The sequence below is a fragment of the Gossypium hirsutum genome, chromosome D09 (genome assembly GCF_007990345.1).
Source record: "Gossypium hirsutum isolate 1008001.06 chromosome D09, Gossypium_hirsutum_v2.1, whole genome shotgun sequence".
Lineage (NCBI taxonomy): Eukaryota > Viridiplantae > Streptophyta > Magnoliopsida > Malvales > Malvaceae > Gossypium > Gossypium hirsutum.
Window position 1 is genome coordinate 2317040 of NC_053445.1, and position 72089 is coordinate 2389128.

The 72089-nt window shown below is 32.8% G+C and overlaps 6 protein-coding genes and 1 long non-coding RNA gene across 7 annotated transcripts; 4 read left to right on the plus strand and 3 right to left on the minus strand.

The window, feature by feature from the left end:
- The first annotated feature begins 2021 nt into the window (after positions 1 to 2021).
- On the plus strand, positions 2022 to 4408 carry LOC107941343 (ninja-family protein AFP3). Its single transcript, XM_016874898.2, has 2 exons — positions 2022 to 2869; positions 3897 to 4408. The coding sequence occupies exons 1-2, from the start codon at positions 2257 to 2259 to the stop codon at positions 4310 to 4312; spliced, it is 1029 nt and encodes a 342-aa protein (XP_016730387.1). The 5' UTR covers positions 2022 to 2256; the 3' UTR covers positions 4313 to 4408.
- A 1706-nt stretch (positions 4409 to 6114) lies between these two features.
- On the minus strand, positions 6115 to 10010 carry LOC107941342 (LRR receptor-like serine/threonine-protein kinase RPK2). Its single transcript, XM_016874897.2, has one exon. The coding sequence runs from the start codon at positions 9794 to 9796 to the stop codon at positions 6401 to 6403; it is 3396 nt and encodes a 1131-aa protein (XP_016730386.2). The 5' UTR covers positions 9797 to 10010; the 3' UTR covers positions 6115 to 6400.
- A 35462-nt stretch (positions 10011 to 45472) lies between these two features.
- On the plus strand, positions 45473 to 48920 carry LOC107944278 (protein CHLORORESPIRATORY REDUCTION 7, chloroplastic). Its single transcript, XM_016878099.2, has 3 exons — positions 45473 to 45666; positions 48197 to 48324; positions 48515 to 48920. Exons 1-3 carry the CDS (start codon positions 45591 to 45593, stop codon positions 48788 to 48790), a joined length of 480 nt encoding a protein of 159 aa, XP_016733588.1. The 5' UTR covers positions 45473 to 45590; the 3' UTR covers positions 48791 to 48920.
- On the plus strand, positions 45673 to 47875 carry LOC107944276 (pentatricopeptide repeat-containing protein At2g22070). Its single transcript, XM_016878098.2, has one exon. It carries the CDS (start codon positions 45786 to 45788, stop codon positions 47514 to 47516), a length of 1731 nt encoding a protein of 576 aa, XP_016733587.1. The 5' UTR covers positions 45673 to 45785; the 3' UTR covers positions 47517 to 47875.
- Positions 48921 to 49358: 438 nt separating the features above from the next.
- Positions 49359 to 50631, minus strand: LOC107944275 (uncharacterized; the record flags this gene model as incomplete). The annotated part of the gene is made up of 3 exons (XM_016878097.2): positions 49359 to 49662; positions 50205 to 50313; positions 50435 to 50631. Coding segments are annotated over 3 exons (360 nt in total), but the record flags the coding sequence as incomplete, so codon positions are not given.
- Positions 50632 to 55977: 5346 nt separating this feature from the next.
- On the plus strand, positions 55978 to 58901 carry LOC107888538 (exocyst complex component EXO70E2). Its single transcript, XM_016812681.2, has 2 exons — positions 55978 to 56134; positions 56543 to 58901. The coding sequence occupies exon 2, from the start codon at positions 56567 to 56569 to the stop codon at positions 58517 to 58519; it is 1953 nt and encodes a 650-aa protein (XP_016668170.2). The 5' UTR covers positions 55978 to 56134; positions 56543 to 56566; the 3' UTR covers positions 58520 to 58901.
- An 11419-nt stretch (positions 58902 to 70320) lies between these two features.
- On the minus strand, positions 70321 to 71612 carry LOC121221087 (uncharacterized). The gene is made up of 3 exons (XR_005918368.1): positions 71460 to 71612; positions 71126 to 71197; positions 70321 to 70511 (listed from the first exon to the last, which is right to left on the minus strand). It is a non-coding gene; the product is annotated as an uncharacterized lncRNA (long non-coding RNA).
- Between the last annotated feature and the right edge of the window lie 477 nt (positions 71613 to 72089).

Sequence of the window (72089 nt, forward strand, 5' to 3'; positions counted from 1 at the left end):
TTACTATAGGAATAAGTACCAAAAATTTTGGATGAGAGACATTATATGGATTTTAAGTTTTAAATAAGGTTAATAATGATATGTATAAATTATTTATCAAATGAGATAATGAATTTGAATTCTAATCCTTAATTGGTAGATTTTTATAATTTTCTCCATCATTATATGATATGATTTATATCATAGATTAAGGTATGTATTGTCGATACAATGATTAATCCTCTCGTCATGGGCACTTTCCGAAGAGCTAAACGATTGGCTATGAAATGTACTTTATTAATGGGATCAAACCCAATCATATGATTAAAAGATCAGCTTAGCAACCACCACACCTTATAATTAAAGAAAAGTTTAATTTCATACTTTGAAAAGAATAAGATTTATAAGACGACAAAGATATTATTCAATCTATATCTATGTTCTCATTAACCTGAAGTTGAATTTAGAATCACGAGTTAATCGAGAAATAAAATATTCAAAGTAAAAAAGAAAAATGAAATATTTATTATAAAATAAAATAATATTTTTTAAAGGGTAAATTACAAAAATAGTCACTTTTGTTTGCCTCAGATTACATTTTAGTCACTTATATTTGAAATTTTATGTTTTAGTCACTTACGTTATCGTTTTGTTACAAAGTTGTCACTCTACTGTTAAACTACATTATCTCTCTAACGGCGGTCCTACATAGCAGTCTAAATGGGTTTTAAATGCCAACTTGGATGTCCTACGTGGCAGTCCAAATTAAATTTATTTAATTAAAAACCTATTTTCATCCAAGTTGACATTTAAAACCCATTTGGCTTGCCACTTAGGACTGCCGTTAGGGAGTTAACAAAGGTTAACGGTAGAGTGACCACTTCGTAACAAAACGATAACATAAGTGATTAAAACATAACATTTCAAACATGAATGACTAAAATGTAATCTGAGACAAACAAAAGTGACTATTTTTACAATTTACCCTTTTTTTTAAAATATTTATTTTTAAACTATTTTTAACAACATTCTCTTTTTTAGTTGTTCACTAAAACGTAATGTAGATGTATTCCTTTTTCTCACAAAAACCCATGGATGTTACGTTAAATCACACTAGCTTACGTGTCAAATTAAGGTAGCAAGTATATATCCATAAAGCATACACGTTCAGACAAAAACTTCAGAAAGAAGAGACGTACAATCGGAAATCTGCAACACGAATCCCAATTTTGTCTATCCACGTGTCTCTTTCTCCTTTCTCATTATCACCTAATGTCTAGCCCCTAGGGAAGAAAAGGGTGTTATACATTCATACCCCTTATACTTTTAATAGTTTGCAAACTTGTCCCTTTTATTTTAAACTAAACTAAAATCTAGGCAGGAAAGAAATTATTATTTGATAGAATTCAACACAATTTAATATTTTTAGAATTACTGGAGAGAGATTTGGGTTTTGCAAACTTTGATTCTTCAAAATTATTTTAATTTTAATTAAAGGATGACCCAACCTTTAAGATTTTCTCTTGATTTACCAATAATTCGATCAAATCTTCAGTTTGATTAGCTTATAAATAATTTGACAAATCTTCAATTGATTTAATTACCCACGCATAAAAAATTAATTAATCATTAAATATAATTTATTTTTTAGAGAGAGAATATAATCACGGCTTTATCTTGATTTGCAATCCAAACCTTCAATTAATTTATTTAGCGATACATGCAAGGATCAAAAAGGAAAGAGAAAGTTATAGGGACTAAATTAAAAAAAGTGAAAACCGCTTTAATTGCAATTAACCCAGAAAAAGAAACGAACAGATATTTATCTGTTTATTTGCTTTATCTAAAGACACGTGTCAGTCAATGCGAAAGCCCCCACAATTAAGACTACGACACGTGTAATAAGCCAAAACACAACACAGTCTCATGTTTAAAAGCAAAAACCAACGACGTGGCGACAGCTCGTTTTAAGTCATCTCGGAATCTGAGGGTTTTTTTTTCCTTTTAAATTTTTGTTGGGTGTCCTTCATGTCCGCCACGTGTCTCTTTTTAATCACTCGCATTTTTTCAAGGGTACTATTGTAAATGCGCCCATTCCTTTTCTTCTCTTTTCTTTTTCTTCCATCCTTTTCCCTTCACTTTCCTCTAATATTTTTTCCTTTCCTTTTCTTTTCCCTCTGTTTGTTTGAATGAGAAAAAAAAATGGGAACTTTTAATTTGGGGTCAAGATTTTAATTTTTATTCTTTGACAATTTTGGTTTTTTTTTTTTATTTTCAATGGGAAAAGCTGAAGAAAGTGGAAGGAAAGAAACCCAACAAAGCATATCCATGCAAGTTATGAATCTACCCAGGGATTTACTTCAAAGGTTCATGTCATCAAGCAATCATTTTTCCCAAAATGGTGAAACAGAGGAAGAAGAACAAGAAGAAGAGATTGAGTTAAGTTTAGGACTTTCATTGAATGGTCGTTTTGGGGTTGACCCAAAAGCCAAAAAACTCACTAGATCATCATCAATACCTGATTTCATCAACAACACTAATGAATCATCTTCTTCTCCGTCATATTTATTCCCCATGGCTTGTGGTTCACTTGTTAGAACATGTTCTTTACCTGTTGAAACTGAAGAAGAATGGAGGAAAAGGAAGGAGATACAGAGTTTAAGGAGGTTGGCAGCTAAGAGGAAAAGGTCTGAGAAACAAAAGAATTTGAAAGCTTTAAAAGATAAGAATAGAGAAGGTTTAGGTGAAGAGAATTGTGACGAAGATAAGAAAGAAGAGGGTTGGGTTAATGGTGGTCGTGGACCTTTAATGGCTGCTTCACAAGGTTCAATTGGTTCTCAAGGAAGTGGTTCTTCAGGCATATCTGAACTTGACAGCCAACCACCTCAAGGTTGCAATTCCTTTTTTCTTTTTCTTACATATCATATTATTTGGCATTTGATCATGAAACTGTTCAGATTAGCTTTTGTTTTTGTCTTTTTATTACCTTCTAAAACACTAGTATTATGAAAAAGGAGTAGGAAACTGAGATTCTCAGTATTTCACCTTAACTTTTAGCCTTTAGGCTTGATTTAGATGACATCTTTTAATTGTATGTATGTATATATGTGTGTATGGCATACAAAAACTTGCTTTCAAAGGTGTGGGGTTGCTAGGAACTAAATTTAGGTATCATTTTTGTTTTATGTTATGAAACTATCCAAGATTTTGATTTTTTTCCAAGTGAAAATGCTATGAAAGTAATTCAGTTCATAGAGAATCTGCAAAAGGTCCTTTTAGATGCTTTCTTTACTTGAGATGAGTTATTATCTTGCCTTGGGTAAAAGTAACATGGAAACCCTCTATTAGTAAGTAGATTATATTTTGACTCTAATACCCAAAAATGGATAAATTAGTCCAAATAAAAATGGGTCCTTGTATGTAATTGTCTGGTTATTCTCTCAGTTACATCAGTTAGTTTTTAACTGTAAGAATGAATTAAATTTTCAACAGGAAAACCAGTTTGCTCTTTAATCTTATATATAGGGATTAATTTGTTATTTTTTAGTAAATGAGTAAAATGCAATCTGGCTTCTAGCACAAGGGCCTCCATGGTACTTTTACCTACAGTTACTTGGTAGTTTAACCAAGGATATCCTAGTTAATCATGTAATAAGTGACAGTGATCTATTTAGTATATCCTTTTCACTAATGCATTAGTTTTAGCAAACAAGGGTAAATAGCTTTAAGCTTGTGTCTGAAATTGTCATCGCTTCTGGCTTGCCGGCATCGATGTGCCTATCCTTTTATCCTTCTAGGTGAAAAAATGGACTTCGGGTTTGAAGTTCGTACTAAAATGAAGTTGTAGTTTCTGTTGTATGTGCAGACATTGTTGTTTTTCTTGTCAACTTAATCTTTTTGCACGCATCAAACTACAGGAACTTACAAATGCCAAGGGTCAAGAAGCCCTACGAGTGTGCAATCTACAACACAAACCGAGCAAAAACCAAACATCATCAACCCCGGAAAGATATCAACTCAGAAATCCGAAAAGTTAGCCGGAATCACAGCAAAGAATCAACATAATCAACCAGGAGTAGATGAAAAAAGACTTCGGGCAAGTTTGAAGAACATAATGGAAGACATGCCATGTGTGTCAACAACAGGAGATGGTCCTAATGGGAAAAGAATAGAAGGATTTCTTTACAGATATAGAAAAGGTGAAGAAGTGAGAATAGTATGTGTTTGTCATGGCAGTTTCCTTTCTCCGGCCGAGTTCGTCAAACATGCTGGCGGTGGCGACGTAGAACATCCGTTAAAGCATATAGTTGTTAGCCCTTCTTTCATTTTCTAGAATACTAATGAATGCCATGAAAATGGCTCTCAATGAATGAATTTGGACTTGGGGTTTATTGACGATCTTATTGAATCAAGTTTCTTTTTTGAGGAATTACATGTTGGATGATGTTAGCATTTTCATTTTAGCAATTCAATTATCAATGGGAATTGAAGAACTAAAAGAAAAAGAAATGCAGGCCTTGAATGTAAACCAGGAGTGACCATGTTCTAAGTGTCTTAAAGGAACAATTATAGTTATTACAAACAATCACTGAAAATGGCAGTGGTGGGAGCTGAGTTTGATTGGTCCATTTCATGCACTATGATATGAGGCCGTATATGCATGATACTTACAACATCAATCCTCAACCTCATATTCTCAAAATATCCCGACTGTATTAAATGATTATTGGACCTTCTTTAAAATTGTTATTAGCAATTTTAACCATCAATAGGTCACGAGAAAAATATCAGTATATCAGTATTGTGTGAAATACGCAGATTGTGCTTGTGAGGGTTTCAGCTTGAAGATCTTACTATTGTATTAATGGTACTACTTAGCTATTGTGCTTAAGAGGATTCAAACCATCATCTAAGGTTTAATTGTCTTACCTTTTCATTCAGGGTATCACTTGACTAGCTTTTACCGAGATCCCTTAAGAGTATGGATTCGAACCCCACCAAGGTCAAATAATTAAGCATTTCCTTGGTGGATTTAGTCTCTTCCGTCGAAACTCAATGAACCCTTTTGATTTCCCCTCAGAGTAGGGAAACAAAATTTCAGAGCTAAAATTGAGCGTAAACACCTCGGAAACAATACCACTATTGAGGAAATCTAATTATTGGGTGGCCAAAGAAGAAATCTACTAATAGTTGTATAACGGCTGGTGTAATTTATTTTGTTATCTTAACAATCAGATCATTTATTATATTTTATGCTCCTTCATGTATATATATTATATATGTCAAGTTTTGAAGAAATTAAACATAGACTATTTGTTTTACTTGAAGATATATATTTTAGGTTGATACGAGTATAGATCAAACCAATTTGAGAATGTACTTGCATGATAAGTAAATCTATATTAATAAATTTAATGTTTGGATTGTTAAAATATTAATTGTATAAAAAATTATATAAATATGTAAAATTATTTAGTTAAAATATATTATAAGTCTGTATTTTTCAAAAATTTTGAATTTAGCCCCGGTACGCACTATGCTACAAATTAATCTCACATATCAGAGATGAGGTGAGCACCGTAACCAATGGGTCCAAATTGGAGTTCAAACTATTTTAGTTTGAAATAGTATACATGTGTATATATATGTACGAATCCAACCGTTATATTTAATACTCCATTCACATAGATAATGTAAAACGGGTTTTATACTGGTGTAAATAGATCCTCGCCATATATATATATACATATATCAAAATAGGATATTAGGATCTTTTAAGTGTAGGAGTGACTGCTTTAGTATTATGGAAAAATATAATCCACCATAATCAGTCTTTTAGAACTCTACCATGTCAGACAACAGCTAATGGAATGTGTTGCTGAACTAATTAAACCAAGTTGTGAGTTCAACTATCATAGTATTTATTTCATAATCTTGTCCCAAACAGGCAAGTTGAAGATTGTCCTATAAACAAGGCAAGTTGAAGTACAGAACACTACTTTATTGTCACTTTGGGAACAGAATCATACCACTAGACAATGATACAAAACAAGAAAATCTAGTGGTAGCATTTGCAGAATCCTTTTGATGAATGGAACAAATCAAAGCCATTGTTAATCATTGTACTTTATAGAGTGAAAAAACTATTCTATTCTTTTATTTAGACATCAAATGGAACTTACAACTCTAGAACTTGGATTAAAAAAAAAAATTATCTGTATTCATCTGCAGTCATCAGTGAACCCCTTATATCCGAGAAATAGCATCGAAAAATGGGGGCAAAACTGTAATTACAATTTACAAGTGGCAATAACTACAGTTCAGAACTCTACCTAAAGGCAGCCAGCGACAACGATCATACAGTGAGTGGGGGCTTACCTCCTATGACCACTATGTTAATCAACAGAAGCTTTATCAGGTCCTAAAAAGACGGTGGCTCAAGTTGCTTTAGCCGTCGCACTACTTGTTTCATTGTAGGTCTAGTCGAGAGTGAATCGACGGTACACACAACTGCCAAGTGTAGAACTTCGACCAAGTCGTTTTGGGGACCTGCATCCCATAAACCTGCAGTGAAGAACTCTTTGGCTTGGCCTTGTCGTAAGAGCATGCAAGACCATTGAACGATGTTGAAACCATTTCCGTAAGGAGAAAATGAAGGATCTAAAGCTTTCTTATCAGAGAGCAGCTCGAGGAGTACCACCCCGTAACTGTAAACATCAGCTTTATCAGAAACACGGCAAGTCATTGCATATTCTGGAGCAACATACCCGAAAGTTCCAGCAACACCTGTGGTAGCGTGAGTTTCTGAAGTTCCCAAAAGTCTGGCCAAACCAAAATCCGATAAATAAGCATTGTGATCATCGTCTAACAAGATATTGCTTGGTTTGACATCACGATGGAGAATACGTGGTACACATTGATCATGTAGGTAGGCGAGAGCTCGGGCTATGTCTAAAGCAATCTTGTGAAGTACCCTCCATTCCACAGCTCTCGTCGACCTCTCTTGAATAAACTTTTCCAAGTTACCACCCGGCAAATAATTGTATATAAGGAATGTCTCAGTTTCACTGGCATGGTACCCGATTAAAGTGACAAGATTCGGGTGGCGTAACCTCCCGAGAATTTTAATTTCAGCATCAAACTGTTGAAAGCCTTGTAACCGTCCAATAGCAAGCCGCTTTATTGCAACTAAAACTCCAGGAGAGATCTCGGCTTTATAAGTTGACCCGAAACCTCCATTCCCAATACAGTTGCTGGCATTGAAATTCCCTGTGGCTTGCACAACAATGTCAAATGTCAACGGCACCGGGATTTCTGTGAAAATAGTCACTTCTTTTTTGGTGGTGCTGATTTTGGATCTTGAATTCCACTTCCTCGTAAATAGGAATAAAATAACAAGAGCCAGAAGAACAGAAACAATGGCTGAAGCGGATGTTATCGATGCTATCTCAATTGAACGGAAACCACTATTTCTATTCTTTTGAGTTGCAGGTCCCGGTGGTGATGCAGCATAATTTTGTGAATCACCTGCTCTAGCTTGATCTGAAGATGGCATTAAGGTGTATGAACGGCACGGTTGTAGAAGAGGGTTTCCGAGAAGGCTGCTGCATTTCATCAAATTATTACTCGACGGCAGTGGCCCTGACAAATTATTGAAGGACACGTTGAAAGAAGAGAGCATAGTCACATTCGCCAAACCAGACGGAATTTGGCCGGACAATTTGTTATTATTGAGCAGAAGAACAGTCAGATTTTTCAAGTTAACCAGGCTTTCAGGAATTTCACCAGAAAGTGCATTTGACAACAGCTCCAACTTTTCTAAAGATCGCAACAGCCCGAACGTGGAAGGAATAGAACCAGTCAGATTGTTACCAGCCAAAGAAAGAAACCGGAGATCCTTCATCTGCCCAAAACTGCTCGGAATCTGACCTTGTAACAGGTTCCAACTCAAATTAAGAGAAACAAGTGAATCTAAGTCTGCCATGCTCGGGGGAATCAGCCCAGTTATTTGATTCATAGAGACATCCAGAAATTTGAGAGATTTGCAAACTTTACTGATGTCCTCCGGAATCGGACCAGACATTCTGTTGTAGCTGACATTAACAAACAGTGCATCCAATCCGTTGCAGTTCTCGAACAAATTCCCAGGAAATGGTCCACTGAGAAAGTTCTCTCCGGCATAAAATGCATAAGAAATATGTTTCTCCAATCTTTGTGGTGAGACCGGCATTGATAAGACACTGCCACTGAAGTTGTTACCAGCAAATTTGTGAAACACAGCAGGACCCCCATCTCTGTCCAAAAAATTGATAGATGTTCCAACCTGAACTTTACTTGCCAAAAATGATAAATATGCAGATGTTGGGTTGAAGGGTTCAAAAGAATAGGAATCCGATGTAAGAACATCGGGACATCCACTGTTGTCGAATCTCGGGATATTACCTGACAAGGAATTTTCACTGACATCGAAGACACTCATACAAGGAACTGCAAGTTCCTTTTTAAGCTCTCCAGTAAGGCGCTTATTCGAACTCAAGTCAAGATACCGCAGCTTCTTGCAGAGCGTAAGACCGACCGGAATTTCACCGGCAAAGAAATTCTGCGCCAAATTCACCATCTCCAAGTTATCACAAGAACCCCAATCTTTCGGCAAGTTGCCTTCTAACATTGCTCTTGGAGCCCATAATACCCTCAGCTTTGAAAGCTTTGTAATTTCACTCGGGATCGCACCTTGATAAAAATTAAAATCATCACCTACATAGTTTGCATCCCCTTTAACCATAGCAAGGTTATCATATGGATTAAACATACTTGAAAGAACAAGCACTGTCAAAGCAGAACAGTTCCCGAGCTCAACAGGTACCGGACCACTCAAACTATTCCTTGAAACATCCAACACTTCAAGATTCTGAAGCTGACCGAGTTCACGTGGAATGCCTTCTTCAAACATATTTGTATATAACAACAACGACCTCAAATGACTACACTTCCCCAAACTAGCAGGAATCTCCCCAACAAAGTAGTTCCCCGATAAATCCAAATGCTCAAGCCTACAATCTTCACCAATATCAGCCGGTAATGACCCCCCTAACCACGTAAACGACAAATAAACATCTCTAAACCTTCCGACAAATGCTGGAACGGTTCCATTCACAAGATTACCAGCCAAGTTTAACATCTCCATTCGTTCCAAACTCGAAAGCCAACTTGGTATCTCTCCTCTGATATTATTAAACCCCAAATTAAGAACTCTCAAATTCTTTAACCCGGAAACTGTAACAGGCAATTTCCCAGACAACAAACAGTTCTCTAAATCAAGTACTTCCAACTTTTCCAACCCCCAAATTTCAGAAGGGATTTCACCATGAAATCTATGAAAAGGAAGTGATAAAATCTTAAGTTCACTCAATTTCCCAATGGAAGGCAACAATTTACCAGACAAACTCCCATTACTTACCCCACAATTCCTTCTAATACCAAATCCATAAAATGGGTATAAACTGTAGTTAGAACAAGAAAACGAAGCAGAAACAGCTGTTTTGTTGAGACTATTATTACCTTTTGGACCTTTCCCAAAACCAGTTATGTTAAGAGACAGAACCTTGAAGCCTTTGTCACATGTAACACCAGACCATGAACAGTGATGGGAATTCTCGGACCAAGTGGATAAAAGCCCCGAAAGATCTGAGACAGACTCCTTAAATTCAAGAAGAACAGCTTTGTCTGAAGAATCATCACTCCAAACGACACAGTTCAACGCACAGAAGAGTAAGAAAAATGTCTGCCACTTGATAACTGGAGCTGAAAACGAAGCCATCTTTCAAGTTGAACTTTTTTTTTTCTAAATGAAAAACTTAAAAAAAGGCTCCCTTTTTACAAGAATTTGAAGAGGTGAATCTGGGTTTTCTTCTTCGTCTTCTGGTTTGGGTTTTTTTTAAAACCCTAACCCTAATTTTTCGGGCTATTTGGGGAGAGAGAAAATTTCAACAATGAATGGACTCGTTTACTTTCCTTTTCTTCCTTCTTTCGTCTTTCAAAGTTTCTTTAGAACTTTCTTTTTTATTTTTCAGTTAATGGGGAAATTATTAAAAGGTATGGAAAACTTTTGTTATTTATGTAAACATCCGAAACTTATTTTACGTTTTTAATTGAGTCCTCCTAACTTATTGGAATTTTAAAGAAAATTTTCGGTGCACTTTTAGTGGAAACTGTCAAATCATTTTTATTTATTTTTAACACAAAGAATACAGGATTTTATTTTTATTAATTTAATATATATAAATATAAAAATGTTTTATTTTTAACTAATTAATTGAATCCTGTACTAAAACATAAACATATATTTTTTAGAGTATTTTTTAGAAAATATAATTTTATTTTTCTCAAATTTCATAATATTATCTATTTTTGCTTAGATGAAAGTACTAATAATCTTTTGTGAGGATCATGCAATTAGTTGTTAACATAATTTAAAAGAATAGTTAGAAATATAACTAAGATAAAAAGAAAGTTTAATATTGAATAAAAATTTAAATTTAATGAATTAAAATTTTCATTTTAAATAAAAAAAGGTAATTTTTAATGGAATTTAAATTCATGTTTAATGAGAATAATAATATATTATAATTTAAATAACAATTTAAAATATAATTATAAACATATAAAACTTTAAATGCAAAAGAGAAATGACCATTTTAACCCTATTTATTTCAAAAAAAAATTCTTAAGAATTCATCCTTGTAGGATTGATATTAAAATATTTAAAATAGATAATATATATAATTATGGTGCACCATTTAAAATATAAAATTTAACTTAATCACGATGAGTCTCAATTTTAAAAGAATTAAAGTACACGCGCGCAAGTGACGCGCACACACATATAAATATGAGTTACAATTATATATTAGCTTAAATGTTACATCAACACAAAAGAAATGCTAACCTATCAGAATTGCCTCGAAGCTTGACCTTTAAGTCTAGATATTCAAGTGGTTGACTTTGCCGGAAGTGGGGTTTGCACCAATAGCATACAATGTCTTCGAAGATAATAACCCTTCATCATAACTTAAGCGGAAGTATTGCGATGGATCACATTACCTAATCCGAGTTGACCATACTTGTTTTGTCTCCCGTAAAATAATTTCTCATCTTCTCTTGAATTACGATGAAGGAAAAAATAATATTAAATTAACAAAATCTTTAAAAAATGTAAATGGATCTCACATTTCTAAAATAATTATAGAATAATATAATAATTACTACTATAAAAATTTAAAAATATATATATAACTTCATCTAATATATTAAAAAAAGTGTAATACCTAAAAATTTAAATATTCAGAACATGAGAAGGTTGGAATTTTTAAAGTTTGAAGGTCTTATTATATACAAAAGTAACTAGGTAAGTATGAAATAAAGAAAAAGAATTTATATAAATTAAATAAAAATTAAAAAGTAATTGGTTATTAGAAACTTTAAAAACATATTGTAACCTTTAAAATAAATTAAAATATAACTCTTAAAATTAAAAAAAAGTTTGGTATAAATACTGATTAACAATAAAAGTAATATTTAAAATAATATTAATTAAAAAACCACATTTTTTTATTAAGAATTGAGTATTAATTTGATAGTATGGACATTGTTCCTACTGTAAAAGGATATGAGTTCGAGTGCGGACATTGTTCCTAATGTAAGAGGACATGGATTTGAGTGCGTTAAAGCACATTAACTTCTAAATTATGAGTTGGGAGAGGGGCTAGACATTATATCAAAGAGAGTATCACGCATCAATTCAATTGAGTAAATAATGAAAAATATTTTTTCAAGTAAAATTGTATTATTTTGAGGGTATTTTATTATTTTAAGAATATTTTTATCATTTTTTTTATGATTTTATATATATAAAGTATTCCCACGTAACATAGTAGGATTTAAATTCAAGCCTTAATAATTTCCAACATTTATATTTTATCATTCAACTTAAATGTTATTTATTAAGGTAAACTACACAAATGATCACCCAACTATGCTCGTATTCCTGTTTCGGTCATTTAACTTTAAAAATTTTCAGTTTAGGCACTAACGTTTGAATTTATTCCTATTTTGGTCACTGGCTAATAAATTGATAACAAAAAAATATTTTTCTAATAGTAGGATAACGCATTTAGTCTCCAATACTTACATATTCTATCATTTTGATCCTAATTCTAAACAATTCAATAAATTTAACCCTTCATATTTACAAACTCTATTAATTTAATCCTCAAACTTCCTAACTAAAACTTTCAATTTTAAAACAGAGTCATTCCGTTGTATTTTTTATTTCCGTATAAAGATTTGAGTAAATGCACCTAAAATTCATGCAAGTTTTTGTTCAATTAGTTCAAATTTTGTTTTTTCTTTTTGTTGTTGCATTTGATTTGATTTTGTATTAATTATTTGTTGATGATAAAGTGGAATGGTTAAGTTTGGGGAAAAATTAGCAATGATTTGCTAGGTTGAGTGGAAATTGAGTTGGAAGTGATATCTTACTTCTTTGTATCCATGCATGATGTAAATTGGGGACATTCTATGTGGTTAGAGCATGAATTAATTAGGGGGTTGGGGTGTTAATCTTTGAACACAATTATGTTGTCTTTCTTTCTTTCATGGGTATGAACTTGAAAGGTTGGGAGAATAGTTTAATCAAAATTAATATCTTATTGGATAAGCTTTTCTTAGGAGGGTTGCAAATTTATAGATGTGGAACGATTTTGTTTTAAAAGTTGAAAGTTTTGGTTAGGAAGTTTGAGGATCAAATTGATAGAATTTGTAAATGTGAAGGGTTAAATTGATTGAATTATTTAAAATTAAGATCAAATTGATAGAATATGTGTGTTATTATACCAGTTAGAAAAAGGCTTTCCGTTATCAATTTAACGGCAGGTGACCAAAATAGGAACAAATTCAAACATTAGTGCCTAAATTGAAAAATTTTAAAGTTGGGTGACCAAAACAAGAACACAAGTATAATTGGATGACCATTTGTATAATTTACCCATAAATATAGAGAACTTTGTATTTTTAAATCTTCATAGGTGAAATAGAAAAAAAAAAACGAAAAAGTTAAAGAGAGAGTCTATGATCCATGTTTGCTTTATAGGTGATTCTTGTCTTCTTGGCTTGCTAGTGTCACTATCAGTGGATTGAAAAAGTTTAAACTTTTTCTTTTTCATATTTCCTTTAATGAGTTCTTCAAAAATTTTCATAGAAAACGAGTATCGTTGATGGGTTAGGCGACACCAACAGATATTGTAACAGACGTGTCATTTTTGTATATAATTTTTCTTCCAGCCTAGGTTCATAATTAATTAATTTTTTAAAATTATTTAAAAAAACCTTCTAAATATAAATATTTCAAGATTTATATAATATAAATTGTAATGTAAATGAAATTATTAATTTATTAAATTTATAGGGCTTTTCAAAATTATACTAAAATATTTTAATTTACATGCTATTATGATAATCGAATTTCCTTAAAATAACTGCAAAATATATTCTCTAATCATTTGCATATTATCAAAAGTTAAATATTTATTCATCATTCCATTAAAAAATGGTATATTCAATGAAAATGTTAAATATAGCAAAAAAAAATATTTATTTAATTTTTAAAAGATTAATATATACGAAAGTATCTAAATTTGATTACTTATATTTAGTATCTCGAATTATTTTTAAACTTAAATGATACCTAATTTAAAAAATCGAAAATTAACTTAATATTTTTTCTTTAAGATATCTAATTAACCTAGTTAAAATTTATTGACGTGACATTAATAACACATTTTAACCTCGTATTTTGACAAGTAGTAAAAAAAAAAAAAAGCCTGAATTCGTTTCCTATGTTTATAAATATTTTTTAATTTTAAGAAGAAAAAATTCAAGTGGGTCCTACAAGTGGTCAATTAAGGGTTTAATGGTTTTTATTCCTTTGATTTGATAGGTTTAAAAGACAAATTAATTTCAAGTTTAAGTTCCCACGTGGCACGCTTAGCTGATCCCACGTGCATCAGCCTTCCAGAAGGTAAAAGTGCGGCCCTATGTTTTTTTTAAAAGTGGGCCCATTGTTCTTTTTAGGGATTACCTTAATTCAGGGTTGATGAGGTCCACGTTAGATGAAAAGATTAAAAAATTTGTTTAAAGTTTTATTAAATTAATAGGCAAAACATGTATTGCGTGTATGAATGGAATAAATCTATTTGTAAAGTATTCTATAATTTTTTTTTAAAATTAAGTAGGTAAAATAACTAATAAAATTATAAATATTGATACACTAAATTATATATAAAAATAAAGTTTGAAGATTAAATTTTAAATTCGAACGTATTATAAGGATCAAAATTGAAATTTAATAATTTATGTTTATAATGAAAAAAGAAACTTTAGACAGGTGTCAAAAAAGAAGACGTTAAGGCCTCCCTTTTATATATAGTAGTATAGATATTATTATTTTCCATAACATATGATGTTTCAAGATTATCTATTCGCCTTTTTTTTAATACTAATCAAGTTCACCACTTATAAGTATCGAAATCTACATGGATATGTTTTGGTTGAACATCTACTTGTATATGTGTCGAGTTTAAAACTTTTTTTTAAAGATTATTAAAAAAATTTAATTGTCATAATTGGTCACGATAATATGACATTATATTGACCTTGACATCTATGAGTGTTGAGATTAAACATTTTCTACAGAGGTTCTTAACGGAATCTCTTATAAATTAACCAGCACCTCACCACCTATAAATGCACCCAACTCCTCCTCCATTTCTAAACTCCACTAACCTTAAAAGCCTTTCAATTAATACATTTAATAAACGTTCATCAAATTATTTTTCTCCAACCTATTCAAGCTTCAATCCCTTGTCAGATGAAAGATTTTGACTTAATTTCAACGAAGCTATACATGATTTTCCTATTCTAAATGTTTCTTTTTTTTTAACATAGTCTCTAACAAATGTTTAAGAATTTTGTTCGATAAAGAAAATCTTCTAATTTAAATTCTTTTAATGTTTTTATATCGGTACAATTTTTAAACACATGCAAAAGGTCTTGCTTAAAAAGGAATTTAACTATCTATGGTACTAGCAAAAAAAGCATCTAAATCAAGAGATATAGTTGAATTGAAATCCTCAACCTTACAAGGGACTAAAGTTTGACGATTGACCACGACATGACATACGAACGCCGAGTAGAGAATCGACATAAAATATCAAGAATAAAGGCAGCTTAACTGCAAGTGTGACAAGTCAGTTGTATTATTCGTAAGTGTTATAATGGAACACTTTGAGTACTCTAAGGATCGAGCCCTATAGAGATTGAGTGATAAGGTAATTAACAACGATAACGCAGACAACTAAGAAGTCTAGCTAGCTAATTACTAAGTATCATATTATGAAAAATCATCATCAAATGCTAACTACACTAAATTGCATGATAGTCAAAAGTGCACAAATATCAATTCAATGGGATAAAGTGGTCAGTTGATATCCATGTTGCTAGTCAATTCTTGGATTAGGGGTCTCAATTGCTTAAACTCCTAATTGGTTCAATTTTACCTTTCGATCACCATTTTACCCAATTAGATGACTTAGTTCGGTTTATCTCTCAACCTCACTAAAATAAATCCTGACAATCAAATTGGTTTGCAATAGGTTCTCTTCTCGGTCTCACCTATCTAAATGTTCACCTAAAGGTGTCAATTATAGGTTTTGAAGTTTATTCGATTTAGTTCAAATTTTATGATTTAGTCTCTGACCCAATAACTAACCATGCATCATTTCAATCAACCAACCACCCTAAGATTTAGTGACTATCCATCATTAACATGAAAATATCAACCAAGTTCATGCTTAAATGAATCATCAAAGAAAACATAAAAAAGCAAAGTTGAGAAGTGCTTAGTGACTCATGAGGGAGTCTTTGTTGAAGATGCTAGCAACATTAAAGGTGATGGAAACACAACCAAAATTGAGATTTTTATACTTTTGAAAGTTCAAAGAGATGAAATCTTATTTGATGCTTTAAAGTGAAATAAAAATAACAGGATAAATTTTTATATGTGACACCCCAAGCCTAACTTGTCTGTCGGATTCAGGTATGGAACGTCACAATGGACCGATTTCACCTATACTTAATTTTTTATTCGCCTAAATTGTTATAAAACAGACTAAAGATCAAACAAATAATAAATCTTACAACAAAGGCCTTAAGCCACTGAATATTTAGTCCATGAAATTTCTATCTTTAATCAAATTGTTTGTTTACAATACAACTATTAAATTTTAGCTAAGGACCATCTATCCTAAAAATCCATATTCTAGGAATGATATCTGACTTCGTTATTATTGATCCTAAGGCGGAGCCTCCAATGGTACCCCATTCCTATGTGCATGACTCTAATTGCTTGCGAACCTTTATCTCATCACTGTTTGGCTGGGTCCCTACTTTAAGTCCTCAATCAACCTTGAAAATCTTGCAAACATCAGCCACACTGCTATAAGTTCAAATGAACTTAATGAGTTCTTTCACTAGGTCACACATAAATAAACCCTATTGCACGAAGGTAACAAATGTAAAATAAATTAAACTTAAATTAACTCTCTGTTTGCTCAAGGTGGGTGTTCTTTATCAGGGTGGCAGACTCCACCCGATCCTCCGAGCTACTTGACTCTCTATGAGACCTTCATTTGGTTGAACTCTCTACTAAACAGTGATCCAGACACCTCACCATATCAGCGAGTCTTATCCTTTTTCGTCTTCCTTCCCTTTTACTTTCCTTCCACACGCGGTGTTCGTTAACCTTAAATTGACTCAGTTGTATGCCAACTTCCCATGCTATAGTCCTGAAAGACTCGCTGATGTTTTCGTATTATGTTGTCTTGTAGCAGACTTCGCTATTCTAATGAACCCGTGCTCTTTCCACCTTATTGTTCATAGTGGTGGGATTAATTCCAACAACCCACCCATGACTTAAACCTTTTTTTGGGGACTCACTTGTCCTATAAGTGAAGGCCAATTTGACTTGCCAAACCAACATGTTATCTTCCATACGATTATGCGAGCTTGTTGTCTCTCTTGCTCGTTTCCTCCCTACGAGACTGTCACTGTAACAACCTGTTATTCAGTAGTGTCGAAAATAGTGGTTTCGAAACCACAAATATAATAGGTAAGCTCGTATAATTAATATTTAAATTATACGAGTCAATAGTAATTTTATAATGAATTTTCATTTGAGGAATTTTAACCAATTGAATTAAAAGTTAGTATAAGTGGTTCGGTTCAAAAGTCAGGTGGTTATTGAAAACGAGGTATTAGGACGTCGTTTCCATAATTTAAAGCCTTAAAAAATTTTATTAAATATTTACAGAGTCGTATTATATGTGAATTGAAGTTTGGTCCAGTAATTTTGATGATTTCTTGCTTAATTACGGTAAAAGGATTGAATTGTAAAAGAGGTAAAAGTTAATTACTTTTGATTTAAAATAGTAATGAGAAAAAAATGGTAAGTAAACCATGGTTAAAAAGCCCAAGCGGTTATGGATATGATTAAATCCACTAACTTTTGGGCTATTTGCTCATTGAGTCCTAATTAGTTTAGGGTTAAATTGAAAATAAACTTGTTTAGTTAAAATTTAAAATAATTGAAGGACCAATTGTGTAATTAAACCTTCTTTGGTTGGTAATTGTACCATATATTTAAATTATGGACTTTTTTGGCATGTCTTAATGATTTTATACATTAAAATAAATGTTAATTTGGTAACTAAGTAAATAGTAAATTAAATTAATAAGTTAAAGTTAATATTATCACATTTTGTTTTCTTCTTCTTGTTAAGCAAGCCGAAAATCCATAGCTAAGGTGTTGAAAGCTTCGACCAAGATTGAATTCTTCAACTGGGTGAGTAAATCTTGCCCATTTTAAGTAATTTTTATGTTTTTGAGCTCGTATTAGCCTAATCTAGCTAACTCAGGGACTAATTTGTAATATTGTTAAATGTTTTGGACTGTGTCATTGATGATTTTAGTATATTCTTGAAGTTTTATGATATAACATTAAGCTTGATTGCTAAATAGGACTATTTTGTAAAGTAGTTTTTATTGATTTCAATGTTCAAGGATTAAAAATGTGAAAATAGTAAAAGTACAAGGACTTGATGCAAAATAACAGCAAGTATAGGCTGTAATGAAGGGGTTAATAGATTGACTAAGCTTGGATTTAATAGAAAATGGTTAAATTGGATGAGTTTGACCTAGGGACTAAATTGCATAAAAGTGAATGTTGGGGGTAATTTTGTAAAAAATTAAAAATACTTAATTGCATAAAATGAGTTAATTTTGTAATAGCCCGAATTTGGGGTTAGTCAGAATAGTGGTTTCGGGACTACAAATTTGGCGAGAAAAAAATTTATTTTCATTATATTTTTATGGTCTACGATTTCAAAAAATGACTTCGTGAAAATTTCGTTCGAAAATTTTGACATTTGGGCACTCAATTTAGTCAAAAAGACTAAATTGTTAAAAGTGCAAAAGTTGAGTTCTATATGTTAGAGGTGTCCAATTGTTATGAAATTTTAAATTGGAGGTCTTTATATGGTAATTAGACCATTGGTTAAGTTGGTGGACAAAAATGGGCATGGTTAGGTATGTTTCCAAAGTTTTTCATGAAGGGCATTTTGGTCATTTAGTTATTAAAATGAATTAAAAACAAAATTAAAAGCCAATTTTTGTCCATATTCTCTATAAGGCTGAATTTAGCAAGGGGAAGCCATGGTTAGGGTTTTTAAGCTTCCAAGCTCAATAGTAAGTCTATCCTTGCCCCGTTTTTAATGATTTTTACGTTTTTGATATTACCGTAATATGATTTACGTATTTCTACCATTTATTTAAGCTAGAGTTGATGTTTAAAAACTTACCCATGGAGAATATGCATGTATTTTGATGTTATATGGAAGAATATGAATGTTTAGAGTGTGATAAACGATTTGTACTAAGTAATTTTCGATAAAAATGTCTAAAAGTATTAATTTGTAAAAGTTATAAAATGTGTCATAATTGTGTGAATAAGTGAAAATTGTGAATGGAAATTGCCATAAAATGGTTTGGCTAAGCCTAAAATGCAAGGAAATTGAATACAAATTATTTTACGAGCATAGGGGCAAAATCGTAATTTTGTGAAACTTTAGGGGCAAAAACATAATTTTTCCAAAGTATTATTTTTGGACTGGAATGAATAGTGTGAATGTTATATAAGTTAAATGTATTGTTATAAATCAAGAAATACGAGAAATTGAAATTGATCGATAAAAAGAAAAGTGAGAAAAAGTGAAAAATTCCCGAATGAACCTTTGGAATAAAAAGGGATACGAATGAAATAATAGAAATGATCACATGGGTGACACGGACTATGTGTAGGCCACTATGTAAAAGTGAAAGTGATGGTCACGTGTGTAGCACTATGTGCAGGTTACTACGTGTACCGGAATGATAGGTCGCATGTGTAGTACTATGTGCAGGCTACTACGTGTATCGGATGGTAATGGTCACATGTGTAGTACTATGTGCAGACTACTATGTGAACCGAACATCATTGATTAGTAAGGTGGTTGCTATGTGCTGATTGCACCGGACATCATTAATTAATAAGGTGGTTGCTATGTGCTGAATCCACCGAGTATCTGTTATTATTCAGAAGTGTTCATCGGGAAATTGACTAAGTGTAATTGAATAATGAATATAGGTGTGGAATTGAATTGAATATCGACTTAGAAATGGAAAAGTGAATTTTGAATTGAATTGTGATTGAAAGTGAAAAAGTGAAATTATGAAAGAGTACATTTAGCAACAAAACAGTTTAGACAGCAACAGTTGTATGACTTTTAAAAATCACCAAAAATAGTGAAAATTGAAATAGAGGCTTAATAATATATGAAATTGAAGCTGAATGAGTCTATTTTCATATAAAAGAAACAAAGAAAGAAAAAGAGTTATATATTTTGATATATTTGAAGTTTAGTTAGATAGAGTCAGAATGAGTTTGGAATCCCCTGTTCTGACTTTGGAAAATTGTCAAAAACTATACAAAAATAATTATGGATAAAGTTTATATGTTTAGAATCCTAAGTGAATCTATTTTCAAGAGAAACAAATTGAAACGATATCTGAATTCTGTACAATGAGATAATTAATTTTGAGTTAAGAGAGGTCAGAACTATCGAGCAGTGAAACATGGGAAAATTTAAAGAATAAACTGTACTATTTGGCTAAACCAAAAATTCTAAAAATTTTATGGTAAGAATATATGTGAATCTAGTTTTGGGGAAAATTAACGGTTCTTAATTTGGAGCTCTGTATCTCTGGGTAAAAATAATTTAGTGACTCTGACTCGGAGAGACAGTTTTAAGTATACATGTAAGTGAATAGTAAAACTATAGAAAATGTTATTTCTAAGAGTGTTATGTACATTAAGGATGTGGAATGGAGAGGAGGAGGAGGAAAATTGGAAGAACATATGAATGATTTGTGTATAATTGGCCATATGCTCGATTATAATCGATAAACGATTGAAAAGAAATGATGTTTATAATTCTGCATTATTAGTTATGGTTAAAGTTCATGTAAGAAAATAAAGTTTCATAGTATGTGTATGTGGTATACTTGGTATATGATTTGGTATGTAGCAATGTCAGAAATGGTTTATGAATTAACTCATGTTGGTAAGTTTGATACATAAATAAATGTGGTGCTTATCCATGCTTATAATGCTTATACTATATGTTTATTTGGCTAGCATATTTGGTGTGTATGCTTAGGCTTTGGCCAAGTTGTGGCTGGATTACGCCACATTAAATTTATAAAATTATGCATTGAGATGGTAAATGCCTAGATGGAAATATGCTTGTGATCATGAAAGGGTGGTAAGGTTTAAAGTTTGTAATCTTTATTAAAATGGTTTATCATGTGGTTAGTCTTCAAAAAAAAAAAAGACTAGCTTGCAACTATGGTTGAGTGTAATGTTTATATCTTGTGTGATATGCATAGGAAACGAGAGTGGAAAGGAAATGAAATACTAAGTTCATGCTTGAAGTGTAAAATGACGCAAAAAGGGGACGTTAAGTTAAACGATAAATATGTATTAGTATTGAACTTAATGAAATTGAACTGTACGTGAATTAAATGGAAATTGCAAATGATATGATTTGAATTAAATGAATTATTGTGGTATTGAAATGTATATTGGATTGAGAAATTGAATTGAATAGTGAACATGAGAATCGTGAATTAAATGAAATGTAAATGAAGTATTGAATTGCATAAGTATGTATTGGGTCTCAGAAGCCCTATTTATTATAAATATAGTATTTTGAAGTTATAATGTGAAGATTTATAAAAGCATGTTAAAAATTTGAAGAGTTTAAATTTGACTAAAATTTTATAACTCGGTTCAACATGTTTATAAGTGTATGTGTTCTGGTAATGCCTCGTACCCTATTCTGGTGTCGAATACGGGTAAGGGGTGTTACAAATTTTGCTGTTGGAATTAGTGAATTCAATAAATTTATTATTTTAGATCAAGAACAAATAGAAAACCAAGGAAAAGAGAAAATTACCGAATAATTGATGTACCTTTGTCATTTTTGTAATTTAATCAAGTAAGTTCGTTCGATTTAGCTGATTGTGTAACATCTCGAAATAGGGCCTAAACAGAACAATGGTTGTGAAACCACAAATCTGAGATAGAAAAGTTTATTGTGATTAATTTTTATGATTTATCGATTGATTGGATGCATGTGTTAGAATACCGATAAGAAATTTTAGCGAATGCATGTCAGAATTACATATTAGGATTTAATTGCAAAAGTTGGTAAATATGAGCTTTAGATGATAAATGATTTAATTGAAGTGCATAATTGAAGTAGAGGTCCCTAAATGGTAATTAGACTATTGGTTAAATTGTGGACAAAAATGGACATGAGAAAAGTGAAATAGGTTATTTTTAAGTTAGGGGCATTTTCGTAAATTGGTAATTAAATGGACTAAAAGACAAAATAAAAGCCAAATTTCTTATCCATCTTCTCCATATGGCCGAATATGTCATGGAAGCCATGGCTAGGGTTTTGTTCAAGCTTCCTAGCTTCATAGTAAGTCCATCTTTGCCCCGTTTTTAATGTACTTTACATTTTTGAGATCCTCGTAGCTCGGTTTAGCTTATTCTACCATTAATTCATATTAGGGTTTATATTTGGAAAAACACCCATAGGTGAAATGTGTTTATTTTGATGTTTTATGGAAGAATATGAAGTTTGAAATTATGTTAAACAAATTTTTCTAGGCGATTTTAAGTGAAAATGAGTAAAACGACATAATTGGTAAAAATACCTAATGTTCATAAGTAAATGTTAGACTGAGAACTTGATGTTTCCATAGAAGGGAAAGATGTTCAGCATGTCATAAAACATAAGAATAAGGGATGACGTTTAATTTTCGAGCTTTGAGGAAAAATTGTAAATATGAAAAAAGTTAGGGGCAAAATCATAATTTTGCCAAAGTTCAAGTCAAGGACTGTTTTGATGAATGTGAGTATTAAATAAACTAAATTTACTATTATAGATCAAGAGGAACGAAATCCAGAGTTAGACCGGGAAAAGAAAAAGGTTGAGGACTAAGTTGCTAGATTTGATCGTATTTTGTACCGAGGTAAGTTTACGGTAAATAAATGCAATATTTCAATAATTATTATTAATGTTGTTATTTTCCAGCAATTATGTATTTATTTTATGAAATTATTCAATGTTGACTCAAGTATGAGATGAGAGAGAATCAGTGTTAAAAAGTCCCGTTGAAACATTAGAAATGTGTCGGATACAAATGTCATGACATTAAGGGAATGAGATCCAATGTAAGATCATGTCTCAGACATGGAATTGGCATTATTAAGGTTATGAGAGGTCCCATGTAAGACCATGTCTAGGACATGGCATTGGCACCGAGATGAGAGGTCCCCCGTAAGACCATGTCTGGGACATGGCATGGGCACCGATATAAGGACTCCCATGTAAGACCATATCTGGGATATGGCATTGGCAGTACAGGAAACATCCCATGCAAGATCATGTCTGGGACATGGCTTTGGCATGTTATTATCAGACAGGAGACCTGAGTATCCTTAGTATTCCAAGTGGTTCAACGGACTAGTAAATAGACTATGTTACATGAAAGTTCAGGTAAAAGCATAATAAATAGATTCAGGTGAGTTATAAGGATTAAGAATATCTCAGTTACCAGTTGAGAAGAAATTTCAGCAAGGGAGGAGCAAGTTATATTCATGAGTATTAAGTAAGCAAGTAAGTAAACAAGTAAGAGAGTAAGTAAAGAAGAAAGTAAAGATCATGATACTTGATGATAATTTATGAGTATAATTATTTATGATAAATGTTGTTATTTATTTGCTTGTAAACTTACTAAGCTTTATGCTTACTCTCTTTATTTTCTTTCATTTTTATAGTATTGCCAAGCCAATCTGGGGATCGTTAAGAAGTCGGAGCTCGTTTCACACTATCAACAGACCATCTCGGTATTTTGTGGTTTGAAACGTTTTAAGTTATGGCATGTATAGGGACTTAGTCATTTTGTGTATGTCCTTATGATATGACTAATGATTAGCTATTGAAATGACTATTTAAGAACATGTTTTGGTGTTATGTATGCCTAAATGATAGTTATTAGAAAGAAGTTAAGAGTAAAAATTTGCAATGGATCAGTTTTTGGACAGCAGCATTGACATGATTTTGAAAAATCACCAAGGATGGTAGAAAAGAAATTAGAGAGTGAATGAGATATAGAATTAAATCTTATTGAGTCTATTTTCACATGAAAGAAATGGTGTAGGCAAAGGAATTTTATATTTTGTAATATTTGAATTTTAGTGAGACAGGGTCAGAATGATTTTTGATGTCCCCTATTCTGACTTTAGAAAATCATTAAAAATTGTATAAAAATAATTATGAGTCACAATTTATATTTCTAGATTATTAGTAAGTCTATTTTCAAAATAAATAAAAGAGAACATTATTCAAATTTTGTACAATTAGAGAATTAATTTTTAGTGAAGAGAGGTCAGAATCGTCGGATAGTGAAATAGGGGAGAATTTAACGAATAAACTGTACTAATTGGCTAAACCAAAAATTCTGAAAATTTTATGATAACAATATATATGAGTCTAGTTTCAGGGAAAATTTACAGATCTAAATTTTAAGTTTTTTAACTCGAGTTATAATTAAATTAGTGACTGTTACACGAGTGGACAGTTTTATTGTGAATGGTGAAATAAATTATTTTGATTTGTTTATGTATACGAAAATTTTTTAATATTCCCGGTTTGGACCCGAATCGTTTCTATTGTATGTTTTAGGGTCTCGAGGGATCTTTTTAAGGACATATTGATTGAACGTGAGTGAATTAATTTTAAAAGCAAATTTTTATACTCTGAACTAGTAAGTTAAGTTAGATAAAGCCTCGTGCTCAACTCCGGCAACGGTCTCGGCTAAGGGGTGTTACATTTATTGGTATCAGAGCGAGATTTTAGTCGGTTCTCAAAATATTCAGTATGAATAAGAGTCTAGCTATACATGCCATACTTGTATTTTGATAGTGTGACGACTCTTGACGATTTTAAAATATTTTTCTTTTATAGTTATGGATCCCGAACGAGCTTATGCAGATGATGTAGAAAGCAATGCGCCCGCCCCCACGGAAGGGACGGTGCCACCAGATAGTAGTGAAAGGCCCGTTACACTTAGTCAAGGAGGAGGGGTTGAAAAACCTTCTTCCAAGCTATGAATGAATGGTTTGTCGAGTTCGTTCGTTCGAATCCGACTGTTAGACCTCCAGCCCCTCATGATTCCCCGATCCCCTTTGTAGCTCCCCCAGTCACAGGTACAGTTATAAGAGAAAGACCACCAGTTGATAAGATCAGAAAATAAGAGGCTGGAGAATTTCGGGATACTAAAGATGATGATGCAGAGAGAACAGAATTTTGGCTCGAGAATACTATCAGAGTCTTTGATGATTATCCTGTACACCTGAGGAATACATGTATAGGATAACTCATCAAAGAATCTGATAATATTCTCGAGCCAAAATTTTGCTCTCTCTGCATCATCATCTTTAATAGCCCGAAATTCTCCAACCCCTTATTTTCTGATCTTATCAACTGGTGGCCTTTCTCTTATAACTGTACCTGTGACTGGGGGAGCTACATAGAGGATCGGGGAATCATGAGGGGGTGGAAGTCTAACAGCCGGATTCATACGAACGAACTCGACAAACCATTCATTCATAGCTTGAAAGAAGGCTTTTCGAGCCCCTCCTCCTTGACTAACTATAACGGGCCTTTCACTACTATCTGGTGGCACCATCCCTTTCGTAGGAGCGGGCGCATTGCTTTCTACATCATCTGCATCAGCTCGTTCGGGATCCATAACTATAAAAGGAAAACATTTTAAAATCGTCAGGAGTCGTCACACCATCAAAATACAAGTATGACATGTATAGCTAGACTCTTATTCATACCGAATATTTCGAGAATCGACTAAACTCTCACTCTAATACCAATAAATGTAATACTCCTTACCCGAGACCGTTGCTGGAATCGAGCACGAGGCGTTATTTGACTTAACTTACTAGGTCGGAGCATAAAAATTTGCTTTTAAAATTAATTCACTCACGTTCAATCAATATGTCCCTAAAAAGATCCCTCGAGACCCTAAAACATACAATAAAAATGGTGCGGGTCCAAACTGGGAATATTAAAAATTTTTCGTATACATAAACAAATCAAAATAATTTATTTCACCATTCACAATAAAACTGTCCACTCGCGTAATAGTCACTAATTTAATTATAAATCAAGTTAAAAAACTCAATTTAGATCTGTAAATTTTCCTTGAAACTAGACTCATATATATTGTTATCATAAAATTTTTAGAATTTTTGGTTTAGCCAATTAGTACAGTTTATTCATTAAAATCTCCACTGTTTCACTGTCTGACGGTTCTGACCCCTCTTAACTAAAAGTTAATTATTTCATTGTACAAAATTTGAATAATGTTCTTGTTTATTTATTTTTAAAATAGACTCACTAAATAATCTATACATATAAATTGTGACTCATAATTATTTCTATACAATTTTTAATGATTTTCTAAAGTCAGAATAGGGGACTTCAAAAAGCATTCTAACCCTGTCTCACTAAAATTCAAATATTACAAAATATAAAATTCCTTTGCCTACACCGTTTCTTTCATGTGAAAATAGACTCGATAAGATTTAATTCTATATCTCATTCACTCTCTAATTTCATTTCTACTATCCTTGGTGATTTTTCAAAATCACATCAATGCTGCTGTCCAAAAACTGATCCATTGCAAATTTTTACTCTTTTATAACTTCTTTCTAATAACTATCATTTAGGCATACATAACACCAAAACATGTTCTTAAATAGCCATTTCAATATCTAATCATTAGCCATATCATAAGAACACACACAAAATGACTAAGTCCCTATACATGCCATAACTTAAAACGTTTCAAACCACAAAATACCGAGATGGTTTGTTGATAGTGTGAAACGAGCTCCGACTTCTTTACAATCCCCGAATTGGCTTGGCAATACTATAAAAATGAAAGAAAATAAAGAGAGTAAGCTTGAAGCTTAGTAAGTTTACAAGAAAATAAATAACAACATTTATCATAAATAATTATACTCATAAATTATCATCAAGTATCATGATCTTTACTTTCTTCTTTACTTACTCTCTTACTTGTTTACTTACTTGCTTACTTAATACTCATGAATATAACTTGCTCCTCCCTTGCTGAAATTTCTTCTCAACTGGTAACTAAGATATTCTTAATCCTTATAACTCACCTGAATCTATTTATTATGCTTTTACCTGAACTTTCATGTAACATAGTCTATTTACTAGTCCGTTGAACCACTTGGAATACTAAGGATACTCAGGTCTCCTGTTTGATAATAACATGCCAAAGCCATGTCCCAGAAATGGTCTTACATGGGATGTTTCCTATACTACCAATGCCTTATCCTAGATATGGTCTTACATGGGAGTCCTCATATCGGTGCCCATGCCATGTCCTAGACATGGTCTTACGGGGGACCTCTCATCTCGGTGCCAATGCCATGTCCCAGACATGGTCTTACATGGGACCTCTCATAACCTTAATAATGCCAATGCCATGTCTGAGACATGGTCTTACATGGGATCTCATTCCCTTAATGTCATGACATTTGTATCTGACACATTTCTAATGTTTTAACGAGACTTTTTAACATTGATTCTCTCTCATCTCATACTTGAGTCAACATTGAATAATTTCATGAAATAAATACATAATTGCTGGAAAATAACAAAATTAATAATAATTATTGAAATATTGCATTTATTTACCGTAAACTTACCTCGGTACAAAATACGATCAAATCTAGCAACTTAGTCCTCAACCTTTTTCTTTCCCCGGTCTAACTCCGGATTTCGTTTCTCTTGATCTATAATAGCAAATTTAGTTTATTTAATACTCACATTCATCAAAACAGTCCTTGACTCGAACTTTGGAAAAATTATGATTTTGCCCCTAAATTTTTGCTTATTTACAATTTTGCCCCAAAGCTCAGAAATTAAACGTCATCCCTTATTCTTATGTTTTATGACATGCTGAACATCTTTTCCTTCCATGGCAACATCAAATTTTCACTCTAACATTTACTTATGAACATTAGATATTTTTACCGATTATGTTGTTTTACTCGTTTTCACTTAAAATTGCCTAGCAAAAGTTGTTTAACATAATTTAAAACTTCATATTCTACCATAAAACATCAAAATAAACACACTTCACATATGAGTGTTTTTCCAAATATGATTCCTAACATGAATTAATGGTAGAATAAGCTAAACCGAGCTACGAGGATCTCAAAAATGTAAAGTACATTAAAAACGAGGCAAAGATGGACTTACTATGAAGGTTGGAAGCTTAAACAAAACCCTAGCCATGGCTTCCATCACATATTCGGCCATATGGAGAAGATGGACAAGAAATTTGGCTTTTATTTTGTCTTTTAGTCCTTTTAATTACCAATTTACCGAAATGCCCCTAAATTAAAAATATCTTATTTCACTTTTCTCATGTCCATTTTTTTCCACAATTTAACCAATGGTCTAATTACCATTTAAGGACCTATACTTCAATTATGCACTTCAATTAAATCCTTTATCATCTAAAGCTCATATTTACCCATTTTTGCAATTAAATCCTAATAAGCAATTCTGACATCCAATCGCTAAAATTTCTTATCGGTATTCTAACACATGCATCCAATCAATCAGTAAATCATAAAAATTAATCACAATAAACTTTTCTATCTCAAATTCGTGGTTTCGCAATCACTGTTCCATTTAGGCCCTATTTCGGGATGTTGCATATTGAGATACTCTGAACCGTTACTGTAAATCAATCCTGTAAGTTCGTACTATAATTTTATGTTGATAAGGATTATTAAGTATTACATGTTTATTACAATTAGATTTAATGTTGTACTTAACTACTGAATAATTTGAGAAAAATAATACGTGAATATCTTGAGTACGTGATGTACCTGAATAGCAGGCTTTGTGCCGGTGAATTTATCGGGCTTTGTGCCTAGCAGGCTTTGTGCTGGTGTGTTTATCGGGTTTTGTGCCTAGCAGGCCTTGTTCCGGTGTTGTTTATCAGGCCTTGAGCTGGTGATACAGACCGTAGCGATGGTTGAGATCCTGCATCTGTTGCAGATTCTCTACAGCTTGTATGAGTAACATCATGAGTCGGTGATTATTTATTAGGTACTATGTACCGGTGGTAATGACCGTAAAGATGGCTTGAGATTCTGCATCTTTTGCGAATTCTCTGCAACTTGTGTGAGCAACATCGTTGACCGATCAAAGTTTTGAAGCTAACTCGAATGGGTGATACCCTAAAATAAGATCTTACTAAATGACGACTTTGAAATATGATTTGAATTAATGTATTGTACAATACTCACCTGCTGTGAGTTGTGATGATAAGAACTTTGTTATTTAATTTTATAATTCGATTTGTATGTTAAACTTGGTAAAATTTATCGTTTGATTTAATGAACTTACTAAGCTTCAAGTAAGCTTACTCGTGTTTTGTCCTTGTTTTGTAGACCACATTTTCTGGTCGGGAGGTCGGATTAACTCGTAAAATCACACTATCCCGAGGACTCTTTTGGTAGATTTTGTAAACATTTGGCTTATATGGCATGTAATAGGGAAAATAATTATTATGTTATATTTCATGAGCATTATAATGTGTTTTAGTATATGATACTTGGTATGGTGTTAGGTGTTTGAAAATGACATATTTTGGCTGTTTAATGGTGTGTTTATAGACTTGTGAACATGTATTATGAATTGGTTTAGGTAAATTGGGTGAAGAAATAGCATGATTTTGGTTATTTTTGGACACACACGGCCTGGGACACGAGTTATCACATGGCCATGTGTCACACACGGGCATGTGCCCTGAGCGTGTTAGGTACATAATTCATACGGGCTAGCACACGGGTTGATACACAGGCTTGTGAGCCAAGTTAGTGAGTTACACGAGTGAGTACACAGTTGGCCGCATGGGCGTGTGGTATAGCCACACAGCCATGTTTAGAGCCACATGGTCTAAGCTCTACCACACAACCCGGACACACGGCTGTGTGACCCTTGTAGGTGAAAATTTTCAATTTTTTCGAAAATGTTTTGATTTGTTCCGTTTTGGTCCTTGGTTGCTCGAAAGTTATTTTTAAAGCCATGTAGGCTCGATTTAAGGCCCGTAAATGCGTGATTTATTTCATTTTGAATTTCTTATGTATTTATTAAATTAATTTGAAAACTAATTTCTATTGGCTATAAAATGTTCTATTTTGCACGTTAATACTCTATAACCCTATTCTAACGATGAAAACAGGTTATGGTGTTACAATCACTATAACAATATACCACAATAGACTTTCCTCATAGAGGAATAGTCTTGACAGACATTCTATCCCCATGATAGAATCCTTATCCTGGAAGTGAAACTTCCATCCCTTACATGAGATTTGACTCTCGCGTACAACTTCTTTGAGCTACCCCTGGTGGCTCTTTATGATGGGTCCTTTCTTGCGATCCTCGGGTAACTTCCATTCCTACACTTATAATTAGGCCAGTTCCCGCATTGCCTAACTTTTTCTAATTTTTGTTAGGTCATCGCCCATGCATTGTCGGCTTTCACCTTTATCCTTACCGTTTTCATCATTTTTGGTGGATTCCTCATGATCAACTTGTCATACTTATTCTTTCTTTTAACTCTTTTTCCACCTATGTGGTTTCTCATTCTTGGCGCACTAGCAGTATACCTCGCATTTTTGGTTCAAGCGAACTTTATGGTTTGCCATAGCTGAGATATGGTCTTACACCCTTTTTATCTCGTTTTCTTTTTTCCTGTCAGACTTACCCCATGTTTTCTGTCCCGGCGAACTATCTTTGTGTTTACTGTCCTAGTAGACTTTCTTTGTTCTGTGTTTATTGTCCTAACAAACTTTCTCTATGGATTTCATGGAGTATTTCATCCATGTTCTTACACCGATTCTCCATCCTAGCGTACTATCTTATGATGCCATGAAGTCTTTCATCCATGGTCTTACTCATTATACTTGGCCGCCATAACATCTTTTATCTATGATCTTACATTGTATACCTTATACCTTGTACCATGCTGCCATGACGTCTTTCATCCATGGTCTTACACTACGTACCTCATGCTAGATAGCCATAGTGTCTTTTATTTATGGTCTTACGCCATATACCGTCGTCATGCTATCGCCCCGAAGGACTAGTTGGTATCACCATCGCAGTAAATACCTTTTTATGATTCTTATATCTCGAATCCTCCTCTTATTACCTTCTTTACACCACCTAACATTGATGCTTGAACACCGTAATTTTCCTTCTGCAAGGCCCGGAGCTTCGCTTGAGGTAATAACTAACATGATCACTTCCCATTTCCCTTTTTAACTTCGTCTATGTAATGGCCCAAATTTGAGGTTATCGGAACAGTGGTTTCGGAACCACAAATCCGATGAGAAAAATTTTATTTTTCTTATATTTTTATGATCTACAATTTCACAAAATGATTTTTTGAAAATTTCGTTCGAAAATTTCGACGTTTGGGCACTCAATTTAGTCAAAAGGACTAAATTGTAAAAAGTGCAAAAGTTGAGTTCTACATGTTAGAGGTGTCCAATTGTTATGAAACTTTAAATTGGAGGTCCTTATATGGTAATTATACCATTGGTAACTTGGTAGACAAAAATGGACATGAGATAAGTGAAATAGAAAATTTTTAAGTTAGGGGCAATTTGGTAATCTAGTAATTAAAATGAATTAAAAGGGAAAAAGATGGCAAAAATCATCATCTTCTTCATATGAACGAAATCAGCAAGGGGGGAAGCCATAGTTAGGGTTTTCAAGCTTCCAAGCTCCATAATCAAGAAGTACGAAACTCGAGGTTAGACAAAGGGAAGAATAAAGTTGAAGACTAAGTTGGTGAATTTGGCTATAATTGGTACCGAGGTAAGTTTACGGTAAATAAATGCAATATTTCAATATTTATTATTAATGCTGTTAATTTCCAGCAATTATGAATTTATTTTATGAATTTATTTGATGATGATCCAAGCATGAAATGATAGAGAATTAAAATTTAAAAGTCCCGTTGATACATAAGGATGGTACTGGATACGAATGTCATGACATTTGGGTAAAGAGATCCCATGTAAGACCATGTCTGGGACATGGCATTGGCATCCTTAAGATCATGAGAGGTCCCCTGTAAGACCATGTCTGGGACATGGCATGGGCACCGAGACGAGAGGTCCCATGTAAGACCATGTCTGGGACATGGCGTTGGCACCGAGATGAGAGGTCCCCTATAAGACCATGTCTGGGACATGGCATGGGCACCATCACGAGAACATCCCATGTAAGACCATGTCTGGGACATGGCTTTGGCATGTTATTATCAGAAGAGACCCGAGTATCCTTATTATTCCAATATAGCTCAACGGGCTTGTAAACGAATCATGTTCATGAAAGTTCAGTTTAAAGCATAAATGGCAAGCTCAGGTAAGTTGTAAGACTTAAGAACTTATTATACTATCAATTGATGTTCAACGATGCAGCAAGGATTGAGTAAGTTATGCACACAAGTATTCTAAGTAAACAAGTAAGAGAACTAGTATGAGATTAACTAAAGAGTAAACTAGAGATATAGACATTGAGTTTAATTATTTAAGTTAAATATTGTTATTTATTTGCTAGTAAACTTACTAAGCTTTATGCTTACTTCTTTTATTTCTCTTTCTCTTATAGTATTGCAAAGCTACTTCAAGGATCCTAAAGAAGTCGGAGATCGTCCACACTATCAACTACAACTGCTCGGTATTTTATATCGAAACACGTTTGAGTTATGGCATGTATAGGGATTTAGTTATTTTGTATGTTTGTAATGATGATTTTGCTAATGAGTGATGTGTAAGTATTTGATGATGTATGGTTATTAAAATGATTAAGGATGAAGGTGTTTGTTGTTATGAAAGATTAGGTGATAAATTATGCATGGAAATCATGAAAGGATAAAATTTTGCAAAGAAACAGAATTCAGGCAGCACAGTGACATGAATTTGAAAAGTCACCTAAGATAGTATAAAATTAATTAGAGGGTGAATGATACATGGAATTAAAGCTTGTTGAGTCTATTTTCATGGAAAAATAACGGTGTAGAAAAATGAAATTTATATTTTAAGATATGTGAATTTTAGTAAGATAGGGTCAGAACTGTTTTTGGAGTCCCCTGTTCTGAGTTTAGAAAATAATTACAAATTGTACAAAAATGGTTATGAGTTGAAATTTACATGCTTAGATTTATTAATGAGTCTATTTTCTGTAGAAACAAGTAAGAACTTCATATGAAAATCCTACAGTGAGAAAACTTATTTTTAGTGACTAGAGGTCAGGGCAGTCAGGTGGTGAAACAGGGGAGACTTTAACTAATAAACTGTACTAATTTGCTGAACCAAAAATTCTAAAAATTTTATGGTGAGTAGATATATGAGTCTAGTTTCAGGGAAAATTTACGGAATTAAATTTCGAGTTCTGTAGCTCAAGTTATAATTAATTTAGTAACTGCTGCGCGATTGGACAGATTTGCTGCGAATAATGAAATAAATTTTCAAACCTAGTTTTTATGCTCCGAATTGGTAAGATAAGCTAAGTAATGCCTCGTGCTCGACTCCGGAAACGGTCTCGGGTAAGGGGTGTTACATTTTATTGGTATCAGAGCAGGTTTAGTCGGTTCTCGGAAATACTCAGTAAGAATAAGAGTCTACCTATACATGCCATACTTATATATTTTGATAGTGTGACGACTCCTGACGATTTTAAAATGTTTTCTTTTATAGTTATGGATCCTGAACGAGCTAGTACAGATGAAGTAGAGAGTAATGCGCCTATTCCCGCAGAAGGGACGGTGCCATCAGATGTTAATGTTAGTGAAAGACCTGCATCAGATAGACAGGGAGGAGGAGCTAGAGAAGCCTTCTTCCAAGCCATGACTGATTGGTTTTCCGAGTTCGTTCGTACGAATCCGGCTGTAAGACCTCCACCCCCTCAAGATTCACAGGTTCCCCATGTAGCTTCCCCAGCTGCAGGTATATTTATCAGGGAGAGACCACCTGTTGATAAGATTAGGAAGCAAGGGGCTGAAGAATTTCGGGCTACCAAAGATGACGATGCAGAAAAAGCAGAATTCTGGCTTGAGAATACCATCAGGGTTTTTGAAGAATTATCTTGTACACCGGAAGAATGTATGAAGTGTGTGGTCTCACTTCTCAGAGATTCCGCTTATCATTGGTGGAAGACTCTCGTGTCTATCGTACCGAGTGAGAGGGTTACTTGGGATTTCTTTCAGGAGGAGTTTCGAAAGAAGTACATCAGCCAGAGATTTACAGAGCAGAAAAGGAAGGAGTTTCTTGAGCTAAAACAAGGTAAGATGTCCGTGACTGAATATGAACGCGAATTTGTCAGACTTAGTAAGTATGCTCGGGAATTTGTATCCACCGAAGCCAACATGTGCAAGAGATTTGAAGATGGGCTTAATGATGACATCCGACTATCAGTGGGTGTATTGGAAATCAGAGAGTTTGTTGTTCTGGTAGAAAGAGCTTGTAAAGTAGAAGACTTGTTAAAAGAAAAAGAGAAGAGCAAAGCTGAAGCTGGAGCGCAGGATACAAAGAAGAGGCAAATGAGTAAATCATTTCAGTCTACATCTAAGAGGCCTAGGGAGCTCTCTAGCGGATCACATTTTCCACATATATATTCTGGCCGAAGCAGAAGTAGAAGATTCGAGGGTTTTAGAGCTCAAACCACTACAGTTGCAAGTACTGGCAGTACTCGACCTCCTAGACCGGAATGTCCTCAATGTGGGAGACGCCACCCCGAAGAGTGTAGAGCAGGTGAAAATGTTTGTTTCAGATGTGGAGCGTCCGATCACTTTATTCGGGATTGTCCTGAAACAACTAAAAGAGAAGAAATAACGAGTGCGAGATCAGGTAATGCTCCTACCAGAGGTAGACCGCAGAGAAACCCAGGAGTGGGGGCAAGTAATAGGGGTGCATTCAAAGATTCAGCGGTTAGATCAGATGTTAGAGCACCTGCAAGATCATATGCTATTCGAGCTCGTGAAGAGGCGTCCTCTCCTGATGTAATTGTGGGTACATTTTCTCTCTATGATACTACTGTTATTGCATTAATTGATCCTGGCTCTACACATTCATATATATGCACAAAATTAGCATTTGTTAAAAATTTGTCTGTTGAACCTACTGAATTTATGGTTAAAGTCTCGAACCCCCTGGGCCAGTTTGTGATAGTGGATAAAGTTTGTAAAAATTGTCCACTGATGGTAAAAGGTATTTGTTTCCCGGTTGACTTGATGTTATTGCCTTTTGATGAGTTTGATGTGATATTGGGCATGGATTGGTTAACTCAGCATGATGCAGTAGTAAACTGTAGACAAAAATATGTTGTGTTGAAATGCCAGAATGGAGAATTACTTTGGGTTAAATCTAATCAGACAAAGGGATTATCCGATATGATTTCAGTTATGACAGCTCAGAGGTGTGTTAGAAAAGGGTATGATGTTTATTTGGCGTATGTGTTGGATACTAAGGTATCTGAGTCAAAGATACAGGCAGTGCCAGTTGTATGTGAATTTTCTGATGTATTTCCAGAGGAGTTACCAGGGTTGCCACCAGAAAGAGAAGTGGAATTTTCTATAGATCTGATTCCGGAAACTGCCCCAATTTCCATAGCTCCGTATCGTATGGCTCCTACAGAATTAAAAGAGTTAAAGGCACAGTTACAGGAACTTGTTGACAGAGGTTTTGCTCGTCCGAGTCATTCACCTTGGGGTGCTCCAGTTCTGTTTGTGAAAAAGAAAGACGGGTCTTTGAGATTGTGTATTGACTATCGGCAGCTTAATAAGGTAACTATAAAGAATAAGTACCCATTGCCTCGAATTGATGACTTATTTGATCAACTGAAAGGTGCCACTGTATTTTCAAAGATTGATCTCCGATCGGGTTATTATCAGTTACGGGTAAAAGAGCCAGATGTGCCAAAGACAGCTTTCAGAACCAGGTATGGGCATTATGAGTTTCTGGTTATGCCGTTTGGGTTGACTAATGCACCTGCAGTATTCATGGATTTGATGAACCGGATATTCAGACCGTATCTAGATAGGTTTGTAGTAGTTTTTATTGATGACATTTTAGTTTATTCTCGGGATGAAACTGAGCATGCAGAACATTTGAAAATAGTGTTGCAAATTCTGCGTGAAAAGAAACTTTATGCTAAATTCAGTAAATGTGAATTTTGGCTTCGAGAGGTAGGTTTTCTCGGACATATTGTATCCGCAGAAGGCATCAGGGTAGATCTGAGTAAAATTTCAGCTATTGTCAATTGGAGTCCACCGAAGAATGTATCTGAAGTTAGAAGTTTCTTGGGTTTAGCTGGTTATTATCGGAGATTTGTACAAGGGTTTTCTATGATAGCTTCTCCAATGACCCGTTTATTACAGAAAGATGTTAAATTTGAATGGACAGAAAAATGCCAGCAAAGTTTCGACCGATTGAAGGAGTTGTTAACGAAAGCACCTGTGTTGGTACAGCCTGAATCGGGTAAGGAATTTATTATTTATAGTGATGCATCATTAAATGGTTTGGGTTGTGTCTTGATGCAAGAAGATAAAGTAATAGCCTATGCTTCAAGACAACTTAAGCCACATGAAAGAAACTACCCGGTACATGATCTCGAGTTAGCTGCTATTGTATTTGCATTGAAAATATGGCGGCATTATTTGTATGGTGAAAAGTGTCATATTTATACTGATCACAAAAGCTTGAAATATTTGATGACACAGAAAGATTTGAATTTGAGACAACGCAGGTGGCTTGAATTGATAAAGGATTATGATTTGGTTATTGATTACCATCCGGGTAAGGCTAACGTGGTAGCTGATGCTTTGAGCCGAAAATCTCTATTTACTTTACGAGCTATGAATACCCGGTTGTCACTGTCTAATGATGGTTCAATCATAGCTGAATTAAGAGCTAAATCGACATTTCGTCAACAAATATGTGAAGCTTAGAGGAATGATGAGAAATTACAGGCTAAACGGGTGCATTGTGAGTCAAGTAATGATTCAGAATTTCAGATTGGAACTGATGGTTGTTTATTATTCAGAGGCAGAGTATGTGTACCGAAGAATTCAGAACTTGTACAGAAGATTTTACACGAAGCACACAGTGGTATTATGTCCGTACATCCGGGAGGTAATAAAATGTATAATGACTTGAAAAAGATGTATTGGTGGCCGAGTATGAAACGTGATATCTCTGAGTTTGTATCAAGATGTTTAGTATGTCAGCAGGTTAAGGCTGAACATCAGGTACCTTCGGGGTTGCTTCAGCCAATCACTATACCGGAATGGAAATGGGAAAGAATCACTATGGATTTTGTATCTGGGTTACCGTTATCTCCGAGGAAGAAAGATGTCATTTGGGTAATTGTCGACCGATTGACAAAGTCCGCGCACTTTATCCCAGTATGTATGGATTATTCTTTAGATAAATTGGCTGGATTGTATATATCTGAGATTGTTAGACTACATGGAGTGCCTGTCTCCATTATATCAGACAGAGATCCCCGATTTACGTCTCGTTTCTGGAACAAATTGCAAGAAGCTTTGGGTACTCAGTTGTATTTCAGTACTGCATTTCATCCTCAGACAGATGGCCAATCTGAGCGTGTAATTCAGATATTGGAAGATATGCTCCGATGTTGTGCATTAGAGTTTCAAGGTAATTGGGAAAGGTATCTACCTTTGATTGAATTTGCTTATAATAACAGTTATCAGTCCAGTATTAAAATGGCTCCGTATGAAGCTTTGTATGGTAGAAAATGTAGAACACCATTATATTGGACAGAGCTCAGTGAAAAGAAGATACACGGGGTTGATTTGATTCGGGAAACAGAAGAAAAAGTAAGACTGATTCGGGATAGTTTAAAAGCAGCTTCCGATCGTCAAAAGTCATACGCCGATCTTAAACGAAGGGAGATTGAATTTCAGGTGGGTGATAAAGTATTCTTAAAAGTGTCTCCTTGGAAGAAAGTTCTCCGGTTCGGTCGAAAGGGTAAATTGAGTCCAAGATTTATCGGACCATATGAGATTATAGAAAGAATTGGACCAGTTGCTTACCGATTGGCTTTACCACCGGAACTCGACAAAATTCATAATGTATTTCATGTATCTATGCTACGACGGTATCGATCAGATCCTTCACATGTTATTACTCCAACAGAAGTAGAAATTCAGCCGGATATAACTTATAATGAAGAACCGGTTAAAGTATTAGCACGAGAAACAAAGGAGCTTAGAAACAAAAAGGTAAATCTGGTGAAAGTGCTATGGAAAAAGCACGGGATTGAGGAAGCAACATGGGAACCGGAAGAGACAATGAGGAAGCAATACCCGAATCTCTTTACTGGTAAGATTTTCGAGGACGAAAATCCTAAAAAGGGGGGAGAGTTGTAATGGCCCAAATTTGAGGTTATCGGAACAGTGGTTTCGGAACCACAAATCCGATGAGAAAAATTTTATTTTTCTTATATTTTTATGGTCTACAATTTCACAAAATGATTTTTTGAAAATTTCGTTCGAAAATTTTGACGTTTGGGCACTCAATTTAGTCAAAAGGACTAAATTGTAAAAAGTGCAAAAGTTGAGTTCTACATGTTAGAGGTGTCCAATTGTTATGAAACTTTAAATTGGAGGTCCTTATATGGTAATTATACCATTGGTAACTTGGTAGACAAAAATGGACATGAGATAAGTGAAATAGAAAATTTTTAAGTTAGGGGCAATTTGGTAATCTAGTAATTAAAATGAATTAAAAGGGAAAAAGATGGCAAAAATCATCATCTTCTTCATATGAACGAAATCAGCAAGGGGGGAAGCCATAGTTAGGGTTTTCAAGCTTCCAAGCTCCATAATCAAGAAGTACGAAACTCGAGGTTAGACAAAGGGAAGAATAAAGTTGAAGACTAAGTTGGTGAATTTGGCTATAATTGGTACCGAGGTAAGTTTACGGTAAATAAATGCAATATTTCAATATTTATTATTAATGCTGTTAATTTCCAGCAATTATGAATTTATTTTATAAATTTATTTGATGATGATCCAAGCATGAAATGATAGAGAATTAAAATTTAAAAGTCCCGTTGATACATAAGGATGGTACTGGATACGAATGTCATGACATTTGGGTAAAGAGATCCCATGTAAGACCATGTCTGGGACATGGCATTGGCATCCTTAAGATCATGAGAGGTCCCCTGTAAGACCATGTCTGGGACATGGCATGGGCACCGAGACGAGAGGTCCCATGTAAGACCATGTCTGGGACATGGCGTTGGCACCGAGATGAGAGGTCCCCTATAAGACCATGTCTGGGACATGGCATGGGCACCATCACGAGAACATCCCATGTAAGACCATGTCTGGGACATGGCTTTGGCATGTTATTATCAGAAGAGACCCGAGTATCCTTATTATTCCAATGTAGCTCAACGGGCTTGTAAACGAATCATGTTCATGAAAGTTCAGTTTAAAGCATAAATGGCAAGCTCAGGTAAGTTGTAAGACTGAAGAACTTATTATACTATCAATTGATGTTCAACGATGCAGCAAGGATTGAGTAAGTTATGCACACAAGTATTCTAAGTAAACAAGTAAGAGAACTAGTATGAGATTAACTAAAGAGTAAACTAGAGATATAGACATTGAGTTTAATTATTTAAGTTAAATATTGTTATTTATTTGCTAGTAAACTTACTAAGCTTTATGCTTACTTCTTTTATTTCTCTTTCTCTTATAGTATTGCAAAGCTACTTCAAGGATCCTAAAGAAGTCGGAGATCGTCCACACTATCAACTACAACTGCTCGGTATTTTATATCGAAACACGTTTGAGTTATGGCATGTATAGGGATTTAGTTATTTTGTATGTTTGTAATGATGATTTTGCTAATGAGTGATGTGTAAGTATTTGATGATGTATGGTTATTAAAATGATTAAGGATGAAGGTGTTTGTTGTTATGAAAGATTAGGTGATAAATTATGCATGGAAATCATGAAAGGATAAAATTTTGCAAAGAAACAGAATTCAGGCAGCACAGTGACGTGAATTTGAAAAGTCACCCAAGATAGTATAAAATGAATTAGAGGGTGAATGATACATGTAATTAAAGCTTGTTGAGTCTATTTTCATGGAAAAATAACGGTGTAGAAAAAGGAAATTTATATTTTAAGATATGTGAATTTTAGTAAGATAGGGTCAGAACTGTTTTTGGAGTCCCCTGTTCTGAGTTTAGAAAATAATTACAAATTGTACAAAAATGGTTATGAGTTGAAATTTACATGCTTAGATTTCTTAATGAGTCTATTTTCTGTAGAAACAAGTAAGAACTTCATATGAAAATCCTACAGTGAGAAAACTTATTTTTAGTGACTAGAGGTCAGGGCAGTCAGGTGGTGAAACAGGGGAGACTTTAACTAATAAACTGTACTAATTTGCTGAACCAAAAATTCTAAAAATTTTATGGTGAGTAGATATATGAGTCTAGTTTCAGGGAAAATTTACGGAATTAAATTTTGAGTTCTGTATCTCAAGTTATAATTAATTTAGTAACTGCTGCGCGATTGGACAGATTTGCTGCGAATAATGAAATAAATTTTCAAACCTAGTTTTTATGCTCCGAATTGGTAAGATAAGCTAAGTAATGCCTCGTGCTCGACTCCGGAAACGGTCTCGGGTAAGGGGTGTTACAGTCTATCCCATAGAGGTTTTTCCTACAGTTTTCATGCAAAGCATGTACATGCCATACTATGACCATTTCATACTTACTGTCATGCATCTACGAATATTCATGTTTATACAAACATGACATCTCAACAAAATAGATCATAACAGTGGGTTTGGAGTCTGGAACTTGCTTGAAGCTTCATCGTTACCACATCTTAGCTTCCTCAAACGCCAGAGCTTTCATTCTCTTGGAAACTAAGCATTTCAATCAAAATCATGGGTTATACTCAATATTCTCAGCTTAACCCCATAAATGCAGAACCTTCAAAATGGTTCCAAGTCCATAACTTTGTTTTACGTATATAGAAGGGTTAAGAACCTTACCCGCTTGTTGGTTTCTCTATTTTTCCATCTCTATCCTCATGAAGTCTACTCTATGCAAGACCTTCCATGGCTATTCCTTCTTCAAGCTACCGAAGAAGGTGAAGAAGAGAAAATGAAACTGAGCTTAGAAGAAAAATCATCCCTGGAAAGTCATGTTCTAACTATTTGTAGTCCTTCCCATTCTATTACCAACCTCATAAGAACCGTGTATTCACAATCATTGTGTCTTGTGCAATGGAATCAACTGGTTCCTTTCTAACTAAACCATAATTGGATTTCAACCATGTCTAATTCGGTTTCTAACTTTCCTATTCCATTCACTAGAGGCCGCCAACTTGCGGTCTCTTTCAATTTAGTCCTCCAATTATTTCAAGTTTCTGGGTCATTATATCTAGTTGTAAGAAGGTTCAAGCTATAATAAAAAATGAAGAACTAAAAGCTACCAACTAACTAAGCTAAGAAAGGAAAAACTGAAAACCTAAAAATGGTGGAAAAAAATAAAAGAGAAGCTAAAAAGATGATAAACAAGACTCTTTTTAGTTTTGCATCAAGTGTGCCTTTAATACAACCAATTTTACAACCCTAGTATTTGACAAAAATACCCTTGAAATGCATGAGTTGACTTGAGTTGGTGTTGGACACAAAATTTCCCCTACATTATTTTTCACTTTGTTAGACTTCAATGTTGCAACACACTGGTTAGTAGGCGAAATCTTAGCTTGGGGGTTTTTGATGTCACAAGACAGCCTAACTGATGTTACGACATCCTCGACAGTGGCCCTAACTCATTCACTTTAACCATCAACAGTGCAGTTGCGACCTCGAAGGCTTGGAGTCGATACCTTAGAGCTCTTTGTCGCGACACAACTCACCTAATGTCGTGACATCATTGATAAATTGCTTTAGGTTGGTTTCTTATTGAAGTTTTGCTCCTTTGAGGTGATAGAGGATCGGTGTTGCGACAAACATGCATCAGTGTCATGACACCCAAAACAGTTGATGTTTTCTTCAGGGTTTGACCATCGTCATTTTCTACACACACTCAAATAAACCATTAGACTCCCAATGACATAGTTTTGCCAATTTGGGTCTCAAAAGGATTAAAATGAAAGAAAAACCATCACTAACACTAAAAACTAAAAACCAACAATAAAATATAGAAAAGACTCGTAAATTGCTTGAGAACAAACTCATCAAGTGTTCGAGAGAGCCTAATTTGACGTATCAAATTATGATAGATCAAAGATGGTGGAGGAAAACAACTTGTTGAATGTTTATCAAGTGGCACGAGTAAACATTAAACTCTTAACCTTAAACTCGACTCGTACAAGTTGTAGCAAATAAATTAGTCAACTTACCCTTAAGACTTTGAAAGTTTTGGCTAAATTACCTGCCATAACTAGTACAAGATAGAAAATTTTTATAAATGATTTGCTTAAAATGTAAACTCAGATTGTAGAAGATTTGGTAAAAAAAAACATATGAAAATAAAATTCTAACTTATTAAAAGGGCCAAATATGATATTGTAAAAACAATGGACGAGAATTTCTTGAAGAAACAAAAACAAAAGTTATTTATGAGGTCCACAGGAAAAGTAAAAAGTAAAAAAACATTAGCATTTTAGAAGGAATTAAAGTAATTGAAAATAATTTTATGAAATTAAATTTAATAGAAGAAAATTTGATGTTCATAAAATGTGATGTGTTATAATTTAAATATTATGTTAAATTTTTTTTGAATTTCTTAGTAACTTTTCTAATGTTTGACATGGCACATTGAAAAAATAAAAGTTAATTCAATAACACAAATAAATTGCATAAAATCTAATTAAAAATTACATAAGATTTATCTAAATAAATTAAAGAGTAAAAAGCTATACAATCATCCATGATGTTGAGGCGAAAGTGTTCTATAGCTCAATTGTCTTTGGTTACAATGTTGTTAGGCTTTTATGCCCAAAGTGTTGTAATTTCATTATGTTTAATGTAAATTACTTTAAACATTCAACTTGGTTATTAATGGAGTGTTATTTAATTATCTATATGATATATTGCTTTGCATGTAAAGCAAATTGTATAAGCAAACATAACTCATTAATTACCTATTAATAAGAGGACAACACTCACAAAGTCCCACGTTAGTCCAAAGTTCTTGCATCCACAAAATCTCAAGTTAATTTGAAGTTGTTTCGAGAAAGGATGACTCGATTTTGACTCAATGACTCTAGACCGAACCTTAGTGTCTTGGTTAGCAAGCAAGGTGAGGTGAGTTTTTAAGCATGAAAATAACAAAGAAAAAAGTGATAATTAAGATCAACAATTGAAGCAAAGAAAAAACTAAGAGTGAAGAAAAAGAAAGAACAAAGGCAATTTTTAGGTGAGAAAAATGACCTAATGCTTAAAAGCCCCAAAGGAAGAAAATGACCTTAGAATATGCTTTCTTGAAACCTAAGAACACGGAAACAAAAAATGAAACTAAAAGGCAAATAAACAAAGAAAAATGAAAGTAAAGGTGGAAGATGAATTAGACAAACCGATAGAAATGAATAAAAGGATAAGTGTCCAACTGAACCATTCGATTTCATGACAAACTCAATTAATGGCTCTAACTGACCCTCAAAATATGTAGAACTTCCCCCAAAATTTTGAACAAGATAAAATAAGAATAATCTTCTAATGAAATCAAGAATTGAATCTTGTAAAATAAAATACTCTAAATATTCTTTTGTTAATCAAATAATCAAAATTGTCTTACATAATGAAAAATGATAGTGCCTTTAGATAGGCTATAAATCGAATTAAAAAGAAACTATTAGTTTAATTAAAATTTTAATTTGACTAAAAAAGAAGTAATTCTAGGTGAACTAATTTTTCTTGCCAACTAAGAAATATAAAACTTCTAAATCGCTTAAAATACTTAAAAATATCCTAAATTTTAACATAAATATATACCTAAAATATAAAACTTAATAAGTACCATATTGGGCTAATATATAATCAAAATTAAGCCTTAAAATTGAACCAATATGGTTTAAACTCGAATCAAAGCCCAGAACTCGTAACTCCTGTAATAATCCCGTATTCATAAATTCTACTAACACAATTTTCACTAAAACGACCATAACTTGATCTCCTAAACTCGAAATTAGGTGATTCAAAGTGCGTTTCGAAGATAAGAGGTAGCTCTTTCATCGATTAGAAGACATCTCGACCCCAAAATACCCAAGTCCCATAAAAAATGCATCACAAGTCAACTAATTTTTCAAACTTGAAAATTGACAACTTTAATGAATTGAATTTAATAAATTTCATTCAATTCGTACATGTATCATCTTTGCTGAACTATGAAAAAGTAGCATACATAAGGAGCTTTTGTATGCAGAAGACAACTTTCCATAATTGGTAATCAAAACATGTCCGCTGTTCATGGGGTTATAAGTAGTAAATAACTTATGTGAGAACTATAATATCGTCTAAAGTCCTTAAAGGGAGATAGTTTGTTGTGGATATTATATTAAGAGCTCATAGTTTGTCATGGATATTAGAGTAAGAGCTCAATTCAAATGGAGACATATGCATTAGCTTGGACCGTATCCAAGTTGAAAAATCTTGAATCCATTTGTCAATTCACTTTGTGACATTTATTTTGTGTTTAACCTTAATCATGAGTAAGTATATGCCTACACTTGCATAACTTATATGCTTTGGAGTACTATAGACTAAAGTATAATAAAAATAGTAAGCAAATAAGTCAATACGTGGGGTATAAAACTTATGCATGGTGTGACTTAGTTATAGGTATGGAATCATAACTCTCATTAAGAGATAATGATATCCTCTTAAAGTAGGGACGGGTCAAGGGGTAGGCAAGTGCGTTCCCCCTAAAAAAAGATAAATTATTATTTTAGTTCTTAGAAGTTTTTAAAATTATAAGTTAGTTTTATAGTAAAAATACACTTTGGCCCCCAAAGATGAAAAGTTTTCTATTTAATCCCTTTAAAGTTCTATAATAACAAGCATGTATAAAGATAAAATTATACTTTGACCCTTTTAAAATTTTATAATATAATTTTGTCCCCCAAAGATAAACTTCTAGCTTCGTCCCTGTCTTAAAGGCATTATATAATTGATCTAAATGAAACTTGTTTAGGGGTAATGTCATAGTGACTTAAATCATTTAGCAAGTAAATGATTAATTTACATCATGGTATATATAATGAAATTTTAAGAAGAAATAATCGAAGTTGGTGAATAGTGACTTAAATCATTTAGCAAGTAAATGATTAATTTACATCATGGTATATATAATGAAATTTTAAGAAGAAATAATCGAAGTTGGTGAATAGATAAAACCTAAAGGAATTATAGTGATTTAAGTTCAAATCTTATCATGTACGAGTTTTTATTAATTTTATGTAAAAATATAAAAAACAACAAAACAATCTCAAAATAATATAATTTTACTTTATAAAAGTCATGGTGCTTGGGAAAGAAAAGTGGGGCAATTAAGGAAATATACCAGAAAGTGAGGATCACAGATGTAAATTAGCAAAATTCATACAATTTTTATCTCCAAAACCTAAAATATGTGTTATACAAAGCATAGAAAAAACTTCAAAAAGAATTTTCCGCGAAAGGAAAAATGCTGAGTTTTGCGGGCAATGGTTTTTCAACGGAGAGAAAGCTGTTCAACAGTGGGTTTCATCAGCTCTATAACTGTAAGCTTTCGCCATTTAAGATTTTCTGGAAGAACTAATCTTTAAGCTATAAATGTACTTTCCAAATTCATGAATTTCAGCAGCTAGAAGACAACCCAAAAACAAGAAAGAAAAAGAAAATGAAGGAAGATCTGGGTCTTGATTACTTTTTCACTTTTCTTATCTCAAAATCCATAAAAAGCAAGAACTTGAATCTAGGCTTACTTTTGCATTCACAGTTTATCAAAAAAGCTTTAACTCTTAGACCCTTTATAACCAACCATCTTATAGCCATGTACTCAAAATTCAATGAAATAAAAAGTGCCCAAAAGGCCTTTGATGAACTTCATGTGAAAAACAGTCATTCCTGGAACATCCTTATTTCTGGGTATTCACAAAATGGGCACTTTGATAGTGCTTGTAAGTTGTTTGATCAAATGCCAAGGAGAAATCTTGTTAGTTATAATTCACTGATTTCTGGGTTTTACCAGCATGGGTTTTATAAGGAATCGGTACTCGTATTCAAAAAAATGCTAAAGGAAAGTATGATTATTGATAGCTGTACGGGTGTTGGTGTTGTTGGTGCTTGTGGTAGCTTAGGTGCATTGAGATTTTTGTGTCAAGTTCATGGCTTTATGGTAGTTTATGGTTTGGATTTGAATTTGATTGTTTATAATGCTTTGATTGATGCTTATGGGAAATGTGGGGAAGTGGATAGTGCTCATAGGATTTTTAATCGAATGAGTGAAAGGGATGTTGTTTCATGGACTTCTATGGTGGTTGCTTATGCTAAAGTGTCTAGACTGGAGGATGCTATTCGGATATTTAAGGAAATGCCTGTTAAGAACACAGTATCTTGGACTAGTTTAATCACGGGTTTTGCAGAAAATAGTTGTGGAAATGAAGCTTTGAATCTCTTTCGGCAGATGTTGGAGGAAGGAGTGCAGCCAAATGCTTACACGTTTGTTTCTGTTTTAAGTGTTTGTGCGGATTTAGCACTTATTGAAAAAGGTAAACAGATCCATGCGCACATAGTCAGAGTTGGCAGTATACATGATTTACTGAATCAGTTTATATTTAATGCTTTAATTGACATGTACTGTAAGTGCGGAGACATGAACTCAGCTAAATTACTGTTTGAGAGGATACATGAGAAGGATGTTGTTTCATGGAACTCATTAATAACCGGGCTTGCTCAAAATGGGCATGGAGAGGACTCACTGAATGTGTTCAGAATGATGATAAAAGCGAACATAAGGCCTAATCATGTAACATTTCTTGGGGCATTATCAGCTTGTAGTCATGCTGGTCTAGTCACTGAAGGAATGAGGATTTTGAACCTAATGGAAAACGGTTTTGGAGTGACCCCGAGGTCTGATCATTATGCAATCTTGATTGATTTGCTTGGAAGGAAAAACAACCTTGAGGAGGCAATGAATATGATTAAGAGAACTCCTAACGGACCGAATCGTGTAGGCATGTGGGGTGCGCTTTTGGGTGCTTGTCGTGTCCATGGTAACTTGGCTATTGCTAGGCAGGCAGCGGAGGCTCTGTTTGAACTGGAACCAAACAATGCTGCCAGATATGTAATGTTATCGAATGTCTATGCGGCTGCTAGAAAATGGGAAGATTCCCGAGCAGTGAGAAGGCTCATGGAGGAGAGAGGTCTAAGAAAAGAAGCTGCTTATAGTTGGATTGATGTGAGGAACGTACGACATGAGTTTGTGGCGAAAGGCGAGGGCCATGCTCAGATAGAAAAGATAGCTGAAGTAATCATCATACTAGTAGATCATATAAAGGATGTTGGGTGCATACCCCTCAGAGCTGGTACTTTGTTTCCTGGTGAAGATGATGGTTTTACTGCTTGTTAACTGCCCTCGAGCTACCCATTACAACCTTGACACCTGCTTACTTTATGGAAATCCCAAAATAGGGAAGCCTGATGGAGAGAATTCGTAGCTCTCATTATGAAGCTCTGGCTGAGGATCATCTTGAGGATCTATCTGTCATTTTACTCTCTTCTGTTATCAGAAGCCTGTATAATATCCCTTTTGATATTGAGTTTTCGCCATACTATTTGCCATTTGGTTAAAGGCTCAGAATGTAGTATGAAACTGTCTGCTTATAGCGTTGGATTCTCGCATTTTGTAGCTTGGTATGACATGATGTAACCCGTAAATTGGAGTTTGAACTCATTATTAACAATAAACTAGCTACAATTTGAGTCAACTGTTCAGTTATTGCGGTGTCAACTTTTTTCAATGTAGTTGGACTCTACATAGGGCAAAAAGAACAAAAGTATAGGCAGTGGGAACTGGTAAGCTAGCCATCTGTGGAACCGATATGGACTTTACTGATTTGTTTGCTATTATGATGATTATTATTACGTCCTTAAATTGTTGACCTGAAAATTGTCTAAATAACCATTAAATCTTATACGGATCAAACAATGTTCCTATAGATAATCAGATGGCAAAGAGTATGACTTCTGTTGTACGAGATACGGTTATATTATGAAGCTAATGATATCATAATGTCCCCTTTTTTGCAGGTAATTTCTTATCAAGTTACACTCTAACACCATTTGTTCAAGCGAGTCCAGTATGCAGATCCGAGAATTTTAGTACTGTTCATGTGAAACATCTTAAAATTGGGAGTCAGCATCGCAATGCAGTGAAGGTAAACAATTCTTCTTGCGAATTTTCATTTTAAGACTGTCACTTCAAAGCTTCTCTTGTATATGTTTGTAAATGTCATCACGGTAATTAAGTGTGATTAAGAGGCAGCACCTGAATCTCTTAAGACTTGCCTTCTTACTGCTTCTTCTTTCCAGTCCCTAGGTATCTTTACTTGATTTATTTTTTGTTAGGTTTGTGCAACCCGGAGGAGAAGGGCAGCATATTCAAGGACTGAAACCTATGTTCTATTAGAACCCGGAGAAGATGAGAAGTTTGTCAGCGAAGAAGAGTTGAAAGCCAAGTTAAAGGGGTGGCTCGAAAATTGGCCTGGTAAGAACCTTCCACTGGACCTTGCAAGATTCGAGGCCATTGATGATGCTGTTTCTTACTTAGTAAGGTCTGTTTGTGAACTGGAAATAGATGGAGATGTTGGTTCGATTCAATGGTATGAAGTTCGACTAGAGTGAGAAGAGCAATCATAAGTCTTGACAGTCTAGCAATTATGTAAATTACTACTATTATTCTTGTTAATAGAAAGCTACACATATTTTCAGTGATAAATTCAAAGCTTGCCATTTAAAGGCATACACTATTAAATGCATTTGCCATAGTAGAATGGTAGGTTAGTACTAACACCATTAAATTCATATTTATTGAATCTATAGCTTTGCTTAGTTAGCTCATCAAGTGTTGCTCTCTTCGGAATAAAGATGATGAGTGAGCAACTTGATCCTCAGACGCCATTGAATGCATATTTATCGAATATAGGATTTTAGCCTAGTTTGTTCGTGCAATCATTTTTAAGAAGTGATGATGGGCAACTTGATCCTAACACCATTTACGAATCTCAGGTTTGGCCTAGTTTTTTCGTGCAGCATCTACGATTCCTTCTATTGTTCTATTTTCAGACAGTGACCGTAAAAATATCATGGAGGACCTTGTATTAGGAGTCGGATTGTATTCATTTCAGTCACGCTAGTTTTTAATAGTAGAAATGGATAAATGATTAATTTACTCATTTTTGGAATAAAAGGGACAAAATACAATTTGACTTTTAATAAAAGACATTCACGGTACTTTCACCAATTCCGATAGTCTCGCATGAAACAAATATGTTCAAATTACATTTCAAAAACTACAAGAAAATGGATCAAAAGAAATAAATACATGAAACAAATATGTTCAAATTACATTTCAAAAACTACAAGAAAATGGATCAAAAGAAATACAACGGAAGAGGTTTAATAATCTACATGATTTTTGCTTTTTCAATCTATACCACAGATCACTTCTTCAACTCTGAAAAAAGACCTATTTCTTCAACTCGCAATTCATGAATCTGAAACATTGACAGAAGAAAACTGATATATTCAATCTAACATTCATATAGCATATAAAATGGTAAAAGTATTTTGGAGGTTCTTGTATTAAGAGTTAGATTGCATTTTGCTCCCTTTATTTAAAAAAATGTACAAATTAATTACTGTACGTGAGATCAAATAGCAAATCGGTCTTTTTTTTATTAAAAATTTTATCTATTTTTACAGTAAAAAAACTGGTGTGTCATGTGTAGCTCATTCTGATGCACATGAACTAATTTTTAACCATAGAATTGGATGAAATTTTTAACAAAATGATTAGTTTGCTCTCTAATCTAACATACATGAACTAATTTACCCATTTTTTAGTAGAAGGGACAAGAAACAATCGGACCATTAGTACAGGGGTCTCCATGTACTTTTACCCATATAAAACTCTTTTTTCTTCTTTTTTTTATGATTATTGCTGTCTAAACTCAAAGAACATGAAGGATTTTCTTTTTCCTAAAAAAAGAGGTTTCTGAGAAGCAGAACACAATGTTCATTAAACATTAGAATTAACCTTGGTATGATTAATACTAGGTGGCAAGAGAGAACCGCCAGCTTTCCTGTTTCTTGCAAGAAGACCTCGTGTAACAGGCGACACCACTGAATCTGTTGGACTTCTATACCTTAAACAAATAAAAAAAAATTGAGAATTATATGTTACAAATTCATGGTTGGCAGCATAAACCCTAATTAAATTTTTAAAAAAATCTTTTTAATGGTAAAAAGTTACAATTTACTACTTACCTTTCAGGGAAATTGAAAGCGTTGGGGAGATTAAGCCGACGTGGGGTGCATGTTTTTGGTAAATCATTGCCAGATTCTTGAAGAACTTTCTCATCAATTTTCTTCAATTCAGCATTTTCAGATTGGATTGAACTGTTGAAATTAGGGTTTCCCGTTACTTTCTCCACTGCAAAATAAGTATGATTATTAACAAACCTTCAAAATTGAGCGAGGGTTGATGTAAATTTAAAATATTTGGAGTGAATTTTATGTGTGCATCGGATGACTTTTTCTTTTGAAGGGAAGTGGGATTCTAACGCCCAAATTTCCACTATCCGTTGAGATTTAAAATAAATTTCTGAATTTAGGTAGTAAAAATATCACAAACCCTGTTGTGCAAAAAATCGGGTTGCATTTTGTCTTACTCAAAAAATGGATAAATTAGTTTTTACATTAAATCAAAGTGCAAATTGATCTTTTCGTTAAAAACTCTATTCATTTCTATTGTTAAGTAGTGACATGATTGACAAAGTAACCACACAGCACGTGCTATGCCGCATGTATCTCATGTAGATGTGACATCTCATCTTGTTAGCAAATACTTTGAAAATGTGCAATGTATAGATACTAAATTGGACATTTTATGAAAGTATAAGTACCATAATAAAATACATTTGATAGTTTAGGTATTACATTAAATATTTTCAAATTACATGTATCATATTGAACTTTTATAAAAGTATATGCACTAAATATGACATTATCCCTAATTTCAATAAAGAATCCAAAATATTTTAAACAACTATAATTTCTTAAAATTTTCAAAAAATTATGAACTTAAAAATTGCTTTAAATTAAAAAATAAAAATCTAAAAATCATTTTAATAAAATAAAAAGAATAAAAAGTTCCATGAATAAAAAAAATGTGTTATTTATCCATTAAACGATAATAAAATCTCAAAAGTTTGAATTATGTATTCAATCTATATTAAATTATATTTGAATAAATACTTTTTAAATTTAATTTGAATTAATTATATATCAAAAACATTTTTATTTAAATTTAATTATAAATATATAAAACATTAGCATTAAAATATTTTTTTAAATAATACATTGAATCAATTCGAATTAAATTTAATATATTATATTTTTTTTTCAAAATATATTGATATGAAACTATTTTATATACCATGTCAACAAATAATTTAAAAATTATAAAAAAATTCTGTTGAGGTAAATGGCCTGATGTGCCAATGGAAGTGACCACAAGATCCTTCTTGTGGAGGAATATATATTTAAATGTTAGATTAAATCAGATCAAACAATTGAATCCCTAGAAATAAGAAGATTAAATCAGGATTGTATTGAAAACTTATCTTGGCGAGCTTTCATTTAGACTTTATTAGAATATTGTAAAGCCATTTTACGAGGCTATTTTTATGGGATCATGATTATAATTGATTTTTATATTAGCAAGTCTTGAACTCTTATATATTAGAGGTTTGTGTAAGTTAGAACTAAGGAGAGTTGATAGCATTTATATGTTCATTGAGGAACTTGTATTCGAGAGTGTAAAACAAGTTTGTTACATGGTTTTACAATCTAAGTTCACAGGGAGAGAACTTAGAAGTGAGTGATCTAGGTCTTTAGGTATAAAAATAATGGATTGGATTAAAAATAGTGGATTTACTCATTAAGTTAGACTCCGTAGACATAAGAAAACTGAATTGCGTAGATAATGCTTGTGTGTTCTATTTTTCTGTTGTTTATCACAGTACCATCTGAAGTACCCATTTTTGCTACTACTTGGGTCACCACTTGCGCACTTTGTTTTTCTTAAGCAATTATTGACTGTAGGTTTGAGTCAACATATTCAAAAAAAATTTTTAAAAAAGGATAGAAATTCATAAGAGTTATAAAAAGTTCATAAAAAAAAATAAAGTACCTGTGGATTGTCATGCAGGCTGCCATACTTAAAAGTTTAATGTTTTAGTTCATATTTCTACTAAAAAGCAATAATTTGGCCTTTTTTTTTTAAAGGTTGATAGTCAAATTCTACTCCTTTTAAAAAATCGGGGCTAAATTTAGTTTAAAAGTTAAGAAAATTGACAAAAAATATAAATATTAGGACTAAATTTATCATTATATCTATCAAATGATTCATATTGCTAATTTCCCTTTTACTATTTTCTTTTCAAGGAGCAAACATTTTTTTTTTTTGCTTTAGACTCTTTAATTTTGTTACATATAAATTATATTTATAAATTGTATTATGATAAATCCATTAATCATGCATACAAATAATACTAGAAAATCTATTTTATGTGTATACGTGTGGAAACCATATATTTAGAATATAGAGATGTGTTCAAAAATAACATACACTAAATAATGAAACACATGATTTAAAACTAATTAGTAACAACATATGAAATATTTACGATATTAAAGTAAAAATATATTAAATTGTGAGTAAAACAAAATTTAAATAAAAAATACATCAGATTAAGAATACTAAATAATCCTAAGTTGGTGTCGAGTTAACTTGTGACACCAACTCAATCAACAACATTATCAATATGTACAATTGATGGAGATAATAGAGTGTGCATAATAAAATTAAAATAGAGCTTTAGTTGAGCGGTAAATTTAAGGTTTTTCCAATGTAATTAGTATGGATTCAAATCCCACCAAATGTATATTATTATTTTTAAATTAAAAAAACTAAATTACCCTCAAATAATATAACTTATTTTAAATACAAAAACTCATTTTTGTAATTTTCCTAACAGAGTTGGTGTCTAATTGACTCGTGACACCAACTCAATCAAGAATTTTATTAATAGTATAAATAACCACTAAGGGAGAATGATGTCTATTTATAGAAAGAAATATGAGCAACATAATCTCCTCTAACAAAGCAAACATTTTGAATTTTTATTTCTAATTAGGGTTTTCTAAAATTTTAGATTATCAATTAATCTAAGTGAGAAATTTTTTTAATAAAATGAGTTAGTAAACTGACTTATAAAAATAACATTTGAATATAAAAATATCTTTGTGATATAATTGGTTTAAGCGAAATTAATAAATTACTTCGAAGATTTTATTATCATTTTAAGAGTAAATAACATATTTTTCTAAATTTTTGAAACTTTTTTATATTTTTAATCTATTTTTGAATTTTTTCATATTTTTGGAAATTAAAAAAAAAGTATAACTTTTTAAATTTTTAGGATTTTTATTGAATATATTTTTCCTATTTTTATGTATTTTTAAAGAGTAAAGACTAAATTGAGAAAAATTATAAACGTTGAAGACTAAAAAGTTATTTAGCCTTTTTTGTAATTCTCTTTGTATTCTCCATATTTATTTTACAGTCCATACTCAAAGTTCGTGACTACCTCTACCAACAATATAATCTTCAATACTCAAACTTGTGTCTTCTATGGAGATTTTTTTTTAGTTGTTATGCCAACATACTAATGGGAAAATTGGATGAAGAGCCCAAGAATTTAGATAGAAAAGTGTACAAAAATTCCATATGTCAAAATTAAACTACAAATACTATATCTTAAATTTCAAAAGAATGTAGAGATTTTTGGTATATTTAAACCAACTAATTCTATTCATAAATATAGGATTTAGTAATCCACTAGCTTGAATTATTATTTAATTAAAAATATAAAAATTAATAAAAATTAAAACTTTAATATATTGTATAAAAATTAAATAATTATAATTTTCAAATTCCATAAACTTATTGAAATCCCATTTAAATGCATTTTAATTGTATAGTATATATACATTATCTTATATTATATATCAACCCATCTTTATCAGCTCTCTCTTACCATCCTTTCTCAACTAAAACATTATTCATCATTAGAGGTATTTATGGGCAAGGCTAAGCTTAGGCTCGATTTCTAAAAAAAATTTAAGCTTGAGCGCCACTATACCTAGCATGTCAAAATGATTCATTTCACTATTTAAAAATAATAAAATATTTTTATTTAAATTTAATTATAAAATATATAAAATATTAATATAAACTTATTGTTATATATATTATTTTTGAATAGTAAATCGAATCAGCCCATGAACACATCTACCCATCACTCACCTTAAGCCATCAAACATTGAACTCCCGCCATTCAAACCTCTCACTTGACACCCTCATATAAGTCTGATCATCATACTGTTATTTCCCCATTTTCTTGTTACCAAAACCAAAGACTCTAAACTAACAAAATAATAATTTTTTTATAATTTTTAATAATGTTTTATAATTTATTTTTAGTTTTTTTTTTGTAATTTTTAATGATTTCTAAAATTTTATACTATTTTTATGATAATTTATAATATTGATGATGTTTCAATATTTTTTCTAAAAAGTATTATAATATTATTATAATTTTTTATAACATTTAAAAAAATCTGTAATTTTTCTATTACATTTTAATTTTTTATAATTATTTATAATTTTCTAACAAAATTTTAATAATTTTAATAATTTATATTTTTTTAAAATTAGATTTCTTTTTAAATTTTAATAACTTTTTACTTAAATAATAAATAATAAAAAAATTAATTAAGCCAACGTAAAATAATAAATAATCAATTAAGCTATCCACATCATCATTTTAACATGCCAGCTTGCTACATCATCATCTTTTTCCATGTCAGCACTAAACTATTGTCAAGGGCTTCAATGGAAAAACCAATTCAATGACTTAGACTTTGTTTACCATTGGCGTTGAAAAACATTTTTCAAACTAAAAAATTTGATAAAAAAGTAGCTTTTAAACCAAATATTGATTTTAACCCAAATGAAATTATTATTTTTATCCTCCATTAAACCTTTCACTTTACAACATTATGTTTAAAATTATCATTTTATTTTCTTAAAAATGCTTTTTGACCGTAATAATAAACACTATTGAATTTTTTGAAATTTATTTTTTTACAACACTTTTTAAAAGCATTTTCAATCTCAATGGTAAACTAACCGTTAATTAGATACAAATCATGATTCAAAGGATTCAATTGAGTGCACTTTTCATTAATTTTTTTAGTTATTTTCAAATTGCTTTTGTCATTTTATCTTGGAAATTTCTAAAGCCACAATATTATAATGAAAAAGTAATTTAATAATAATCTAGATACATTCTTTTTTATATTTATATATAAAGATTGCAAAAAACATCAAAATTTTGATGGGTTCCAACCCGACCCAATTCATTAGAATTAGATTTTTTTTCCGAAAAATTCGGTTCAGGACGGGTTGACATCGGGTTTAAGGTATTTATAAAAAATGCCACATATATATATTAAGTTTTAAGTCTACCCTTAAAAGAAAATTCTTATTTGCTTCAAAATAAGAGATAAAATAATTAAAAAATGTAATTTTATTTACTTCGAAATAAAAAAATAAAACAATTAAATTAAATTGGAATTAGATGAGAGTCGTATTTTCTAATAAAATTAAAAGTCAAAGGCAAAAATGGATCCCACCCTGCCGGGATTAGATAATATAATAAGAAATTGGGGTTTAGTTCCGCGTACACAAAACTAGTCAAAGCAAGAAAACACAACAGCTGTAATCAAAGACTTGAAAAAGTTAGCAGTCTCCCAACACCCAAAAAACCAGCTTACCAACTTCTAACTAAAGCTGCAATTTCCTTTAAAATAAAATCTACTCAAACCTCCAAATTTAAGGTTCGTTTCTGTTTTATCTTCTTTTTGTACTTTCCGTACTCTATAAAACACTTGATTCTCCATTTGACTCATTCTGCTATAAAAAGAGCTCTCTCTCTCTCTCTCTCTCTCTTTGGTACTTTATATATATATATATATCTTCAGCTTCTTTGTGTTTGCATCTTGTGTTTTGAGCCTTTCAAAAAACTGGGTTTCTTTGATTTTTACTTGTTCTGGCCTTATTTCTTAGATCAAGTTTGGTCTACTGTGATTACTTTCTTTTAAGTTTCCATTTTTATCATTTCATAGATTAGATAGCTTCAACTTCTAGTCTAGCCATTGGATTAGTGGTGGGTTTTCAATCATATGGGTAGTTTCTAATTGAGCAATTTGGGGAGGGTTCATATCATTGTTTTTTGTTTGAATTAGGGGAAAAGTTAGGGTTTCTTATCCATGGGGGATTGTGAATCAGTGGCTCCACAATTAGAGGGAGAGGAAAATCTGATTGCTGCTGCAAAACATATTGTGAGAGCATTGGGTTCAAATAAGAATCTTACAAAAGATGTGAAAAAGATCTTAGCAGATCTTGGTAGTCAATTATCTACTATGGCTACAATTGATGATGAAGGTGTTGAGGGATTGAAATCTGGGATTGAAGAACATTTGAGTGTTGTTGAGGAAAAGATTATGAGCTGGGAGACTGATGAGTCAATGATTTGGGATTCAGGCCCTGATGAAGCTTTTGAATATCTGAGTGCTGTCGATGAGGCTCGGAAATTGATCCAAGGATTGGAGAATCGGTGCTTGAATGGCGAAGACGAGAAAGAGTTGTTGTGTAGGGCTCATGATGTTCTTCAATTGGCAATGCAAAGGCTTGAGGAAGAGTTTAAGTACTTGCTTGTTCAGCATAGACAGCCGTTTGAGCCTGAGCACATGTCGTTTCGATCGAGCGAGGATGATGGTGTTGACGTGGGATCGATGGTTTCGTTCGGGGATGAGTCTTTTGAGGAGTCAGCACGTAGGGATAGTGTCAGCCGAACATCAGAGGAGTGTATCATCGATTTGGTTCATCCTGATGTGATTCATGACCTCAAATGCATTGCCAATTCAATGTTCATGTCGAATTATGATCATGAGTGTCGCCAAGCGTATGTCATAGTTCGAAAGGATGCATTGGATGAGTGCCTTTTCGATCTGGAGATCGAGAAATTTAGCATTGAAGATGTGCTGAAGATGAAGTGGGGTACCTTGAATTCGAAAATCAAGAGATGGGTTCGAGCTATGAAGGTCTTTGTCCGGCGCTATCTTGCCAGCGAGAAATGGCTCTGCGACCAGATTTTTTCGGAGTTAGGATTGGCTAATTTTGTTTGTTTCGTCGAGGCTGCAAAGGCTTCAATGTTACAGCTTCTAAACTTTGCTGAGGCCATCTCGATTGGCCCTCATCAACCTGAAAAGCTAGTTCGATTTTTGGACATGTATGAGGTGCTTGCAGATCTTCTTCTGGACATTGATGCTCTGTTTCCAGATGAAGCTGGTTCTTCCGTTAAAGTTGAGTACCACGAAGTTTTGAAGAGATTGGCTGATTCCGTAAGGGCAACGTTGGTTGAATTCAAGAACGCCGTCGCAACGAACACATCAACGAACCCTTTTGCAGGAGGGGGAATTCACCATCTGACCCGATATGTTATGAATTACCTAAGGCTTCTTGTAGACTATAAAGATACCCTAAATCTACTCCTCAAGAACGACAGATCTGTGCCGGTGCTGTTATCCCCAGATTCGAGTCCCAGCACGGAGGACGAAAGTACGAGTAACGATTTCTCAGGCGGTGTTTCAGCAATGACACTGCATATGCAGTCACTCACTTCAATCCTAGAAGTCAACCTCCATGAGAAATCCAAATTATATAGGGATGCTTCCTTGCAACACTTCTTTTTGATGAGCAACATCCATTACATGGCTCAAAAGGTTAAAAATTCAGAACTCCGGGTTATATTCGGAGACAAATGGATCCGAAAACACAACTGGAAATTCCAGCAACACGCGATGGACTACGAGAGAGCTACATGGAGTACTATTCTTTCATTCCTGAAAGACGAGAGCAATTCCAGCAACAGCTCAATCTCAAGGACTCTTCTCAAGGAAAGATTGCGGAGCTTTTACGTTGCTTTCGAAGAAGTCTATAGAACGCAGACGGCATGGCTTATCCCGGACGTTCAGCTTCGAGAAGATTTACGGATTTCTACGTCACTGAAAGTGATCCAAGCATATCGGACATTCGTTGGAAGACGAATGTACCACATCGGTGAGAAACATATCAGGTACAATGCTGAAGAAATGCAAGATTACTTGTTGGATCTCTTTGAGGGATCTCAAAAATCATTGCATAATCCTCATAGGAGGTGAAAAAAACCAATGATACTCAAACTCAGGTTTTAGTGTCGGATATTGATATGATCTGAAAAACTATGTTACACGAACTCGAGTATGATTAGATTTTTTTAAAGTTTTACCGAAGGTCATATTCTCATACTGCATGTACGTATGATCAACATATGTACGTATGATAGCAGAGTAGTTATATATATATATACATGTTTGTAATCTTCTATGTATGAAGGGCATTTGTGTTGTATTTTTAGCTTTTTTTTTCCCTCTTTAGTTTGATGAATAAATGGGTGGGTTAAAGCCAATGCTCGCCTGTTTGAAGTTTGGGTCTCCCTGTTTGCTTCCAAATATATGAACTGATGACTTAAATAGAGCAGAATTTTTACTGTTTGTAATCTCATCCCTGTGTTAATGGCTGGATTTTCTTTTTGGTTGGCAAATGTTTGTTGGATTCACTTGGGGGTATGATCGAATTGTGAGGAGTTTGCGTAAAAGTACCATGGATGCCTTTTTATTAAGAGTTATATTGTATTTTGCTCTCTTTGCTTAAAAATGGGCAAATTAGTTACGTGCATTTCATTTTGACGTACAGTGATCAGATTTTAAGAGTAGAAATGGATGAAATTTTTAACAAAATGATTTGTTTACTCTTTGATTTAATGTAAAATGATTGTTTTGCCCATGGTAAATCGCGATCCGATTCTAAAATAAAGGGTTTCTATTGTACTTTTACTGAGGAGTTCGAACTTGATTTTGACTTAAAGCTCCACTTCAGTTTGAATTTTTTTTTTTAAAATTCAAATTGAATTCGAGATTGAATTGTTTTATCGGGTCGATTATCTACTTAAACTTAAGTTCGATTTTCATGTTTGGCTTCAAGCTAAATCATTTGTTCTCGAGTTTAAACTGGATTGATAATAATAAAGTTAAATTTAAATTATTTTTGAATAATTTGTTTACCCATGTGGGTGAGTTATGGTAGCAGATCATTGAGTGGTAGAATGGAGTATGATGGTAACATCAAACATATTCTATGAGAAGTTAAAAGCTCATTAAGATTTGGTTTGTCAACCGGAGTTATTTATATCGGTCGGGTTATGAAGGTTCTTGTATTAGCAGTTAGATTATATTTTATCTTTTCTACTTTAAAAATGGATAGATTAGTCTTTATATATTAGTCTAAAGAACAAACTGATACTTCTGTTAAAAATTTCATCAATTTCTACTTTTAAAAATTGGTTCCTGTACATGAAACACGTCATACGTCACATGTCACTAGTACAAATGGATGAAGTTTTTAAAAGAAATGACCGATTTGCTCTTTGATTTAATGTACAAAGACTAATTCGTCTAATTTTTTAAGTAAAGAGGACAAAAAATAATCTAACTTCTAATACAAGGACCTACATGATACGTTTACTCATGGGTTGATATTTTAATGCAATATCAATTCAAAGTTTTTTAAATTATAAATTAAGCTAAAACTAATCAACTTTGGAATGAAGCAGCATTGAATAGAATTCCAAGATGACTTGGAAATGAAGTGTTTGAATCTGTTAAATTGTTGACCTTGACTTTCCCAACTTCAATATCGATTTAAAGAATGGTCTTGAATCGGTTAGATAGAAAATCGATATTGTTCGGTTAAATTAGTTAAAAATTAACCGATTAAATTGATCTTTTTTTTTTAAAATTTTAACGATTTTTAATTGAATTGATTGAATCGGTAAACTAAACACTTGACGTACTTAACATCAGTGACGAAAGAAATGACTTGAAGATAAGAGAATTGAATTTGGACTAGATTCATGGTCAAGTTTCTCATTTTTATCAAATAATTTAGCCAACTTTTCTTGCCAACCATTTCGTTGAATCATCAACCCAATGTATCTTAACTTATAGTTGTCACAAGTCATAAATATTTAATCCAATTGGTTGATGCAATTGTTTTTAAAGACTATCATAAAAGTTGGATCGTTGAAGTATACGAGAGATCCCTGTGTTATAGTAATTGTATCAAATTAGTCTCTTTATTATTGAAGTTATAATGACTTTTTTTATTCTTTAACTTTATAAAAAGATCATTTTAACTTTTTGTTTAATTTTTCGCCTCTTTTATCCCTTGAATTTGCATTGTTTATCAAATCATTCCAAATTGGATGAAAAAGTTAACATTTGTTCACTTTGCTGATATGACATACACGTGGATTGTCCGTATATGACACATTATCAATTAATTAATTTTTAAAATTCTAAAAATTTTTAAAATATTTTATACTTTTTAAATAGTTTTAGAAAATCATTTCAGAATTTTTTGAAATTTTAAAATTTAAATATTTAACAAACATTAATTTTTTCATCCATCGATTTGATAAACAATGTAAGTTTAAGAGTAAAAAATGGTGAAAAATTAAACGCATGGCCAAAATGCCTTTTTTTTGGGGTAAAGTTTGAGGGTCAAATAAGTTATTATGCCATTAAATGGACCGATTTAGTCCTTATACTATTAAAAACAATCAAATAATTTCAAATTGTAATAGCGTTAACATAAATTGTATAAGAAATATCTTGAATTTTTTTTTCCGATTATAGTTCAATTACAAATAAAAGATTTCATTTACAAAACTATAAAAAAAAACTTTAAAAATATTAACTCTGCTGGGCAATTTACCAATAAAAGCCCATTTTGTAAAAAATTACCGAAATGAGCCCTCTATTTTATTATTTACCGGAATGGACCATTTTCCGCGAAATTGCGTCCACGTCAGCGCGATGTCAGGGTACGCGTCAGGAAATCGCGTCCACGTAAGCGCGAGGCGCTTACGTGGACGCGATTTCCTGACGCGTACCCTGACATCGCGCTGACGTGGACGAGATTTTGCCTTTTTTCCCACGTTAGGTTTTTTGGCTTTTAGGGTTTAGGGTTCAGGCTTTTTAGGGTTTTTAGGTCCTGGAAGAAATAATTTCGAGTTGATGTTTCTGAGCAAATAGTATAAAATCACTTTTAGCAGGATGCTATTTGAGAAGAATTTGTGAATTCGCGGCCTCGTGGACGCGCTTTTGCTACAGTAGGTCATGTAAGAAATAATTTTTTTTGACTTTTCTGAGTAAATAGTATAAAATCGCTTTTAGCATGATGCTATTTGAGAAGAATTTGTGAAATCGTGGCCTCGTGGATGCGCTTTTGCTACAGTAGGTCATGTAAGAAATAATTTTTGTAGCGACCTAAAAATTTGGCGATAGGCGCTAGTCGAAGTAATTATTGAAAACTTGAAAACCGAATCTCGATTTTATTTGAAAAAGGAGTCGCCACCGATCTTTTTTTCTAGGTGTGATCGGACACCTAATAAATTCTCTTTTTAGAAGAAAATTTTACTTTTAAATTTTTCTAAAAAAGGTAATTTTAGGTCTACGTGAAAATCCAGAGAAAATTAGAGTTCGGGAGTCGGTTACGCGCGAGGAAGGTATTAGCACCCTCGCGACGCCCAAAATTGGTATCTCGTTAAACGCATGTTGTCTTAATTTTCAAAAATACGAGTTCAATTTAATATTTAGTCGTGATCCGATTAAAACACGAAAAATTTAATTAAAACACGAGAATTTTAAAGCACGATTTTTTTACACGAGAATTTTTGAAAACAAGAGAATTTTTAAAACACGGAAATTTTTACAAGACACATTTTTTTAAAAAAAATAATAAATCACCGGAATTTTTGGAAACACGAAGATTTTTGAAAACATGAAGAGATTTTTTTAAAAACACGAAAATTTTTAAAATACAAGAAATTTATTTTTTAAAAGAACGCGAATATATTTTTTTGAAACACGAAAACCTTTGAAAATGCGAAAAGTAAAAAATTTTGAAATACGAGTAATTTTTGAAAATACGAAAATTTGAAACACGAATTTTTTTATTTTTTATTTAAAACGCACCGTATTTAACACGAGCCAATGATATTCACCCCAATATGGCAATGAAATCGACGAATTAGTGTTAAACAGATTCAATTTAATATTTAATCGAGATTCTATTAAAACACGAGAAACTTTTTTTTTAAACACGAGAATTTTTGAATATTTTTTATTTTAAAAGGGCGTCCCGAATTTAACACGAGCCATCGATATCCACCCAACATAGCGATGAATTCGATGACTTAATATTAAACCGGTTCGTTGCCTTGTGCATTTAAAATAATTTATTTATTTATTTTTTTAACATGCAAATAAAAATCATAATAATATTTATAAAAACAATTTTAAAAATACTAATTTAAATTAAATGAAACACCATTTAAATACATGAGCTAAATTAAAATGGATTAATAAAATTACCAAAAGCCCAAAGTTATGGGTTTGAAGAATAGGCCCTTTTCCCTTTCTTTTTTTTTCTTCTGATTGGGCCTTAGTGGGCTGCTAGGGACTGGGCCGAATCTGCTGGGCTGCTGGCACCGGTCTTATGGGCTGCTGGATTGGGCTGAACAGGCCTGCTGTGGCCTGCTTCTTTTCTTCTTTTTTTTTTCTGCTGTTATTTTTCTGTTTTGTTTTTTTTTTGGGCTGCTTTGGGCTTGGGGCTGCTGCTGCTGGGTCGGGTCGGTTCACCGGGTCGTGGGTCGGTCCGCGGGTTGAATCCGGGTCGGGTCGACCCGATATATATATATATATATTTTTTTTTCTTTCCCCTTTTTTCTTTCCCTTTTTTTTTCCTTCTTTCTTCTCTGTTTCTTCTTTCTTTCTTCTTTTCTTCTCCGTTCAGCCCCGACGGTGCACCCCCCAGCCTGGCGCGGCGGTCAGCGGTGGCGCACGGTGAAGCTCTCCTCTTCTCTTCTCTTTTTCTTCTTTGCTTGTTTTTTTCTTTTTGCTTGCTGTTTTTTTCTTTGACTTTGCTTTTTTATTTATTTATTGGCTTTCTTTGTCTTTGGTGGATGGGGGAACGACGGCCGGTGGTGAGGGACGGCGGTGGACGCGGAGGCGTGGGGCTTTTTGCTGCTGTTTTTTTGCTTGATTTTGTTGTTTTTTTTTTGCTTTCCTTGGCTGCCGAAAATCGAACCCCCCCTCTCTTCCTCTCATCTTCTTCTTTTAAATCCTTCAATTTTGTCGTTTTCCTTCTTGTTTTCAGGTGGCATGGAGGTGGGGAGCATGGATGATTGGCGGTGTCAGGCGTAGGGTGCGGTGCACGCCCGGATGCTGGTTGGGGGCAGTCTTGTCATGCCCAGAAGGACTGAATTGTAGAGTGTGCAAAGTTTTGGGGGTAAAAACGTAATTTTAGGAAAATATGGGGCTAAGATGTAATTTATAGAAAGTTTAGGGGCCCAAATGAAATTTAGAAAAGTTTAGGAGTAGAAATGTAATTTTGATAAAGTTTAGGGGTTGAAATGTAATTTTGAAAAGTTTAGGGGTTGAAATGTAATTTAGAAAAGTTTAGGGGCCAAAATGTAATTTATATTTTTGTATTTTTTCAAAATTTCATTATGACTATTTTATTAATATTTAAAACAAAAATTTAAAATGTGCTAAAACAATTCCAAAATTAAATCTTAATGGGCTCGATCATTAGGCCCATACGAGATCAACCCGGCCCAAAACCCTAATCGGGCAAAATTCAGTGATGACAGCTGCCTCTCTTTGCTCATCGTTGTGAAACAGGGGTAGAGCAAAGGCTTAAAAGTACTGAATTTTGTTCGATTGTCCAAAATTATTATATATATATTTTTTTGAAAACCTGAAACTGAAAATAGCTTGGTGTGCGGTCCAAAATTCAACTCACTTCTCAAATTATGAGTTGAGCTTTGAAAAATAGAAATTGAAGAATACCTCGGCATATGACCTAAGGCTCAACTCACCTCTTGCAATATGAGTTGATTTTTGTGAAAACCAAAAATTGAAAAATACCTCGACGTGACTCGAGGCTCAACTCACATCTCGCAATATGAGTTTATTTTTGAAAAACAGAAATTTAAAATACCTCAGGGTGCGACCCGAGGCTCAACTCACCTCTCGCAATATGAGTTGATTTTTTAATGTTGAGTCCTAACTTACTGGTCATGACATTTTATTATCTCGAAATAAGAATTTCTAAAGCAAAAGGCAATATTCGGTATTTTGAAGATTTAAAAATATTGTGCCCTAACTCACTGGGTGTGGTGTTTTATTTCTTTAAAATAAGAATGTTTTATTATTTTAATTCATTCACGAGTTTAAAGTTTTCTTTTAAAATCTTTTCAAATTTTCGACACCAAGACATTAAATAATCAATTTGGTACCTATTTTGGGCGTTACGAGGGTGCTAACCCTTCCTCGTCCGTAACTGACTCCCGAACCTATTTTCTCAAATTTCGTAGACTAAAATTGTTTTTAAGGTGAGCCGATCACAACTCAATTAAGGATCGGTGGCGACTCCAATTTTGTTTTTAAAGTCGACAACTAAAATTTTGCTTTCAAAAAACGGTTTCGACAAGCATCTCACGCTTACGTGGATGCGATTTCCTGACGCGTACCCTGACATCGCGCTGACGTGGAAGCGATTTCGCGGAAAATGGAGCATTCCGGTAAATAATAAAATAGAGGGCCCATTTCGGTAATTTTTTACAGAAATGGGCTTTTATTGGTAAATTGCCCAACTCTGCTAAACAATAAATGTTAACTCTATTCCAATTTAGCCTTATTAGACTATTTTTAATAGTCCAAGGACTAAATTGATCTATTTAATTGGGTGATTAATATTTTCCCTTAAAAAATAATGATTATTGAAAAAAATAATATAATTTTTTTTATAAATATTAAATTACTCATATAATTCTATTATGTTATATTTGGTACGTGTATTATTTTTAATCATGCTTTACTATATGATTTACCAGTAAATTAATTTAAATTAGTAAATTTTAGCCACTCACATGGCTTATATTGAAAAATGATAAATAAAATTTTTCGTTTATTTTGATGAGATCTTATTTTTTATAAGAGTTTTTACTTACCTTTTTAAATTTCAAATTTAAATTTGTACAAATTATTTTAATATATATTATTTACTAAACCTTAATGTTTTACTTTTTTTTTTTATTAACTCATGATATTAGTTAAATATATATATATATATATAAATGATAATCCAAATCACAATAGCCTTTTTCCAAATGAAAAAGTTCCATCCATATGCTAATGAACAAATGTATTTGTGTTTGGTTTATTAGAGCATAAATGTATTTTAGCTATCTATTTAAAATTTCATTTCTTTTTAGCTTTTGAAGTTGTATTGTTTATCAAATCACTTCAAAATAGATAGAACAGTTAATATTTGTTAATTTTCTTGACGTGACAATTTACATGCATGCGACGTTAGCAATTAATTATTTTAAAAAAAATAAAAGTATTAAAAAACATTTTTAGATAATTTTAATAATTTTTAAATATTTTTTTGAATTTTTTAAAATTTTAAAAAATAAATAATTGCTTACCACATGGATGTCACATCAACAAAGTTAACAAACATTAACTTTTTCATCCATTTTTGGATAATTTGACAAATAATGCAAGTTTAAAAATTAAAAGATATGAAAAATTAAATGAAAGATTAAAATGATTTTTTTTAAAAATTAGAAGGTTAAATGAGTGATTATTTCTTTTGTTTAAAAAAAACAAATGTATTTGTAAGATAAAAGTGGGTGTAGTTTTTACTAGTAAGTGCTTGGGTGTATTGATAAGATATATTGTACTTCCAAATAAAGTATCCAGATTCGAATCTTGGAGATGATGTTGTTAAAAAGGGTAACTATAAACTTTAAATATAAACCATAAAACGGACATGAAACGTATAAAAAGAAATGAAAAATATAAAAAGAAAATAGATGTAGTTTTGAAAATGAGTTAAAAGCAGAGAATGAAAGCCTCATAATTAAGTGCATCTTACCAAAAAGATCTATCATTGTCAACATTAAATTCCAGAGCCCACTTGAGGAAATTGAGAAAATTGTCATACAAATTAAATAAAAAAATCATAGATTTGGTCAAATTTGGTTAAAAAAATAGTTAAAAAATTTTAATTTATATTTAATAACTTATTTAATATTTAAGTTTTTTTTCTAATATAGTCAACTGGTTTAATTGATTCAACAATAATAATAATAAATTCTCATTTCTTTAAACTTTGATCCGATAATTTTACATGTTTCATATAAATTAATTTAATAATCCTTTTAATATTATATTACCATTACATTTTTTTTACTAATATGCAATTCTTTTTTCATTTTATTAAATTATTTAAATATAAATAATTCGAATAAAGTATCAATTTAAAAGTTAACAATAAATTTTAATAAGTAAAATTCATAGAAAAAACTTATATTATTAAGTTTTATCAAAGACAAATGTTAAGGCGATTATGTGAGCAGTGGTTCATGCAATGCTCCAGGTAGTGGCCACTACGCCTAACATTATGGCAAGCATCATAACTTGCCATTTTTTGTATTGACAATCTTTTGGAACAAAATCTTTGGGCTATGAATCTTGCTAATGTTGTGGAAGTATAAATGTATTATAGTTCATTTATGCAGATCGATTCATTTGAAGCAGCATATCTTAAAGATCGAATCAAACAATGTCCCTTGAAATAAGGAGATTGGATAGAAACTGCATTTAAGACTTATTTCCAACGATTCTACCTTATCTTAAACTTTATTAACATATTGTGCATGCTATTTTAGCTACACTTTTTAAGAGGATTGATTAGCACTTATCTATTTATTAAGGAACTTGTAATTGAAACAAGTTTTTTGCTTGTTTTTTTTTTCCTATTTGCTGGAGAAAGAAATAAAAACAATGTTTTTTTTCCATCAAAATCTTCCGTAAGAGGCTATTACTCCAATATATCCCTTTAAGAGAAATAAAAGTAAAGGAAATGGAAAAAGCTAAGGAAGAGCTCTGATATCATTGATGAACTCTCTGTAATGTCTATTAAACTTACTATTTCATTCATTGATGTTATAAGTAGAGTCTGAGAAAGCTACATGTTATCTAGAAAATCCGTATCCAATTTTTGAATTTTATTGTGTAATATTAAGATTTTTTTTGTTCATTAAAAACCCAATAGAAGTTGGTAGAAAAGTTACAAGCGGACATTTCTTTCAGGAGATAAGTCGACTACCAATTAGCGACCTAGGCATTACTCAATAGAGGTGAAAGGCTTACAGAAATACCGAAACAACCACAATATTCACCACTACCAATTGAAAAACAAATTCTAGTCATTTATGCTGCTGCTGTCAATGGATTCTGTGATCGAATGCCATTAGAAAAAATTTCTCAAGCGGTAGATAGTTTGGTGCCTATTCGTCCTATTCCATCTTGTCTCAAATCCCCATATTTTTTTTTTAAATATGGACTCCTTGCAATGGCCTTAACCTTCAAATTGTTTGGGCCAGCCCTAGTTTCCTATCGTAGTACAAACACTGGTCTTATCTACTGCTTGATTTTCATTCTTACAGATAAAAGAGAAAGAAATAAATGATGTATTAAGGAAATTTTAAATAAAATCAATGATAACAGATAACCACCATAAGATCCCATTACTAATAACATATATATGGTTGGTCACATCCTTGCAATAAGATTCTATGATAAGATTTTCCTAGTTTTTTTTAACAAACAAGCATGCTTCTTTTATTGCCAACGCTTTGACAACCTCAATCGAGCTCGTGAGGAGTTCCCACCATCAATAATGACACCATTCAAGTCACGACACGTCACATCAATAACTACCTAAGGATTATTTCAATCCATAGATACATCGCAATTGATTTTTATGATTCCCTCTTTAGGTCTTCGCCATGTCTCGCCATTACTTTTATTTTAGTTGCTCAGGCTAGAGCTATTCATGGCATGAAAGAATTTGACATATTCACTACAAGCTTGTTGCCACACTTCAACTGGGTTGCTCTCTCCTCCATTAAAAACAAACTCATTCTAATGTCTCCATAACTCCCCAAAAAAGATTTGCAATAAGTGACCTCATGCAAAAAGAATCGATAGCAGGAAAAGAGTTAGAGACTCTTTGCTACCATAGGTCAAATACTTAGGCTGGGTTTGGATGGGCGATTGGGTGCGGTGTGGTGCGTTTAGTTTACTTTTTGTCTCACGCTACAGTATCGCTACAGTGTCTAATCTCACCGCCACCGCTGTTTTTAGACTAACCGCAGGTAAACGCACCGCCCATCCAAACTCACCCTTAGAAACCTTCCTGTCTAGGATAATAATTAAGGTTAGAAGCTACCCACGTGGGTCACTTAAAAGGGAATAAAAAAGATATGTTATAAGGATTTTGTCTCCGAACTACCCCTCGATCACCCTTGTTGTTTATGTTTAGTAAGTCTTGCCAATTTTTCTTTGGTGACCAAAACATTTTATGGCAAGCTCTCCATAAGAAGGTCTTGATCTTCAGAGAAGTTTGCAATTATCACATTTTAGACCATATATCACCATCATCATTTCCACCTCTACTAGTAGACGTTCTCGCATCAATGGTTCCTGATAAAGAGATAACATGATTCCTAGAATGGACATCATAATCCCTATTGTTTGTGAAATGCCATATAATCCGATCACATGATGAAGCAAGACCAATAGGAATTCTTCTAATGGGTTACACCACTATAGCTGATAAAAAGAGAAGAGAGAATATCAACTTTTCATGAGCTCGTGTCTTGGTAAATCAAGTCTTGAACATGACTCAGAAAATTTCTTTCCAATGGAGGAGCGAACATGATAGAAAAGTTTGGAAGGTTCGACACCCATTTATCAAGTCAAATAAGAGTGTTGCTCCCGTTTCCTATATTATTCTCAATCTATTTTTATGAAGAGATAAGCCATCAGTGATACTTTTCCATGTCCAAGAAGCCTTTTTTTTTGTGGTGCATCCACAAATGAGGAGTGAGGAAAATAAATTCTTGTAAGAACCTTCACTTACAAGGCCTCTGGATTTTTCAAGATTCACCATTTTTTAACTAGTAACGCTTGATTGAAGCTTTCAACGTCTAGATATCCTAATCCCCTAAGGTTCTTTCGCATTGTCAACTTAGCCAATTTTATGTAATGAATTATTGACCCCTTTAATGATCCTTCCCACCAAAATTTGTTTAGGAGAGAGTCCAAGTCATGGTAGAAGGTTAGAGGAAGTTTGAAACACTACATTATGAATACTAGAACATCCATTACTACTGCTCGAAGAAGAGTGTCATGTCTTAGGGCAAGAGTTTGCCTTTCTAATTTTGAACCTTGCTTTGAATGTTTTCTAAAACATAATGTAGAATATCTCTTTTATTTCTTCCCCATACTTGTAACACCCCCACCCATCCTATAACACCCTAATACTCGACCCGATCGTCAAGTCCGAGTTACAAGGTGTCACATTTGTTGCTGAAGTAACTACAGTCAAATTACATTCATTTTCAAATTGTTAAATATTCAAATGTAACTAAAAACATGTGTATTAAACTATACATAATCATTCCCGAGTCTTATACGAGCTTATGAAAGCTCTTTTACTAACTCTGTGACACCTTCTATTCGACCCAATTAGAGGATCCGAATATGAAATGCCACCTTCAAATGCCGTAACAACCTATTTTACTATTTCACTTTATTGAAATGGTAGTGTAGTGGTAAATTTTAAAAAAAAATTTGACAACATTTCTACTTATTTTATGAAAACCCCCTGCTAAAATTTAGATTTCACATAGTTTATGACAGTTCCAAGGACACTAGATATATGCCAAAATCATCCATCCTAAATCTAACCAATATGCCACAATTGGCACCTCAACACATTTTTAAAGTTGCAAAATGATCACATTCATTTATCAATATGCATGCTTACATTGTTACAAAAGGGATAACTAAACAAAAGACCTTAAGCCATCTAGGTACATGCCAAGATAAAAAAGAAACAAACCACCAACATTGAGTTCGGGATTGCCGCTAGATATTGAACTGACAATCTAACAAAAGAGTACCTAACCTGTACACATAACAGAAATTGGAATCATTTACTGGATAACAAATTAGAAATATTCTTATGATCTGAAACCAAGTTATATTGCGTAATAATCAACAAATCCATGTTCCATTTAATATCATTCATCAAGCTCATTTATAATCCTTATCTCCATTCCATATCTTTATTTTCCTCAATAACGCAACTCAACTTTAGCCATGTATACGATTCCAATTAACACTCTAAATTTGGCACCCGGTGCCTGACATATACTCCATATTAATGAATTGCGCTTAGAGCTAATCGGTAAAATTGACAATGAGTGTGCCTAGCATTGGTCGATATAACTGACAATAAATGCGCCTTGCGTTGGTCAGTAGAACCGACAAATATGTGTGCCCAGCACTGGTCGGTATAACCGATAATAAATGTACCCTGCGCTGGTCGGTAGAATCGAAAAACATGTGTGAAATCATTTCCAACTCCTGTTCTAATTTTATTTAACCATTACACCAAATTATTTCAAGAACAAATTCTTCTTACAAACTTACCAACCAAGTGATATGTATATGGATGTAAATGTATATATGTATAATTATTAATAATAATTGAAATAGTCGGGTTATAGAAACACCAACCGTAATCACCGAGCTATTTTTCATTGATCTTGTCTTTTCCCTTCTTCCTCGAGGGTTCCGGGTTGACGTCAGCTGCGGATTAAACAAATAGAACACATTAACATTACACAAAATTTGTATATTATTCAATCAAATCCCTAAAAATCGAGACCAAAATAGCTTTCAAACTTAATCTAAAAATCTATCAAATTGGTCCCTAACACCTTAAGTATACAACAATGCTAACATTCTCAATCTCTAGTGGTACCGAAAAATAATACATGGGTTAGGTATCTTATAGAATCAGAATTCCGAAAACGTAAAAATTACAAGAAATGAACTAATTAAAGCATACCAATTGAAGCTTGAACTTTTGAAAACGCTAACGTTTTCTCCCTGCGTCAATGGTCTAAAGGTGAAGAAACAATCTGTTTCTCTTTTACCCACCCACTAACTAAACCTTTTTAATTTATTTTATAAAGTTTCTTTTCATTTTCTTTTCCCTTTTTAATTTACCACACGTATACATAATATATATACTAAACGGCTAAACAATTTAATTTAGTGGTTAAATTGCCACTTTAGTCTTTTTGTTAACTTCTAATTATAATCCTTTTATAAATTGTACTTTTACCTTTTATGCAATTTAGTCTTTGTACTTAAATTAAGCATTAAGTACATGAAAACCTAACTAAAATTTAATCTATCTAAAAATTAACTCCGTAAACATTTATAAATATTATTTACGAGATTGGTTTATGAAAACGGAGTCTTAAAACCTCAATTTTTAAAATTGTTAACTTAAGAACCGATGCACTTGTACTTTTACTAATTGTCCAATTAGTAAATTTATCCAATCAAAAGTTAATATAAAATTATAATTAACTCCTAAATATTATTTAATAATATTTACTGGTTTAGTTTATGGAAACGGGATCTCGGAATCGTAATTTTCAACTCTACTGACTTTCATGTCATAACCCTT

What these genes read in the sequence shown, in the direction of transcription:
- LOC107944278 (XM_016878099.2), top strand. Translation starts at nt 45,591, where the DNA reads ATGCTGAGTTTTGCGGGCAATGGTTTTTCAACGGAGAGAAAGCTGTTC. An exon ending in GTTTCATCAGCTCTATAACT is followed by an intron (nt 45,667 to 48,196) that starts GTAAGCTTTCGC and finishes CCTTTTTTGCAG; the next exon opens with GTAATTTCTTATCAAGTTAC. An exon ending in AGCATCGCAATGCAGTGAAG is followed by an intron (nt 48,325 to 48,514) that starts GTAAACAATTCT and finishes ATTTTTTGTTAG; the next exon opens with GTTTGTGCAACCCGGAGGAG.
- LOC107888538 (XM_016812681.2), top strand. Translation starts at nt 56,567, where the DNA reads ATGGGGGATTGTGAATCAGTGGCTCCACAATTAGAGGGAGAGGAAAAT.
- LOC107941343 (XM_016874898.2), top strand. Translation starts at nt 2,257, where the DNA reads ATGGGAAAAGCTGAAGAAAGTGGAAGGAAAGAAACCCAACAAAGCATA. An exon ending in TGACAGCCAACCACCTCAAG is followed by an intron (nt 2,870 to 3,896) that starts GTTGCAATTCCT and finishes ATCAAACTACAG; the next exon opens with GAACTTACAAATGCCAAGGG.
- LOC107941342 (XM_016874897.2), bottom strand. Translation starts at nt 9,796, where the DNA reads ATGGCTTCGTTTTCAGCTCCAGTTATCAAGTGGCAGACATTTTTCTTA.
- LOC107944276 (XM_016878098.2), top strand. Translation starts at nt 45,786, where the DNA reads ATGAAGGAAGATCTGGGTCTTGATTACTTTTTCACTTTTCTTATCTCA.